The sequence below is a fragment of the Phalacrocorax aristotelis genome, chromosome Z (genome assembly GCF_949628215.1).
Source record: "Phalacrocorax aristotelis chromosome Z, bGulAri2.1, whole genome shotgun sequence".
Taxonomy (NCBI): domain Eukaryota; kingdom Metazoa; phylum Chordata; class Aves; order Suliformes; family Phalacrocoracidae; genus Phalacrocorax; species Phalacrocorax aristotelis.
In genome coordinates this window covers 64,584,043-64,656,131 of record NC_134311.1, presented here as the reverse complement: position 1 = coordinate 64,656,131, position 72,089 = coordinate 64,584,043, and the positions used below count along the sequence as shown (strand labels likewise).

At 38.1% G+C, this 72,089-nt stretch overlaps 1 long non-coding RNA gene across 1 annotated transcript; it reads left to right on the top strand.

The window, feature by feature from the left end:
* Positions 1-20,716: 20,716 nt before the first annotated feature.
* On the top strand, positions 20,717-42,809 carry LOC142050614 (uncharacterized). Its single transcript, XR_012658077.1, has 4 exons — positions 20,717-20,830; positions 24,337-24,411; positions 41,143-41,251; positions 42,660-42,809. It is a non-coding gene; the product is annotated as an uncharacterized LOC142050614 (long non-coding RNA).
* Positions 42,810-72,089: the final 29,280 nt, after the last annotated feature.

Genomic DNA, 72,089 nt, shown 5'->3' with positions numbered 1-72,089 from the left:
ACACAGCTAGAGCGCTGGCCTAGCTACAGCCTTACTACTAGCTCTAACAAAACAACCTGCTCAAGGAGAGAGATAAAAAACAAAATTAACTAATCTAAATATTGAAGGTATGAAGGACCTCGTTACTTTAAAAGTAAAATAGTATGTTGTTCATTCTAGGTATTAACAACACTGAAGTTCATCTCAACTCATTCAGCAAAAGACTTAAGCAGAATTTCTTAAGGAAGGCCTATTCTACTGAAAATTCAGGTCTTTTCAGTCCTTCTACTCTGCAAGCATTGTATGTCAGATTCCTCAAAAGAGAGCTATATAGGATGCTGAGGAAACGAGGATGCTGCTTCCTCCATCCCTGACCCTCACCACAGCTGTATTTCATGATGAGATGCTGCATGCTCCCACGATACTGTGAAGGGGAGAATGCAGTCTTGGATGAAGGCACCACTTAGTAGTAGGCATGATGTGACAAATCTGGTCACCAAAAGGAGGCAGAAAAAAATAGCGCACTCTACACTGCCTGAGGTAGAAAGCAACATGGATAAGTTAACCTGGGCACTCAGTCCCCCTCTTTCACCAGACCTTTACTCGTGCTGCTGCTTGGGACAGTTCGAAAGGTCCATCTCAGAAAGCCAGGTGGACTTCATGACCTGTACAACAGCCTGCCAAAATCACGCCCACGGTTTAGAGTCACACTAGGGGCAACGGCGGAAACACCCCATCACTTGCCTGCACACAGGCTGTGCACAAGGTGACAGTTACCCCCCCATTCTTACACCGTTGAGGTTGGGGCACGGTTGCAGGAGAGGACCCATGGTGTGAGTGAGGAGCAGGGGCAGGTGGCAGCGGGTGGCAGTGGTGGATGGCGGCATGTGGCGGTGGTGGCGGCGGTGGCGGTGGGTGGCGGCAGTAGGTGGCGGTGGCGGCAGTGGGTGGCGGTGGCGGCAGTGGGTGGCGGCCCGCCAGGTGGCAGTAGGACCCCGCGGGACGGCCGTGGCCGCCGCCGCCCCCTCAGCAGGGGGAAGGGGCCGCTGCCCCGGGGCGGGGGGTGCCGGGGTACGGCGCTCCCCCCGCGGGGGCAGCGCGCCCGTCGCGGTGGGGCCCGACCTCGGGGGGGGTCCGCGGCGGGGACCCTTTGGCGGAGGGGGGGTCGGGGGGCAGGGGGCGCAGCTCCGGGTTCAGACCGGGCGCAGGAGCGCGGTGGAGACCAATCTGCGCGTTCATCTGGTGCAATTAGCGCCGTAACCCGTGCCCGCTCGGCCCGCTCTAAAGACAAAGCTTTATGCAAATCGCCCTCCCCTTCCCCATCCCCCGTTGCCGGGGTCTGACGCTGTTTCCCCAGCCTGTTTTTAATGATACGGTGCGCGGAGTAACTTAAAATTAATTATAAGGTTCTTGACTAAAAGGAAGGGGGGAGGCGGTGTCATTAGGCGGGTTTGGCACTCAAAGCCGCGGCCACCTGCGCTTGGCAGCCGTGCCCGGCCAAGGGCGCTGGTGGTAGTGGCCGGGCTGCGGAGGTTCTGCAGCCCCACTTTTGGGGCAGTTGTGGGTCGGAGAGCCCGGCTGCCGCGGGCAGCGGCTGCGGAGCCCGGCGAAGGTAGGGTGCCCGGGCGGGCGAGGCGAGGCGAGGCGAGGGCTGAGGGAGGGCTCGGCTGGCCGCGGCTGCGGAGCGCCCGGGCGGGGTGGGCGCTGCCCCCCCCCAGGCGGAGGAGCGCGTTTTGGGGTGGGAAGTGTGGAGTGTGTGCGCGCGTCCCTCTGGGTCTGCGGGGTGGTTCTAGATCTCCTGGCTGGGGCTCCGAATTTTTCTCCTGCAGATTCCACTTTTTTTGAAGACCTACATGATTTCTCCCCCGAGAAGCCGGCTCGTTGCTTTCGGGCAGACACTAGCCCCCACCCTCGAAGAGAAATGTTTCAAAATACTGAGAGGACGTGACTACAAAATGCAGTATTCTGTGGGGAGGACAGCAGGAAGGATGTGAGAGCTAGCGAAATCCTTTAAAAATACAGTCTCTGACATGAATGTTGTTATACAGAGTTCTATGTAATCTAGTCGCAGGAAAAATACTATAATGGGTCTTTCTGACAAGACTTTTATCTGCATATCTCTCTCTCTTTTACATCTTTCTGTTTGTCTCCCCCATATTCTGCTTTTATTACAAGAAGTTTGTTAATTAGACATTTCAACGTTGCTGGCTTCAGACTGCACCACTGTAGGAACTCTTTTTTTACAAAACTAGACTGAAAAAAATTTTCCCCAAACCTACACTTAACGGCACAACTGGTATGTATAAATAAAATCTTCATTTTTTAAAGTGACGTGGATGTGGTTTACTCTGTAGCCTCAGTAATTTAAACAGCACCTATCTGCTGCAGATAGAGTTGCTATGCACGTCTCTACTAGTGAGTTCGAAAATTCGAAACCAGCTTTGATTTATTTCCTTTCTATCAGTGATTAATGCGCCGTAATTAGCTAATCTCAAAGCCATTATTTACAACTGGGGCAGACAAAGGGAAAAACTGATGATCCAGCACTTAAGTCGGTTTGAAATTATGGAACGGAAAGAAATGTTTAGGTCTCAGCTCGGAACCGGACAGCCGAGCCCCAGGGTTTTGATGATGGTCATGAGGATGGTGGTGATGATGATAATAATAATAATAATAATATCAATGTTTAGTCAATCAATTATAGCTAGTAATTTTTTTTTTCGGGCGAAAACGTGCTCGCACCATCTCCGAGTCAAAAAAAGTAAGCGCCTGCTGGGAGTCTTCCCTCTTCCCTTTTGTTGCTGTGTTAACGAGAGGAGCTGAAGGCGCGCTGCCCGAATGCGCGGGCCGTGGGGACAGGCGCGGAGGAGGGACCCCATGGCTCCACGCGCGGTGGGGTGCAACCCACGCGTGCCCGCGGGGGGGTGCTCCGCGCGCTCGCCGGTCCCGCTGCCCCCAGCCCCGCCCGACACGGTCTCCGGGTAGCCCCGAGTGGGACAGGGCTGGCGGGGATGAGGAAAGGCGGCGGGGGAGGGGGGCGCGACGGGGCCCCCCGCAGCCGGTGCGGTGCAGTGCACTGCCCGGACCTGGCCGTCGGACTCCGCCTGCTGCCTCCGCATTTCGCGGAAGGGTGTCGGCTCCATTAAATCCTGAGATTTCTCCCTTTCTCTTCCTTTTTGACTGTGGGAATCTGGCTTTCTAATAATATCCTAATCCCCCACCGTCACCAGCCCTGGAAGAGAGGGAAGCTTCTGTTTGATCTGGGAATGGGAGGCGGGAAATAAAACATCTATGAAAATATCAGGGAGGGAAAGTAGCAATTCGATTAGGAAATTTAAATATATTTTTAAAAGAAGAAAAACAAAACCCGAGGGGTGCTGGGAGAGGGGCAGAGAAAGGTGCCTCGTGTGAACAGGCGCTGATTGTCCAAGAGGAGAGGTGCAAACGTCCTTTGTTCCGAGGTGCCTTGCCAAAGGCGCACGAAAATCATCATTATCGTCAAAAAATATTACCACTTACGGGAAGGAAAAAAAAAAGAAAGAAGAAGAGGAAAAAAGCTAGCAAAGCAGAAACCTTAGGGAACGTATATTGCAAGCTAAACAGCCTCCCCACCCTGTTTATCATTGCAGGGGGCGGGGGGGGAGAGAATCTGCAACCTTGCCAGTTGCTACTCGCTCTCTCCCTCTCTCCCTCCCCCTCGCTCCTTCCCAAACAAACAATAAATTACAGATGATCGCCCCGTGCCCGCTGTAACGCGGCGACACGGAACAAACCGGGAGGGAGCGGGCATGGGAGGGAAGTGAGGCGCTGCAGGGATATCCAGGGCAGCGCGGGACTGGCCCCCCTCCGCCAGCGCTAAAATCCCCTCTTCGCTTTTCTTCTTCTCCTTCTTCCTCCTCTTCTTGTCTAATGAAGGATTGATTGAGACATATGAGTTATGCCTGATGCTACTTAGTCCCTGAAAAACCGATTCTGGGCTCTAAACTCCAAAGAATTTTGCAGGGGATTTTGGTTCTGAGAAATGCCCCTGTTTGTCCTAAATCCAACCGCTAGGGAGGGGGGCGGGGGGGACGACATCTGTTTAATTTGAAGCAATAAATACGCCGGATCTGTGGCTTTTTTGGGGTTTCCATTTTTAAAGATGATTAATCCCACCTCCACCCCCCCTTTCCAATTCGACTGTAAAGAAATGGATTAGGAATGGTATCAAGAAGGATTATTCATTTATATCAGACAGATGGAGCTGTACAGTGGGGTCTCAAAAAAAAAAAAAAACCAAAGAAAATGGTTCCTAAATGGTTGTTTGGCATGAATTATTTGGTGGATTTGCAAACAAGCAAGGCAAAGCACTGTACAGCAAGGTGTAGGGGAAACCCATCTGGCACCTTCCCTGTCTGGGGCTGGAGGGGTTTCCAGGGAGGTAGCGGCAGAGGCGCGGCTCCCGAAGGTAGAGGACCCGTGGGCACCAGGCTGCTCTTGCCTCCGACAGCCGAGAGCCTCCCGCCTGCCCAAGTTGCGCTGCCCCGCGGCCCTTGCGGGGCGTGGGGAGTGGGGCGTGGGGCTGGGCTGCGAGCCGCACCTGCGGGACGGGATGGGACGAGACGGAACGGGGGCGCCCGTCTCCGCACAGCCCCACCTCTGCCGGCTTTGGGGGGCTCGTCTTACGGGGCACGGAGCTGGCGGGGTCCTGCTGCCCCGTCCTCCCGGCTCCCCTACTCTCCGCCTCGCCCGCTCCGCGCAAAGCCCGGCTTGCAAAGTTCAGGGCTTTGGGAGGGGAGAGAATAAAGACAAGGCAAACTTTCGGAAGTGTTTTCAGCCCGGTCCGTCTCCCGTGCATTTCTGTTTCTCCGGCATTTTTCAAGTCAGCCCCACGCTGAAATCTGCAGCCATTTCAAACAGTTTTAAATGTGATTGACACGTATGTTAATGGTTTGTTTTTGTGCAAAGCGGGTCTGCAAATTTCCAACACAAACACATTGTGTAGATCAGATGTTAGGTATAAAAATGGTTTATTGATTGAAATAATAGAAGCATTATTTTGATTTGTCCTGACATGATGGCTGATTTATAGATTCCTACCCCATCGATTTCTTCTTGTCCGAGCAGAGGGAAATGATCAAATCTGATGAAAATGCCCTTTTGTGCTAATTAGGAACCCGGGATGAACTAACTTTTCTTTCTTTCTTTCTTTCTTTCTTTCTTTCTTTCTTTCTTTCTTTCTTTCTTTCTTTCTTTCTTTCTTTCTTTCTTTCTTTCTTTCTTTCTTTCTTTCTTTCTTTCTTTCTTTCTTCTCTCTTTCTTTCTTTCTTTCTTTCTTTCTTTCTTTCTTTCTTTCTTTCTTTCTTTCTTTCTTTCTTTCTTTCTTTCTTTCTTTCTTTCTTTCTTTCTTTCTTTCTTTCTTTCTTTCTTTCTTTCTTTCTTTCTTTCTCCCCCTTTCTCTCTTTCTCTCTTTCTCTCTCTCTTTCTCTCTCTCTCCCCCTTTCTCTCTTTCTCTCTTTCTCTCTCTTTCCCCCTTTCTCTCTTTCTCTCTCTTTCTCTCTTTCTCTCTTTCTCTCTTTCTCTCTCCCTTTCTCTCTTTCTCTCTTTCTCTCTCTCTTTCTCTCTTTCTCTCTCTCTCCCTTTCTCCCTTTCTCTCTCTCTCTTTCTCTCTTTCTTTCTCTCTTTCTCTCTTTCTCTCTCTTTCTCTCTCTTTCTCTCTCTTTCCCTCTCTTTACTCTTCTCTTTTTTCCCTCTCTTTCTCTTTTTCTTTCTCTCTGACGGGATTTACCAGATTTATTCTCTGTGCTGTGGACTTGGTGCGTGTATGTGTATATTTTTTTATCTTTTGTACATCTGTTTTCACTTTGCACTTTCAATGAGCTGTAGCAGACAATAGTGAGAGAAACATCTGAAAATGCAAGGAGACAGAGTTGCATATGTGTTTCATTTCTGCGGGTTAGTCAGAGAAAACAACAAAAGGACAGCTGGAGGGGGGGAATAAAACACACTTACAAAAGGGATTGTGACCCTGTAAGAGGGAAAGGCTAGTACAATGAAAAAAGACTGCAAAAAGTAAGGAATAACAGTAGAAGTGAGGCAGGAAAAAGTGTCAGGGAAAACTGATCAAGAACAAGAATAAGAAGTTAAAAGCCAGTCCGGCTGGGTGTTCCTTAACCTTCCTTAAAAGGAGAGTTAGGGAAAAGACAGCTCGGTCCGGATAAACAAACTGGGAAGACGGCACCTGCCGAAAATGTGTCTGATCTGTCTACACAGATCTGCTTGTGTTTATCCGTCTTTACATTTATATAGGGGGATCTAGAGCATCCCAACACTCTAACTGCAATTTTGCATCGAAGAGGTAAGTCTCATAATTCTCTTTTTTCTGAATGGAGAACCAAATACCTTGAATTGTCAGCAACAGTCACATCCCAGGCAGTATTTGGCTGGACTTTGCGTGTGTTTGTTTTTGTTACTTTTTTTTTTTTTTTGGGTTATGGAGGAGACAGTGTTCAGTGGGAGACAACCAGATGGGGAGGGAGGGCAATCCCATTGTCTGTTCGCCAGAAGATCTCGTTTTGCCCTGAAAAAGGCGATCAAACGCAGCCAGGGTCCACTCAGGAAAGTAAAAGGGATGGGGGGAGGGGGGAGAAGAGTGGGTGCATGTGGATTTAATAGCAGTGAAAGTATTACAGGGGGATCAGATTTAGCGAGCGAGCGAGAGGGAGCTTTTGAACATCTGTCTAATGCAGCCAATAGAAGTGACATTAGTGATATTGGAGAGAGGGAGACACCGCCGCCGATCAGGCTGGGATTACGGGAGCCTTCCCAATCCGATTAGCCGCTGCCCCTCTCCTGCCAGCGGCGGAGCCGGAGCCCCGGCAGCCACCGCCGCCGTCCCGGGAGCGGCCTCGCTTAGCGCCCCGCACCGCGCCCCGCACCTCTCGGGGCCCCGCACCGCGCCCTGCTCCGCGGCCGGCGCTGCCCCGACGCTCTGGAGCTGCTCTCCCCCTCCCCACAATCCCCCGGCAGCCGCGGCTCAGCCCCTCCGCAAAACGCCTCCAGAGGGGCAGAGCCGCAGCCCCGTGGTGCCGATCGAGCTGCTCGGGTTTGATTTTCACTGATACACCACGATGAAATTCCACCTCGCTCCCGGGGAAACCTTTATTCTCCGGCTAATTGTAATTTACCATTAGACTTTACACTTCATCACATAGGAGGTTAGGAAACAAGATTCTTCGTGTAATTATTGGCCTCCTTAATCCTATTCCACCATGTATCACCCCGCACCACGAAGTCCTATTGTTCCCTCCTCTCCATTTTACCAATCATTTAAACTAGTATAAAAAAAAAAAAAAAAAGAAGAAGATGCCAGTCTGCATGATTTTAGGCATCCCACCCAGGCCTTTGAGCATGGAGCAAGAAGCCTCAGTGGGTTGCTAGCAGTCCCAATGGGGCCACTGCAGGCAGGGTTCCCACCGACCCAGCTCCCAGCTCCTCTTGCCTGCCAGGCCACTGTGCTGGGTCGCCTTCTGGCCTTGGGTGGCTAGAAGGCAAAGAGTTTCCCTTCAGTTCATTTGCTGGATCGATTAATCTAAAAGCTTTCCTTGATTCTTTCCTTGATTAATGACAAGCAAGTTATGCACATAGAAACACACGTTTATGAGGTCCTTGCACCCATGCAGGTTATCTCCAGCCCACACGCACCATACGCCTTACAATCCTTGCTCAGTTGTGACCATAGCTGTTACAGTAAAATGCATCGTCCTAGCTCTCTAGAGCGGGGAAGACGCCTGCAGTTTGTACCTCCAGGCATTACAACATGCCTCAGCCCAGCTGAAAGCAACACTGCAGCCTGAGCGCAGCCACAGAGGAGTGTCACTGCCTTCAGCTCTGCCAGGGACACTGCCAGGGGCTGCCGTGAGACTCTCGGGTATGCTCAGGCTCAGCTTTGTGCCTGCCCCTTCACAAGCTGTTTTACCACCCGATGGCAGCTACCTGAAGCATGACTCAAAGGCTGACTAACATACAGCTCATGAATTACAGAAAATTGACGCCCTGCTTAAAATTCACAGGAGTAGATTTGTAACATTCACTTTTTTACGTGACAGTCATCTTAGAGGTAGATAATGTTGAACAGCTCCTGAGTTTCCTTCTTGTAGTGGTGTGGGAATAACGTGGCAAAGGCCAAGAAGTCTCGCTCTCTCTCACTCACACGCATGGAGCACACACCATAGTATTGTGCAGCAGTTCTGTGATTTGTAGCACACCAGTACAGTATCTGCCACTGACAATCTACCCTGGTGGCCTTTTGTTTGTTTGGTTTCCTTTTACGGACATTAAAACCTTTCTTCATATACTGGTAGGTGTGCTAATTTTAATTGTCTTTCATCTCTGTTTATTAGGCACCAAAGCTGTTATTACATCAAAAACTCGCTGATTTCAATGGTAATAGTGTAGTCTGCATGAGCCACTTAACTGGATGTAGTTGGGGCAAAGAGTTGAGGGTAGAATTAGGAGATGTCACTGATGAAGAAGGTATTTCAGAAAACCCCTATGAGGTCCTCTTGGTTTGCCACCCAATCACCTCTGAACTTAGGTCATTCAAACAAGCAAACAAGCAATTTATGTAAAATCTTCCCCCGTTTCCCAACAACCCTTCTTTTCCACAGTCATAAGAGGTTATTTCCAGGTCAAAAGTTCGTAAACTTGATCTAGGAATCCAAATATTCTTAGAAGAATAAATCGTCTCCTACCATCAAGCCCTATGTTCCTTTTGTTCTTGTATTTCAGTCTATTGCATAGTTGTGTTTCTTCTAAGTGACACACTCTTGAGTTATTATTTTCATATTAAATCTCTGATGTGCTTAATAAAACAAATAGCTTGCATGATTCTGGTCATCCTTTGCTCTGAGATAAAGGATCTTATACTAGGTGGATGCCAAATGTATTAATGGGTTGGCCAGTAGGAGATAGTGACAGTTTGAGGGTTGTAGCTTCTCTTTACAATATGCTCATGCAGTTAGAAAAACGACAGAGTTCCAGCACAAATTTGTTGGAATGAAGATAATGATTAAAATATTGAATCTTACTCTCTGGACCCCCCACCTTCTCATGAAATATGTTTAAAGATTAATACGGAGTGCCCTAAATTGATGTCCTCTGTTTTAAGGTTTCTTAATTTTCCATTGGAGCTTTTTACCATACGTATTTCTACTAACTTTTTAACACCTATTTAAAGCAACAAAATAGAAACCAAATTAAGATGTAGACAGATTCAGTTTATAGAAATGAAAAGGTAAAAATATAAATCTCTACTATTTAATACAGTCCTGGATTTTACCCTGCAGTGAGCCACAGGCATTTTTTCTAGGCTTTTCCATTATTTTTAAAGTTTTGTTTATATATATCAGTCTTTGAAAAATGTACCCAAGACACTCCAGACAGGTATGCCGTGTATTCCAGAAAGCATCCACTCTGATGTGGACTAATACCTATTTTAAAGCTCTTTTGTGCCATCAGTGAAGTGTTTGAATTCCTGCTTACATCCATGACACTTCAGAGTGGCACATGCCTTGTATTGGGAACTCTGGGGCTGAGAAAATTAATATGATATTGAATATCAAAATATAAAAAAGCAGAATCCATTGCCCAATAAGGGTGTTTTTAAATTACTGATATCTGGGCACAATAGTCTATAGATAGGACTAAGTCAGGCTGCAGGATCCTTTACTGATATCAATTTGTCATCATGAAAGAAGAGCTATTTTTGCTCACGTTAGCTGAAGACCAGCCCCATACAGTGCATGGATTCCAGAGTGGTCATGGACAAGTGGGGTGGCTTTTAGAGAATAATTAATTGGCAGATTGTGTTTTGAATATTATTGCAGCTGTTCCTGCTGATTCTGTCAGAGGCCAAACTCTGTTGTGCCAGACACTATTCAAACCTGGAACCAGAAAGGTGGTCCCTGCTTACTGTTTCTTTCGTAAGCAGGAAACCCTGCCTCCTATTTCAGTTTGTTTGTTTGTGACTCTGGTGTTAGAAGCACCTGAGGCTTAAGTGCAGAAGAATTAGCCAGGAATTCACATATTAGATAAACCTTCTGAGGTAAGGCTCAGAAAAAAATAGAGCAAAACATATAAAAATGAAAGAGAAAAGAAAGAGATGGAAAAAAACAAGTTAGAGGAAAAAAATGGATATGATCAAAAGCAGTGATGACAAAGAAGGCAGGGAATCATGACATAACATATTTCTCTTTTACCAAGTAGTATCTTCCAGTAGTTCTTTGGAAAATGTCATTCTTTGTTCTATCACCTCCTCTTGTCCCTTGCATCTTTATGGATTCCCCAGGCTGCTGTGGCCAGCTATGCCAAGGAAGAAAGGGACCGGGAGAACTAAGAAAGTCTCAGTGCACAGAGGGAAGAGTACAGTTTCAAGTAAAAGTGAACTGGTCCATGTTCTTCTGTAAAGTCATCTTTCTCAGTCTCACTTGTGTGTACACACATGCACACACACACACCACATGCATACTTTGAACTGCTTCTCAGCATATCTCAGTTAAACAGCCTGTTGTGTCAAAATATCATATTAGTAGGTCTGCTAGTGTTAGGAGAGAAAAGTGAAGGACCGAGGTGGAGGGGGATCATTGATGTCTACATTTGATTGCCTGTAAATCAGCCAGGTAAACCTCAGCAGCATTGCCTTTAAGCTCCATGCTGTTTAACAGTTTGTGATCATGATCAGTGAGCATTAGAAAGGGACTGAGAAAATGGCAGGGCTGGGCTTTTAATGGTACTTTTTCATATCCTTTTTAAAACATGATTTGAAGACTCGGCAAGAATACAAAACAGATGACACAGGTTGCATTTAGCTCTGCTGTGGACAGGTACCTGATGCACCCTTGCTCATATTGCTCTGTCAGGGCAATCCCCTAACTTGGAAGGTAACCAAGAAAAGCTGCTTCCTGATTACGCTGGGGTAAATCAATAATAGCTCAGTAAAAGTCCGTGCAGCTCTACTGGGGCAAGCCTGGTGTAAGTGAAGTGACAATCCTTTGCACCAGTCATTGCAAAGGAATAATTTGTGATTTGGGCTGTTCAGCTGCCATGATGCTTGTGCCTGGGCCCATGGTGCTTGGGAACTGTTGCATCTTGTGCCACACACAGAGGCCAGAAGAGGGCTGGAGTGGGGCTTGGTATTTCTGGGCACACCAGGCAGTGAGTGGGCATCCCTTGCAGATCCTGGCATGGTGCAGGTGGAGGAGAGCTCTGAGGCTAGAACAGTGATCTGGGACTTTAGGCAGTGTTTCTCCATCCCTTGCTTGGCAGGCCATGTAAAACACTGTAAATGCCAAGATTTCTGACATTTACCAAGTGAAAAGATCTCCCAGTGTTTTAGGATGGTCAGAAGAGCTGAAAACGTGATCTTCCCATTTTGTCTGAATACCCTTTCCCTGCTTACTATCACTTGTCACCAGGGACAGCGTTTCAGTTCTGTTTACTAGGAGCAATCATTGTTTGGATATATTTTTTTGATTATGTGCAGGAAAATGTACCCTCATTGACTAAAAAGACAAGTAAATAGAAGAGTGAGAAGCTTGCTTTGCCAAGCAATTAATTTTGCAGTGTAATTCTGGAAATAGGTCTGGTTTTGTGTGCACTGATCTAGATACAATTTTAATTTCACCATGTGACTAAATGGAGAAAGGATGACTAGAAGTGTGACATCGCACCTAGCAGTAGGACACAACCATTCACTTTGAACAGCGTAAGTTGTGCCAAAAGGAAGGACCTGTTTGTAAATAAATTGAGTTTTAGGTATTCCTCTGTTTTGGCAGCAGGCTGAGGTGCACCCGAGTGAGATCATTGCAGGTTCCCCCCCCCAAGTTTGTAATTCACTCATCAGCAAATAGAAACCAAGTCTCCCTTGTCGCAGCACTGCAGATAAATAACTGCTTGGCCTTCCATTGCAGAGAATCATGTCCTACAATTTCTGTTGATTTTATCCCCATAAATTTTGAGCCACACAATTGAAGGCATATCTCTGTTTCTACCAAAAGCCCAAGTATTTAGCAAAACAGAGTCCCTTTTAATCAGGTATTTTAAAAATCATGCTACCTTTTTGTTCTCTAAAATTGTTCTCTGTTCAGCACTAGTGCTATTATTTGACTGCAGAAATAGCAGGGCTTTCTTTGTTATTTCCTGTGAATGTTTGTATCCTGAGTGCTTGTGTTTTGGATGTATTTGGGGGTTGACTTTGCCTGTTGTGCTTTCAAAATTCAAGAGATTAACATTCAGCTTTGGCTGTGATTTATACTCGTACCAAAGATCTTTGGACAGATGTGGAATGTAAAAAAAAGAGCCTAATACTAATGACATTTCTGGGCCAAATTCAGCTGTGACATAAATGGTGGCACAAGTTACATGCAGGATATATGTCAATCAGAGGCAGAGCAATGAAGCATACATTGTTACATCAGGGTAACTTGTATAAGGCTGGCTTTCAGTGCATAAAATGAGGGTAACTCGAGCTGGTGGCAGGACCGTGTGTGCATCTGTGGTGTGTGTATCGGGGAAAGTAACACTTTATCCTACACTGGCAGTAGGAACAAGCCTTAGTCTGGATGTATTTGTATTTCATTCCTAGATTGACGTAAAAGAGTCTTAGGATCAATCTGCACTGTATAAGGGAGTCAGATGCAGAGATCTCTGTGCTGCTGAGAGCCAGAGAGCTCAGGAAGCAAGTTAGCCCCATGGAGGGGTGGCACTGCACTGGGGGAGCCCCTCGGCTCTAGCACTGCTGGGCTTGGCTGCCTGGTGGAGCCACCACAGGCTGCAGGGGGGGCTCCAGTGCCACACACACACCAGTCCTTTCACCACCTGCCTGCAAGCAGTCATCCCTTCTTCCTTTTGCCATCTGTTCTCCACTGTTTCAGCCCCTTGACTGGTTTATTTCTTCTATTTTTAAGCTCTAATTATAGTCTTCTGATGCTTATTTTCTATTTTCTCTTCCTGGATTGATGTAACCCTTCTAACCCATCAGTGTTCCAAGCCTGATTTGGCTGTCTACGCCAACTGCCCAAAGTGCCCAGGGCTTCCCACTTCCTACCTGTACCGTCCTGATGGGGACCGTGCACAAGGCAGTTCCCATTTGGTGGCTCCAACCCATGACTTACTTACACAGCAAAAGTGGGATTCATGTGTTCTGGATACGTTAGATGTTGTCTCCTGATACAGAACCTCAGTATTGGCTGAGACAATGAAACACGTGCCTATTTAATTAAGAACAACTCCTTCATTCACTGTAGAGCTTTTGTATTGCTGCCCTGCCAGTGGTTAAGGCAGCCACCACGTGAACCTTTGAACTGTGAACAAACCTCAGAACAGGTTAAGACCAACAGATGTGTTAAATCTCCTTCCTTAAGGTGAAATGAAAGGCGCAATTAAGTGTCTAGTTGTGAAATAGCCGGAAACAATGGAAGCTGCAGCTGGAGGCATATAGACCTGAGCAAAGTACTGTGCAAGGAAGATTGAGTGGGGCTGTAATGGGATGCGAGCTGAAGCTGGTGCTGCTGCTGCTGCTGCTGCTGTAAAAAGTTCCTGCCTCTCCATTCTTCCAGCCTCTTATTCCCACCTTCGCACCTCTTCGCTGCTCTGTGCTGGCATATGTTTTTGTGCAATGGCATCAGCAGCCAGAACAGGGAATAGCCTGGCTAAAAATCACCCAGTAAAAAATACCCTAAATCCACAGCAATATTTTAGTTTCATAAAGTCACTGAATAGACAGTACTGTGAAGCCACAGCTAGCAAGCTTCCCTGTCACTAGCCTAAAATACAGGAGAGTAAGTAGTTGTTTGATATGCTGTGTGCAGGAGGGAAAGCAAGAAGTAAGAGAGGAATATGACTCTGAGTAGAAGCAAGGGACGGAGGTTTTCAGATGCAGGACTTACTAAGAAAATGTCAGATTGGGGAAATGAAACAGCTTGATGTTTCTAAGGTGCGTGAGGCAGCGACACTTCACACTCATGTGCATGAACACAGTTGCAGCAATGAAATGTCTGTTTTGTGGAATACCTTTCCTGACAACTTGAAACTATTCTGTAAGAACTTGAGATACTGTCTGACTACTCATGTCTTAGCAGTCAGGCTAGGCTACGTGTTTTTAAAGCCACAGTCTTCCAATATGGGTGTTCCCACAGAGGGTCTCCTTAAAGCAAGTATCAGAGTAGAGACCTTTATATGACCCCTATGACATCTGCCTTTATATGAGTTGAGAAGTGACCTGAGCCCCAGAATAGAAATGCCTCCGAGACTCTATTTCCCTCTGCATACAGTACTTAAGACAATATTTATTGTTTCAGTATAAATTTAAATAACATATATGTCTTAATGCTAATAAGTAAAAAACACAGAAAAGTAAATATGTATGGTTCAACAAATACCAGTTATAAATAAATGTATCAGGACACTTTTCTTACTTTTTCCAGAGGTAATAAAATCCTAGTATGCCTCAGAGATCATGGGATGAGATAAAGCGAGTGTTACTATGAAATGATCATGAGGCTGATGCTGTTTTCTGAGGCCCTATAGTCTAATTACTGAATGGCAACATCATCTGGCTATTCTTGTTTTTTTATCATATCCTACTGCGTATTGTTTTTCATAAGCTTTTTGGAAGAAATTTTCTCCCTTAATAAAATAAATTAATATTCATTTACCATAATGAAATTCAACGTAACTTTCAGTTTAGGGTTTTAGCTTCTGATAAAAATTTCTTATGTAAAGCAGATGCTATTTTAAGTCTTTCTTTCTCACTCAAGGAAGAGTGTAATGGGCTTTGGTTGGCTATCTATAGCAACCATAGAATGTTTGACTTCTTTATTTTAGCACGCTGCAATGAAAATATTTAATTCATTTATAATATTTAGACTGTTAGCACCAAAGTCCATTTGATAAAACAAATTTTCAGTGTTATTTATGGGGAAGACACTTAAGGATTTCAATAATTCTTAATAATATTTACATTTTTTTCTTCTGACTTTTTGCTTTACACTGTGTTTTATAGGTCTTCATTTCTATTTGATGTAGATTTCGAACTTCAGATTTATGGCTCAACACCTCGAAACAAATTTTGTAAATATTCTGTGGGGGCTTGGGCCTGAAACATAAACACTTCTTCCTATTGAGGCACTGAGGAAAACCAGACCCCCTCATTTATTATGCGATATCCAGGAGGCTAAGGAGATTTTGATCTCCTTTTTCAGGAACATCTTCAGTAAGAAAAATGAAATGTCATCATGCTAAGGTGAACCATAATAAATGTTATGTCTTGGCTGACACTGAAAAATAAATCAAAGAAAGTTGTGAGAAATATTGGTGACTTTTTTTTCCACAGAGATTTGGACCGGCTTTATAAATTAAACAGTATGCGATGACAGCTTCGGGGCGGTAAGTAAACCATTCAGTAGATAATCTCCATAGTAACAAAAAAAGTTTAACCATCTCAAACCAAAATAGCACATCTGGACTTGGCTGTGTCATATGGCAATAGGGAACATTTTATTGTTGTCAGAAGTCACAGCACACAAGAAAACTGTGCACAGTTTAATCCTTGTTAGCAGAAATCGGTGAAGTGCAAGCCGTGCGTTCGGGAGGGTTCTAATCCTGTAAATCATTATCTATTTGCTCACCTTTATGCTGTGTAAGGGTCCTGTTGTGATACATCTGCTGTTTGCACCTTAGGAAAAAAAAAGCAGCCTTTTCCTTAATGAATATGGAGTCTAGCCCTGAAAATTTTTGCTCATGTGAGTGGTCCTAAGTCATGACGACAGAATTCGTTTAAGTAATAGCTGAGGCACTGGGTTCCTAATTAGCAGTATGTAGTTTTAAATGCATTAAACTTCAAAGTTGAAGACTTACTTTACAAAAGAAATGTTTTTGTGTGCTAAATCAAAGATGGAATAATTTAATTCAGCAAACTGCTGAAGAGAATGCAAAATTTTATTCAGTAAGGACAAGTCTCTGTGTGACACTCCATATCTCTGCCTGAGAATAAAAGAGAGCAGGGGCTCCACTTTGCATCTCGTTCAAGCTGCATAAAGTCTGGGTCATTCCTTGCTAAACTGAGTGTGTAGCTGATGGCAGGAGGCATCCACGGGGTCATTGCCAGGAGCTGCGTGAGGTCCTGCTCCTCCCTCACCACAAAATTCACTTTTGGCTTCACTACAGGGTGTTAATTTACTCCTGTCTAAGGCAGCAAATACTGAGGGAAGGAAACAGATTTAATCTTCAATCTGTCTTCATGGTGAACTTGATGTTCCAGTTAGGTCATTTGCATAGACGGATGCAGCAATTTGTAGGTATAGGCTATGGCACAAACTGGGTCTCTGAAATAAACTGTTTCAGAGTTTGTGCTTTCTGAGGCTTTTCTTGGACTGGGGCCTTTATGTACGTCCTTTTGCTCAGAACTGAGCTCAAAGATACATTCTGGGGCTTCAGACCCATAAAATCCTGCATCACTGGCCAGCTCTGAGGGATTATGTGAGAGCTTTACATCCAGCCTAGGTCTCCTAAAGGCTCTCAGCTTTGCCAGACTTCCCTAGCATGCTTTGAGCTCTTCCTAATGCCTACCTTGATGCAGTAAAGCTATAACACCTAGGAGACAGCTCATTCTTCTTGGCTGATTCAATCCTTTTCATCCATTGGTGAGTGCCAGGACAGCTAAAAAGGGCCAATATGGGTTCCAGAATTGGAACTAGAGAGATGCCTAGACTTATTTCAATAATAGTTACTGATAGCAAAGTTTGCACAGTGTCACTCATTTCTAGCACCACCTCCTTCCTCATGGGACCACAACATGGCTTATATCTCTGTCTTTCTGTGCTAACCCCTTCTTAAGCTTAAACATTTCCCTTTTAGCTCCAGGACAGGTCCCTGGGCATACCCAGCACCAAAGAGTCCTGTTGACTGGGGATGCTCCCATGTGAATGGGTGTTTCTTCCCCCTCCCATGCTTGTAAGGGAGGGAGTCTACCCATAGGAAAGCCTCTCTGTGCAAAAATCTCTAAATATGATTCAGACCTCTCTAAATAACAGTTCTAGTATGAAGGAAGAATCCTGCCCATTTCCTTTGGATGCTGCAAAAATATTCCCCAACCGTGACGTAAAATGATGGCTATAGTTCCAAGCCAGGATTTGCGAAGTCTTGGCACAACAGTGTGTGTGATAACAAATGATTTGACATAAATCTTTCCAAGACAAAAAAAAAGCATGCACAGTAGAGACAGGTTTATAAAGCTGGGTGATGAAGCAAGGTCAGTACCTCTAATCTAAATGCAACAATCCTTGCGTTGCATCACAAGAAGCCTCCTAAGCAACCTTTCCACGGCTCACTGAAATCATACACTTCACAATCTTCCCTTTCATGCTTCCTTTGTTAAATAATTTAGTGAGGATATTTTGGATGAGATTCTCATCGGCACACATTTATCTTTTAACACAAATGGTTCCTACATCTCCTCCCCCTCCCTTCAGTTATGAGAGCGTGCCAGGCATTGTGTGTGGTTGGAGTGGAGGGCATTCAGGTAATTACTTTTCATTATTACATTGCACAACAGCATCCTTTATAATTTAAGGTTGCCAGTGCTTCTGCAGCTCTGAGATCCCAACTCAGACTTTAAAAATGTATTGCTAAAAAAGGGGTTAAATGTTGTTTATACATTACATTTCTGGACACGGCAAATTTCACTTGCACCTGCCAATGGCTTACTGATAAATATACACTGGTAGAAGTTCAACAGCAGTGGGCCAGTGAGTTAGATAAATATCACATGACACCATAAGCATTGAAGGTTAGTGTTTTCCCAGCTCTCACACTCTGGTAGACATAAACTCTTTTCTTAAAACAGATTAAAAATAAATAAATCCTCTTTGCAAGGTAAAAAAAATATTGAATTGCATATTCAAACACAAAATAAATTTCTCTTAAAGTCTATTGCAGTCATCTGCTAGGTTTCCTGCCTCTGGGATGTTAATTATGATTTACTCAAGATTTGTGGTCAATTTTTAAGTATAAAAGCATCTCATATGACTGGTTGCCAATTCTGAAGTCTAAAGGCCTTGCTTTATATTGCTGTAGTAGAATAGAAAATATAATCAAAGTTTGACCTTCAACTTTAATCCTATAAACAGAGAATTTGCTTACTTTACCTTGGAAACGGATGTGATTCATCACAGTAGCCCATAAATAACATGTCAAACTGTTAGACCGATCAATGAAAATAAGTTATTGAAAAATAATGTGATTGTAAAGTCTCTATGTAAACTAGCTTAGTGTTATTTTAAAATGAGGAGGGCTTTCAGCTTGGAGTAAATTTTTTTTCTGAGGAGGATAGTTACTATATAGTAAATGCAGGAAATATTAAACATATTTGGCCTACGCAAGCTATTCTTTTTCAAGAAAAGTACCGTAAGGTAAATAATCATTATGCCTCCAGAGGAAGAACTGGGCTTTGCTTAGATCAAGACTGAAAATGGCAGGTTACCTAAACTGCCTGGTGCTTATCACTCTGCCTGAAACAAAAACAGAGGGTGAACTCTTGTCCACATGGGAGCCCACAAGAATGGTTCAGGCATGGAAAACCTGTATTACAGACCTCAAATCTGCAAGCAGAAGTTCTGGGACATGAACTGGATGAACTAGGTCTTCAATTTTTCATTGCAGGTACTAACTCTGAAATCTGATGACAGCAATTTAAATAGGAAGCCACTAACTGTTTCATGGCCCGTGTTTTCAACAGGAATACCCAGATAATGGACCATTTCACAAAAAACTTTCAGATGTCTTCTTAGTTCCAAAAAGTCTGATTTTAAAATTCTTTGATGTAGTAGCAAAACCTTTATTCAAACAATACACCTTACACTGAAAAAAAAAAAAGAAGAAATCGAACTGAACTGAATATCAAAATAAATAACCTAACTTTGGTGCATGTGTATTACTGAATTTTATTATCCACTTAACTAAAAAGCTGTTTTACTGAACTGGAGGCTGAAGTTGAGTTTAGCCTGCTGTATCAGAATCAGACCTTGTCCAGCATTTAAATCTACTAGCTGAAGTTTGTTTGCACTCTTCATGTCAGTAATAGTGGAGACATTTCTCAGATCTAAAAATTAGGCCAGTTATTTTGATGCCAAAATATAAATAACATTTTTCAGCCTACTTTATTCAAAAGTTCTTGTTCATACATGATGGAGTCTTAAATATAAATAATTAACATATAAATAGACTGTATTGCTGTTAACTGAGACTGGGAGGCAATGGAATAACATCTGATGACAGCTATGTACCTTCCTTTTTTCCTTTCACTGGTACTTTAAAATAATTAAAAAACAAGTTCTTTACCTTATACAGGAAACAGTCTGCTGAGATTATATTGTAAATTATGTAGAGAAAGAATATAATATAAACAATTACGTTTATGAAACTAACTTTCTAACAGACCAGCTCTTTAGTATTTTTTGCACAAATATTTATTTGTATTTTCATTTATTAATATAAACAGAACAGAGTTGGAGTCACAAGCATTCTGGATTTGAATCATGACAGCCAGAACCCTCTCCTGGCCTTTTCCTTTTCATTTATAGTTTATTTATTTACTTAAACGTCAAACCTGGTGGGAGGAGAAAAGGAAATGTCAGGAATCCCATGTGGACTCTTCAAATCTTTGCCAGTAACAGGCAATCCCAAGAATTACCCTCTGAAAGCCTCTGTCCCCTCATCTTTTGCAAAGCCTTGTTCCATGTGCAGCCTCTGCCTACCTCAGTGCCATGACTGTGGCTCCACCAGTGCCATAGGTGGGACCCCCAGCACTGGAGGAGTGAGTGGGCTCCCAGAGAGCACAGGGTGCTGCTTTCAGAGAGGTCCTGTCTCATAGCAATAGCAAAGCTAAGAGGACACCTCTTTGTCATACACATTACTACTAGAGGGCAGAAGAACAGTAGCTGAACTCCAAGTGTGCAGGTCCCTGAAGAGAAAAGCCCATCCCAAGGAAATCGTGGCTCAAGCAGAAAACAAAAGATGGCACAAGAACACAGATGGCGCAAAGCAGCGGAACAGAGGGATGGCTGGGGGACAGGGTGTCACACCTCTAAGGAGGCACCTACCTTTCCACCCAAACCATCTGCTTGGCCCTCCCTCTGGAGACAGAGAGGATGCTGTGGGGTACACCCTGCCCCATGTGCACAGGGAGGGGCCCATGGCACCGTGCCATGCATCCCCCAGCCAGCAGCCCTTTGGAACAGGAGCTTGGTTTCTATCATATCCTATGTGGACATTATAGCAAAAGGCCATTTTATGGAGAGGTTTGAGGAATGATAATGAAACTGTTTCTGGACTGTTTATGTAAGCCTTTCTGCAAATCTGCAAGACAGGAAGAGAGAAAGCACAAAGGTGCCTGCTTGATGATTTAACAAATGGCATTGCCATTCTCAGCTTCCTGGGATCAACAATTCCAGCTCTCATGTATTGGCTGTAAAATGAACTTACTACTGCAGTCAGCATTTACAGACATGCTTCAATATATTGTAATTGAAAGAACCTTTTAAAGAGTGATTTCCATAGACAATAAAGCTTACTTTCTATTTTCTTTTTATGGAATTTTATTTTAGACAACTGCATGTTAAAAATCACCTGTATATTCACAAAACTTTTTAATGGCATCCATACTGTAACGTCGCTTAAAGCATCCACCACATAATTTTTGGGGTTCTGCTTTAATATTGTTTCTGGTTTTACAGATTTTTTGTTTGTTTTGAAGATTTATTTGTGGGAACATGAATACTGTAGTATCAATTGTTCAATCAGTCCAGGGCAGATTGAGGTAAAAGAGAGGTAAAAATTTAAATTGCTCAGTATGGGAATGGGGAAAAGATTCCTCCTTTCAAATGTTTTAATTTCCCTAAGAAAACAACTTTTTTGTTTTCAATAAAAGAATACTGAACACTAAGCAACTTTTTGTTGTTGTTATTACTATTCTAGTTTTATTAAAAGAACCATCTGTTTTAAGACAGAATAGCAGTGTCATGTCATTACTCCTTTCTCTTGCATCTCTCTCTTCTTCTCACCCAAATGTATGTTATGGGTCAGAAAACTTTTTTGTCTTTTATACTGATAAGATAACTAATTCACCCATGCATGCTGTCCTGGTCTCATAATACATGCCAGTTTATCTCACACATTACTCAACATGGTGGGGGAAAAAAAAAGCCTGAAACATCAGAAAGAGAAATTGAAGAACATACGACTGTGGCTGAGCCGAGAGAAGTGATGCTGAGGTTTATAGATTTAGTTAATACTGCTGTGAGCAGTGCTATCTCTGGCAATCCTATCAGTTAAAAAAAAAAAGTCACTGAGTTCCTTGTGTAAGGTTGAGCAACTCACTAAAAATAAATCATCCGTTCCTTTCTACTGCCATGAAATAGAGGAGAAATATAAGTGTTGTTGTTAACAGCAAGGCTGACCTTAGAGATTCTGTTGCCCCAGAGCTGACGAGATTATAGGAAAGGGAGAGTTTATAGCAGAGATTTTAGAAACAAATGCTTTAGGATTTCATTCTGCACTTGGATAAAAAACACAGGAAAACATTCAGTCCTTTGGTATATCTTTCACGATTTGTATATCTTCCAAATCAAGACTCAGCTTTCATAAAACCTCATGCTGTGTTTGTACTGCATTGTTGCCAGTTCTCCCTGTTTTACAGCAAAAATTCAAATGACTGATGCTGGAGTAAGGTTGCTACCTAAGCATCTAATTTTTACAAAGCAGCAGCAAAAACAAAATAGGTGTCTAGCCCATGGGGCAGCAGGCAGGATCACTGATCATGCTCACACCAAAAGACAAATAAAATAATTAATTGTTTTTAAAATCTTATGATTATTAAACATATTTGTGATATTTTTCATGCAGATTGTGAATGGGATACAGAAAAGTACAAAGCAGCCATCTTTCTTCAGAAAGACAACACATAAAAACCAGGCACAATACTTCAAAGTGGGTGCTAGAAAAACTTATAGTTCTACCCTAAACCATTTCTACTGTCTTTGAATTTACATTCCAGCTGTGAAATTCCACATTTGCTATTTTAAATTGTACAGAGCACTTTCTGCATATTTAAATTTTTAGTTTTGGTAACAAATTAATGAAATTATTTACATGTTTAAATAAAAATAAATTTATTTGGAAACTCAAAATCAAATTGTCATGCAGCAAAAAAAATAGGATGGGTCTTTCTAACCTATCCTAGCATGCTTGCAGAAGAAAAATGCCTATTTTCTTGATACAGTTGGGTCAGGAGTGCACGTAACATACCCTACGAGTCTGAAGAAACTTTGAAAAATACAGAATGAAAAGGTGTCATAACATATTCATACTTAATTGTGGAAGCAAAATCAAACACTCCATTGAATTTAACAATACATGATAATCCTCTTAAAATTCCTCAATCCGCATACAGATTTTTGTTGTTTCAAGCTTTCGCTAATGTTACTTTTTTCTAAAAAGTCCGGATTCTTTTAGATGAAGTGGCAAAATTGGCCTTCAGTAATTTGTTTGCTGGAAAATAATTTGAAAGTATATGAGAAGTAATAAATAAAACTGAAATTTCATTCACTTTTTGAGCTTTACTGTGATATATTTTTGGAAAAGATTTACATTTATGACTAAGGATAGTATCATCAATAATCTACCCTTCAGCAAAATGCAATATGTTATAAAATTAATCACACACCAGATCAGACTATTCTGATTTTAAGACTGTATCATAAAAAAAACCCTTTTTACTGAGAGAGATACAATATTCAGCCATGAAAAGTGCAGTTGCATTCTCCCTTTAAAAATTAAATTATTTCAACAGGCAAATATGCAGCTAAAATAATAAAGTAACTTCTAATATGTTGGAAAACCTGCTGAAGTTTTGTTCCTCTGTTTTCTTTTAATAGAAAGGTATACAGATCAATAATTCTGGGGGGCTATACCTCAGAATTTTCATGTATTTTAGGTTGACATAATAATATACCTTCTATGCTGAAACTGTCTTGACAGATGAAAATGTAATTGAAATTAAAATAACTGAAATATTTGAAATGGAAAGTATGACATAATTGAACAATTAACAGGAAGTCATTCTCATTTTCCATTAGTTTGTAAAGAGAATGCTATCTCCTGAAGTTGACATTATAATTTGCAAATGATTATGTAAAGTTCAAACTTTTTAATTGTAGTATACATTTTACATTTGCAAATACTTTTAATGCAGTTTCATGTCTTTAAAATAATGAAGCAGAAATGGATTATTGCCCTTTTTGGCTCTGTAGTAACAAAAGGCTTTCATCAATATTTTTATATTTCTATGGTTTCAAACATCAGTGATGACAGGAAACAAATATGTCCTTTTCAATCAACTCTTTAATTGTTTCCTCAATTATAGAAAGAATGAATACACTGATGGCAATATAGAAAACTTTAATATGACTAGTCATTTAAACTACAGATGAAACTTGGGAAGCAGCACTTCAATTTGCTGTTGTAGTTAATGAGATAGCACACTGTTGCTTCTGCAGAAGACATCTTGCTGATCTCTGAGTTCCTTAACAATTAAAACAGTCAACAAAATAATTAGACATTAAAAATAATTCAATACTTTTCTCCTTAGATGCTGTGACAGAATTATCTTTATGATTAATTCAATTTTCATATTGCCTTTCAGTGATGGAGTGGCAGAGATTTTTGAGTAATTTATTTTGCATGAACTCTGTGGTAGTTATCCATATGGAGATCTTTTTTCCCTCATTTTAAAAAATGTAAACCTGCTTCTTCTGTATTAGAGAACTTGTTTATAGACTGTTATGGGAGTTTTTGTCACTACTATGATTTATGTAGGATTGCAGCTTAATCATTCTTGTGCCATGATCACTGCTTGGCACTTGCTTGCTGGGTACGTATTTCCCAGATCTGCTTCCTATGTATTCCATTATCAAACTGAAGAGAAATATGGAATGAAACAACCTTTAAACACTGGATATCTGTGTATGAAGAAAAATCCTCATTGCAATCCTTTTAGGTAGACTAAAAGAATTCTGAAAATACGTTTCAGGATTATACTTTTCATTGCAGTGGTACTTTAAGGAATTTCTGTGAAGAGTTTATATTTCCAGTTTTATGGGTACTGTATAAACAACAATTATTATTTGAGATGTCAACCAACCAGATGGCTCAGAGAAAATTCCTTCAGTAAAATAAGCTTAGATTTATTCCTTGAATTCTTTCTGTGGGCATGAATATTTACCACATCTCATTCAATTTTTCCAATTTTACCTTTCACTCTTGCAGCTACTAGGTTTTAAAGCCTGAGTTTTATACCACACTTACGGAGCTTTCGCAGTCAGACATATACCTCTCCATTTGGTAAGTATTTGTTGTGAACTTGAACACTAACTAATTTTTCAGACATTGATTTCCTCTCTTTTCATATATGACTTTCCCTTGTCTGAGTAACAAGTTAAATAACAGACTCTTGGGCCAACACTATATTTTAACAATCAAAACGCAAAAAAATGCAATATATTTGCATGTGCTGTTGATACAACAGGGAAAGAAAAACCTTTTCCACCAAAGCAAGTTATCTAGGTTTGTCCTACAGTTAACAAATATATAGAAAGACATCCCTAGCAAGATATATCCCACCTGTCCCAGGGATAGAGTGAATTGCTCTGTGAAGTGTTCTTTTTCCCATTGACTGCAGAGGGTGTTAGACAGTGAGTTAGGAGAGATGCCTCATGTTTGGACAGGTAGACTTAGCTATCAGGAATACCAGCCTTAGTTTTTTCAGCTTAATATCTAGGCTGTGAACATGGCATAATCAAAAATTACATTACTTACTGTAATACCACTTCAAAAGCTTATCTGATTGATTCAGCTTCATCCTTAAATATAATATAAAATAATAAATGAAGGATATTTCCTCAGAGATGGAACATGCTACTTCCCAGGAAAATGTTTTTGTGTTATCAATGATCACATGCATCCAAAACATTAGCGTACCAGTCTTCCTTGCAAAAGTTTCATGCTACTGTAATGTAAATAAACTTTCATATTAATGTCTATTCTGTTGCTCACACAAGTTTATATTGAAACAATTATTACATCTGATCAGCTTTTACCATTGCTGCTTATGTACTGTCAAAGGTATGCTAGTTGTATTCCATTACGAAGGTTTTTGACATTGCAATCCTAAATATTTTACCACTAATTTTTAGATTCTTTGTAGCCATAGCCATATAGAACTCCTTCCCTCATATACAAATCCACAAAAAACAGAGAGGAGACATGAACTGTCAATAAAAAGATCGAGCAGGTATCTGAGTTTGGAGGTGAAAAACTTCTGAGGCATATGAGCTATGGACCCTCTTCTGGGGAAAGACTACTTAGTCAAAGCAGTCCATCCTAATTTCTTCCTTCGGAAAAGAAACCCTAAGCCAAACAAAACGTCTCCCCATTGCTGTTTCTGTCATTCACCTAAATGACCAACAGGAGAGATCACTGACCTGGAAGAGCATACGGGACTCCGTCCAGAAGAAGTCTTAATTACTGCTTTTGCACACAATCCATGCCTCTATGTGGTTGTGTGGCTGGCAAAAGCAACCTCTCTCACTCTTTTTTAAGCTACTGTCTTTTCCTTTTAAATAATTAAAAATTTATTGAGAAGGGCAATAGGACTTCTTTCCTCCTGTCCCAATGCATTGGTATTCAGTACATACCTTGTTGCCTATGGAGGGCAGCATAATCTCTAGGTAAAGAAGCTGAATCGCTTATGTGACCAAAGATCATACATACTATCATCTACATGGTGATGCTTTTGGAAGTGTTAGTGTATATCTGAAGATTGTGCATCTTGGCAAGCACTGTGATAAATGCAACATTTACACTCTTATTATTATTAAATGAGATAATGAAGATGAAATAAGGATAGGTGCCATAGAATTGCAGTGTTACATAAAACATCTCTGTGTTCATCTCTCTAGTCACTAGCTTTATACTGAAATGTGTATGTTTTTATGGTATATAAATAAAAAGATCTAAAAGAGTTAGTTAGTTATTTCGTCTTTTCACGGCATCAAGCCAAAAATTACCTTTGCTGTGATTCCTATCTTGCTGATGTTCTTTTAATGGACAACAGCATTTCCCACGTTAGTGAGGAATCACCAAGGGCAATATTCAACTTTTACTCTTCAAAAATTACATGATGGATGTCTTTTCCTTTCCTTATAGGTATTTAATCTGTTCAAATCCCAATAACCAGAGGAAGTCTCTTAGGAAATAACTGATTTGCAGTACTCTAAATCATGGGCTTTTATTCCAAAACTGCATAGCTTGGGATAGATCCGATCTAAGTCTTCAAGGAAGGCTGCATGGCCATGTGGCTATTTCTGAAATGTGGGACCAGGATCTGCACCATGCACTGGTTGGTTGGGGCTACAGGTCCTCCAGCCTTTCCTGGGAAATCAGTTGCCAGCTGGGGTTTGATGTAGTTTGCAGCTAGTTCCTGAATTAAATTATAGTTGATGGAAGCTGTAATGGTTTGTCCCTTGGACGTGACTGGCTTCCAGAGCAACTCCTGAGCAGGAAGAGACAGCACAGTCCTTGGAGTTTCCTACACTGAAAGTATTATTTTTAATTTTCATTATTGAACTTCCACTTTATTGAAGATAATTAAATAGATTTGATATTTTGTCTATATATTTCTTTCTGACTTTGGGAAAAACATACTAAAAATTTTAATGAATTCTCTTCTTGCCCAGAAGTGGAAAACCAATAACAATACATCATACATTTAAAAGGCATTTCATTAAAGATAACATCAGAATATACTGCTAGTTATGGGTCATTTAATTGTTATGTATTAAAAATAAGAAATATTTCTAACATTCTTTTTGAGCTTTCATATACTTGAAATCTATTATGTCAATCGTCAGCTGCTATGACATCACAAGATGAATTCAAAACAATGATTACTTTAGTATTTAAAATGCTTGGAGTGTACCGATTATTCAGGCTGCTAAGTGAAAGTAAAAATGTCAGTTTAGCTATCTATAATCCCATAATGTTTAAAGGTTCATGAATTACACATGGACCAGATAGAAAAAGAGAAAGTAGGGTTTGACTAAAAGACATTTTCTGTGCAAAATATGTTGAAACCATATCTTTTAATATATTCTAGTGATTAATCAAAGTGATTTAAAACATTTAATTATTTAAGGCCCCATACTTGAATTTATTTTCAGTGTAAAGCTTTCCTATATTTATTGCGATATGTAAGTAAACAACTTGTGTCTAATGTTTTACAAATATTCATCTGTAAAATGTAAGGATTCAGATCTTGCATTTTTTGCTATTTGAACTAAACTGAGAAATGCAAGTACCAAGAACATGTGACTGAGCCCCAAAATTTTATTCATTTGTTTTTAAATCTTATGTCATGTGTTCTCCCTGAATCACAGAACTTAGCTGAATGCTGAGGTACTTCAGAACCAGGTTTATGTTTCCTTTTCTGGTTCCACATAATGGAGGTAAGAGAAAACAGCCTTGGAGGATACTCAGTCCAGTAGACCTCTGCAGAAAATGATCGCTAGAGGCTAATAAAGAACTAGAGGGTCAAGCAGTACATTCTATTTCTTCTTCAAAGTTTCTTTATACAATAACCAAGAGGAAGGATTGGTTCTTTGTTCTTTTATACTCTCCCTGTTACCAATGCCAATTATAACTATAATTAAGCTTGTACTCATAGTGACAGGAATAAAAAACGTTCAGTATATATCCGTCTTTTTAACTAATCAAAAAATGTTCAGTACCAAATTTCACATTCACTTATAGCTCATACACATCTTAAAAAATGAAGAATGTCCCTTTCCTTGCACAGATTTGAAAATTCTTTTCCTCTTTATGCCTACCTTTCCAATGCTTTCTGTTGGAAGTCATAGATTAGGTGCATTATTTAGTACTGAGCATTTCACACAGGGCTCTGTCAACCCAAACCGATGAGCAAACAGATAAGACATCTATTTTGCAACTTTGCAACACCTCTAGAGGAGCTTTACTGAAGCAGCACAACTCAAAGTGGATGCAAGGATCTCTCTCTTTCTCTGGATATAAGCAATAGGGTCTAACTCAACTATAGACAAAACAAGCCATGCATCAGACATATCAGAAATGCAAACTTTAATCTATGAAGGTTTGTTTTAGTTTCTCTTCAGACATATGGATAGTATGGTGACAGATCTGGCTGAGCCTATAAATCTTTAATGAGCATAATGCATTTGTGGACTGTTTATATTTGTATTTCAATCATTCAGAATAAAAGTTCCATTACAGAAGGATCACACTGTGTTTTATTACACAGGATTATTAACTTGCCTTTAAGATCTTATCTAGTTAGAGCAAGTTGTGTTTGGTATCAGAATGAATTTCTTATTTCTCTTCAAAAAGACCTCACTGCTGAAATGCTGTAGAGGTAAGTCACTAGTTCTTAAAGGCTGTAATTTGAGAAATCTTGAGATGTAAGCAGCTGCAATCACATCTGTTCACTTATGATGCACAAAATATTGTGACCTACCTGGTTTTCAAGTCTTTCAGATCCTGAGGAAAATTGAAAACTGCAGTGGGAGTCATATATTGAATGTGAGCAGAGGCCAAGAAATATTACTTTACTACTCTGTGCAGGCTTCCAAGTGTCTTTAAAATAAGACTGATGTTGTGTTTAGGCTTATAATTCAAATAATAAAGAATACACCTAGCGTTTCCTGAGCCAATACTCAGTTTTCTGGTGGGAGGGCATCACTGTCCAGGAGATTTCACTGACCAGCAAGGTGCCATCCTTCTTTAATTCATATTGTCAAGGCTATCATTGACAATTTTGGAATACTTTTGATGTTTCTGAGTCCAGTTCTATCTCTTCAGCCATATTCTGAGTCTTATTTGGAGACTAAACAAGAGGGCACGAGAAGAGTCTTTTCTCAGGTTATCGGTCACACTCAGCTCTTTTTCTTCTCTGGGTCAAGGTCAGAAATCAGTGTGACTTTTGATAAGCTAAAATCCTATTATAAAGATTTGACTATATAACAGAATAAACTTTTGCTGTTCAGATCTCTCTGCTGGTGATAATCATAATTAAAAATGCAGTTCTTCTATTCAGAATTATTATGGTTAATGACTTACTTGAAATTACTTTCAAAGATCTTATGAAATATTAACATCTCAGTTAAATTCTAAAGTGATTTGTTTCTGGTTTACAACAATTTATGCTATATTAATCTATTATAAAAATGGCCTATTCATTCAAACTGTGAACCAGAGTCTCCACTGAGTATTGCTGTTTAAAATTAGTCATTAAGGACTAACATCTGAGACAGAGACACATTATTTTCAGTAAGTGTTGTTAGCTTTAGGTGATGCTATTAAGTAACGATGAAATAAAGACTTAACTGTCATGCCAGCATAAATATGATGTATACTGAGAAGAAAGATTTCGCTTATTCTTAAAACCTGACCATATTTGAAGGGGTAACTATGTTTAAACATGCAAATATCAAGGATTGTACGGAGCAGGCTAATACATTAATCAGGAAATTGATAAGAAATTTTACAACTAGACATTAGAAGTATTGATACAAACATTTGTGAACAAAGGAACCCTGAGGAAAAATGCTCAAAGACATCATTACACAAGGGCATTACATAATTTATGTTTGCAATGCAGTATGACAAGAACCAGAAAAAAGGGCAAATTTCAATCTCTTGCTGTAGAACTGGATCCAAACTTTTTCAGAAGATAGATGAGGTTTTTCCCTTCTGTATAATGTAGGTGTGGTGTTGTACTGTAAATAAGAGGGAAAGAGATAATAAGACTAGGTGATTCTGATGCAAAAGCCAGTGTAGGCCAAGGGAAATATCTTGCAGATTACTTCATTACACTTTTATGCAGGTGTTGTCTAATCAAAGTATGGTGGCCTGATACAAAATGTTGAAATTATACATTTCTTTTAAAGTATGCCCTCAGCCAACTCCTTAGATGGTTTCCATCACCCTTGCATGATATGTTACTAGGATATACTGAAAAAAGTAGAAAATTTTAAAAAAAGATATAAAACATGGTGGTGAAGATTTCTTCTGAGACTAGGTAATATTTAATATTATAATTATTGGCTAACAAAAGAATGAGGTTGACCAATAAGTAAACTGCAAAGATACGAAAATTTCATGAAACATTTCTGAATGCATTATTTAATGAAAAAAATAAAAGCAAACCTGAGACGTCTGTACTGAAGAAAGAAAACAATTAAACTTAATTTCAGGAATACAAATGAAAATAAAACCTATTATTATAGTTTTGCAAGCAAACAGATAAAAACATTGAGCTGTTTAAATTAGAAACAAAAGCAGACATGCTGACTCTCCCTGGATGAAGGTAGATGGAATAACATGTGTCTGCCACCTTGAATTTGGCAACAAATCCATGCAATAGACAGAAATAGACCCCACATTTTATTGTACTGTTTAGTGATTTAATGTTTTTAACCTAATTCTTGGTTCTTTGCTGCACTTCTCCTTCAATAGTATGAAGCTACATTCCACAATACATGATTTTTCACCTAAAATAAAAAACGAGAGGTGTCAGATAAGCTTCTAAGAGCAGGCAAGCTAGAAATATGACACTAAAGACTGAAAGACATGAAAACATGATGGGTTAATAGAATGGCACCTTTCTGTGTTCAAGCAGAACTGTAAAAAGTGAAAGAGTCTGTGTGCTGTTCCTGTGCAAATCATGATCAAGATCTGTAATTTCTATATGTATATTTATGTTTTGGGGTCATTATTGATAGTGTGATATTTTATGTTTTAGCACAAGTACATAAAAGGACTGTGTGCTTACTCAAGTCTATGGAAACAATTTTACTCTACTGTATTGTTAGCAAATTTAACAGGTATAAAAATTATGCAACTAATCAATTATGTAACAATTTAAAGCATACTGATGCACACTTAAAGCACAAAGTTTGATTTTGATACCTCTTTTTGCTTTCAGTAAACTTGAAATATATGGAGTTTGGTGATATATTTCTTATTCTGCAGTGATTATTGGTATCTCAAGGAATAAACCAATGTATTTTATTTTGAAAAAGATAAGGGAAAAAGCCAACCCAAATTATTTCTACATATAGTAGTGCTGTGTAACAGTACCTCCTGCTATGCACAGGAAACCTTATATGTAGTACAAACAAGGAGGTTGAATTTAACTCCTCATTTAAATTGAAGGCAAAAAGAACATTCAATTCCTTCAGGTTGGATGGAAGCTTAGTTAGAAGTGACTTCAAGCCCCAGAATACCTGTGGGGAAGGGTTGAAGGATGGTGATTCAGAGGATTCTTTTGAATATTTTGTTTTGCTTTTAATCAAGGAATTTAAATCAGGTGTTTCCCACGGCGGCGGTATGAATCTCACTAGTATTTATATTGACCTCTTAATTGTTACAAAAACATGTATTTTGGTACAATTATCATTAACCTGCAAGCAATAACCTTTTACATGTTTAAAGTGGTTGCAGTGCTTGTTATTATAGCCCACTTTCAATGCTGTTCATTTAGTATGCTGTGTTTTTAACACAAATGTAATCCACTCTGCATTTTCCATTTAAAATGCATAAGGCAAAGTGCATCATAACAGGATGTAACTACGTATTAATCAAATTAGCACAACACTTCAAAGACCCTGGCTTTTTACTAGGCTAGTGTTAGATCACAATTCATGATGGAAAGAAGCAGCGTAATGAAAGGCTTGGCAAGGGAGCTGTTTATTTTCGTTCCAGAAAGATATATTGTGGGTTAATTTTCATGACGGGAAAAAATATGGAGGAAAAGTAACAGTAAGCATTAAGCTAAAGCACAATAAATGGAATTTAAAATACTACTGTGGCTTTGCTATTGACAAACATAAATGTAGTAATTAGTTGATGACACAACAGAGCTCAGATGACCTATTGTTTAATTATTCAAACTTCATGACCCAAACAAAGAAGAGTCAGATTGTTCAATATTCACATTGTGAAACAGGAACAGCTGGAAAGGTTCTTCCCCCATCATACATTTAACTTACTAGATATACATAAGGTCCTTCAGCTAATAATATTTCACTTTTCACTTTCTCAACACGTTCAAGTATATATTATCTATTTTTGGTTTATGATCATTTTAAACTATGTTTCAGAATATGAAGTGAAGCCTTTTGACATATTGACTTCCACGTGGAATAGTCATGATTTAGGAAACCCAGTCTAAGATGCTTTCAGTGGAGTACAGAAAAGCATCAGGAATGCATAAGAGAATGGTGTTTCAGCTGAAATTAAAATGTTTTAGGTTAAACTTTGTAATTACTTTTTAGATTTATTGATTTTTATTTGTCTCATTAACCTGTTTCCATTTTCTACATTAATGGTTTAGGTTGCAGTGCAATTTGGAAGTTGGTCTGAAAGTCCATGGTGAAATTCCCATTGACTTTGGCTGCAGCAGGACTGAATCAATGTCATCATCCAAATCTACCCTAAAGCAGCAATAACTTCCTTGTCTTTCAGATTCTGCCATCCACTCTTTTGTTACTTATGTGTTTATTTTTGCAAATTTTTATGCATGCATGGTATTAATCACAGAATCACAGAATCACATATTAGAAGGGACTTCAGAGATCATCTAATTATTGCTGTATTCTAAATCAGTATGTAGTTCTTGCACCCACTATTCCTTTCTGTTTATTCCCAGTAGATAAAGAAAATAGTACTCAATCCTCCAGTTTATGTGTTGTGAAACATATAGAAGATCTTTATGGCCATATCTCTATTTTCTTTATTGAAGTGCATTAGTAAAAGCAAAGTCTGTATGAGCAACTTTTTTGAGAAGCTAAAAACAATAGAAATTTATTCTATGGAAGCCTATTTTAACATACTTGATTTGACATGCACATAGGCTCTTGCTAGAGAAAATCACTGAGGAAATGTTATGTTAAGCTGTGATGGTATGCTTCCAAAAGATCGAAGGTGACAGGCTAAATCTTTAGGAACCTTTCAGGTATGAAAGAACATAGTCAGTGAGAATTCAGAAATTGTTCAGAGATTAAAAATATTAAAAATAGAATCTACTTCTAAAAGTGCATACATCCTTTCATGTGATATCTATATTATAGACATAGCACATATAGAAGAATTTTATATAAAGAATAATATAAATCTGTGTTATTTGTCCTTTGATAAGGGATCTGGGTATTAGAGAACACAGATTTCAAATGGTACTGAAAACATCTGTTGCCTAAAACCCAATTCAAGATGTTTTGAGGAAGAAGCTTAGTATTCAAATATGTCCTCTGCCCTCTGTTAAAAAAAACTGGGACTAAACCGGAACCCTTGAGCAATTAGATTAATGTTCCTTGATGTTTGATGGTTTAATGTGATATTTTTAACTACTGTAGCTTCAGGATTTTTTTTATTAGCTTATTTCTATTTCCTGTTTGGGAGAAGCTAGGTTATTGACAAAAATCCCATACATATTGACATAGATAAATACAGTCACGTTAAAAATAGCTGTTATTACTGATTGGAATATAAGAACTGCACACACACACACACACACAATTTCCTTTGCTTGTAAAAATATCAACAATTTAAGTCAAATTGTACTATGAGATTTCATTGCACCTGAAGAGCTGGCATCTAATTATAATTAGATACACAGTTATTACAGTATTCACATTTAGTTCTGACTCTGCCATGTTCTGGATCAGATATATTTTATTTTGAAAATTTCCAGCTGACTTTCAGTTTAATTTAAACTTAGAGGTTAAGTTACCTTTTTTGTATCATGCCCATCACAATGAGTTCATAGAAACTAACTGTGTAACGTTTAATGGTATCATGTTGTCATTGTGAATCACCAGGATGAAATAAGGGAATAAATTTTGACCTTAATCATGCAAAACTCTCACAGAAATGGCTGAATAAGAATTGGCCAATTAAACAAAGAAAATTTGAGACGCAGAGACTTATAATGTTATTTAGATAACTATTTATATCATTCTCCATGGTATAATCTTTCTATGTTTGTTCAAGATCAGTTTTAAATGATTCAAATTATTACACCACATCACTAGAGAAAGTCTTTTTCATATCTGACAGACCTTGCATCTTGAGAACATCTCTTTGTTTTAATTATATATTTTCTCAATTTTACACTTTTACCTCTAGGCTGAATTTTAACTTAATATATCTGTTATCAAAACAGGGAGAGGATACATACGTACAAATCAAACACAGAAGACTAAGCAATAATGACTTGCAGGACATTTTGAAGATATGTGTTCAAGTACGGCAGCCCTGTGAGGAAGAAAAAGCAATTCTGAATATCTGGCTTCTTCCTAAAAATTTAGGCACTAAAAATCCAGTAAACTTCCAGAGAAATACATGTTTATGGGAAGGTGAATGCAGTATTCTAAAATTTCTCCTAGAGAGAAATCCAGTGATGGTTTCTGTAATGGGGACAGAAGAATCATATTTCTATGACTTTCTCAAGGAGAAGGAAATTATCATGGTGCACAATTACAAAATCAAAGGTTTTGGAGAGCACATGTTCCATACTTTGTCTAGGCTTTTCTGGAGCATCAAAGTTCCCCCTGTACCAACCCAACAAGGACAGAGAACATCAAGATATTGAACAGCTCTAGATAAGAGGGAGCTCTAGATATGAGGGTGCAGAAAGATCTCAGAGATAACTCCTGTTCTGGTGCAGAAGGAATACTGTTTTTAAAGCTATTTGTCTCTCATATCATCACTTAGGCAGCATAGGTCAAAAGACTGTAAGTACAGCACCTCAGAGAGAATTATTTTAATGGAAGGTAGAAACATCTTTTTATATTAATTTAAAAAGAGGGAGAGAATTGTACTGGTAATGAACAGAGTGCTTTTTAGAGGAAAGACCATCTGGTGGTCAGAAGAATGATATTATATTTTACTTATATAGCTATCCTTTGGAAATATGACCACAAAAACTCTCCCAAAACCAAGAAGCAGGTGATGTGAGAGTTCAGCTCTGAGAAAAGCTCTTACGTCTAGGAGGAGTCTTCTTTAGATACTTCAGATAAAATGAATCTTTCAAACTCTTGAAATTCATTCATCTCGAATCAAGTACTCCATTTTGTCAAGGATTTTATAAGCATTTTTAACAATATTTAAGACTCAAACACAATTTTGTTTCTAATATCTATTTTCAGTTCCCTTTCAATTCATTTCATTCCTCTGTGATATAAGTAACGTTGGGTGAAATTCTTCAGCCTTTGCTTATGCATAAAAAGAAACTCTCCCATGTTTCAAGAAGATTTTCATTTATTATTCATTTCCTCATAGGCTAAAAGCAAACAACCTCATCCCACCCAGAGGTGACATTCAAGGCGTGAATAGCTAGCTCCATAACTTGCATCAAATCTTAGATAAAGATGTATTTGGTTTACATATTCTGTTCAGTGTTCTGTTTAAAAATAGCTCAAAAAATGAAGTTATTTAATGAATAAGAGTAGAACTTTCAGGATTTTTTTTTTTAATCTTTACTTAGGATATGGAATACATATGCCGGAAATTGCACTATTTATTTTTACACTACAAACCACTCAAGTTCAAGTATCAGAGATAAGAATAAATAAAATAATTTAAAATAAAATCCCATGTGTCACTGAAAAGTTTTTATTAACCTAGGCTTGGAATTATCTCAGACTCCAGACAACTGTGTTTCAAATATTCTCAGAGTTTGTCATACAGAAACAGTATTCTATTTCAATTCTTCAATCTTAAGGTTTGTAGATCTCCATAAAACAAAGCCAAATTTAATGTTTATATTTCTAAGCAAATGAATGGGGTTGAAGTCCAGCAATATTTTAAAATATTTACTATTTTTAAAGTTAATTTCTCAAGGTATAAGCTGAAAAGAATACAGCCAGGATTCAGTTCCAAAAATTAATGTACATTTCTCTGTCAAAATTTCCACACGTCAATCATGCAGTTAAGGTAAACTTTTAAGAGATTTAATCTAAAGTTGTAACTTCATCACATTCTGTTGTTAACACACACAGTTGTCACTTCTTTAGTTAACTATCCAGAATGTGAGATTTTCAATATGTGCTTGCACAGAACAGTGTTAACATCTCCTCACCCTAAACATGTCCAAATAGTACTTGTTTTATTAAATGTAAAGCTTTTTCTGAGGGAATCATCTGTCCTTTTGACATGTCCTTCTGTTTTTATGTATGGTATGAAAGTACTACAAAGATCTGTTAAAAGAAAGCACACAGTTTTTTAGAGTTTGGTGAATGCAGAGATGAAAAACCTCCTAAAAACCCAGTTGGACACTTTGAGGTTCACAGAGTAGCAAATATTGTTCTGATTTGTTTTGTGATAGCTGAAAAACAAATTCTGATTTACTTGTTCTGAATTTGAACTTTTAGTTATAAAATAAGTGGAAGATAAAGTGCAGTCATGCACTGAAACCTTTGTTCAACAAAGCCAAAATACCTTTCATTAAAACAGCATTTCAGTCAAGAATTTTTTCCTTTTCAAACTTCAGTGGTACTTTTTGCACCACAATTTACTATTTTAAAAACATTATCAATGAAAAAGTCAAATTGTATCAAACAATGATAGGGTATCCAATCATTGCAATGTTTTCTTTTAGCCCTATCTGTACCTAATGTTTATCTTTTGGTATCTCTCTGTTGGCTTTTTGTCTTCCAGCCAACACATGCTGCCATCCATATGTAGAAACCAGTTGGTGGCCCTGAAGATTTACTAAATGTGGTTGCTGTTCTCTTTGTCCCTTTCAGCATCCCCATGTCCTTCATTCCCCTGGGCTGTGATATGTCAGGTACCTGAGACCCATCTAAACAATTTGCTACTAATGGCTTGGACGGAGCTTTGAAAAAAATTCCCTGTACCCTTTTACTCTTTTTCCATTGTATAATGAGATATTAGCTATCTTTTGCTTGCATTCAGCCCTGGTAGAACAGGACAGTACTGGTAATATGACTAAAAGCCTTACTTGTGAGATTTTAAACCCAATTCCCAGGGCAGAAGTCTTAGATAACGTCTGGTGTACATCCAAAATGAAATGAATCTCCTAAACTTTTGGATACTTTTGTTCATTCTGAATATAAATGTGCTGTAGTCAACCACTTAATAACCTACTTAAACAAAGTTTACTTAATAAAAAAAGGCTTTAATTATATACAGCTGTGTACCATTAATATTCTTAGACAGAGCTTTCTGCATACAGGAAGATATAAAGTAAATTAACAAGACATGACCTAAGACGATACATAACTGTTTCCTTAGTTCCAAAAATGCATTTATTGATTTTGTTTTCACCATGGTCAGAATAATACAAACATTTGTCAGCTGCATCCTTTAGCACTGAGCCCAGGCAGAACTATTTAAAGATACCCTTATAGAGTCTTCCACAAATAAAATGTGGTTGCAGTATATACCATTACATCCCTTCTTCAGATATACAAATAAATATAATCTTCACAGAGTAGCGTTAGCAGTGTTAAGATACTTCAGTTGCTATTGGTAACAACAGGGATGGTGATACTTGTGGGATGAATTATGTATTAATTGTTTTGTTGAAAAAATGGAGATGAACTTTATTTATGGCTGGGTTTCTCTAAAAGGGTTACAAGGGTTGCTCTTTTATTGTGCACACCAGGTTTTCAAATCAATATTTATACATTTCCCCAATGCTAATGCACCCCTAACCATTTGTTAAAATAAACAATAAAACCTGACCTATTTACAGTTCTCTATATATGTTATACCAGCTACTCTATAAACATCAGTGTAGAGAATTAACAGTATGGATTCAGTAGCATAATTTATCAAATATGCTATCTGAAAATTACAGGCTTATGTTCTATGATCCTTTCATGTATGTATGTAATTCTCTGAAGTGATGTGGAGGTCTGCATGAAAATGGGTTACAGGACAGTATAGGATATTTGTTTTCGACAGAAATCTGGAAACTTATTGGAAGCTTCTAATGTCCAGAGAAGATAGCCCTTTTGAATCCAAATTTATACCTTCTAAAGATGTAATTAATGCCTCTGAGAATATATCTCCACTGTAAATTGCTAGATTTCTTAATACTCTTCCCATCATTCCTCAACTTTGACCCTACAGAATCAGTGTCTACTGAACAGAGAAGGTATTTTAGCCTACATGGTTCATTCATCTTTAAATCTTTTCTTTGACCGTCTTTTCTTTTTAAAACCAAGACTGCTGACAACGGCACTGAGTGTTAGCTGAGTGAGTAGGCTTAATTTATCTTATTAGAATCTAAGCCCCAACCAGCAACCTCATTTCACCTCAGACCTTTTCCCCACATTTATTAAAAATGACTTATGTCCCTCTCAATTTGCATAGAAAAGATATGTCAAGTGCATAACTGTGACAGATCCTATATTTGATATACCTATATAACAATTTTCACCCTCATAATACTAAAAATTAATTTTAGATACATAATGAGAAAAGTGCTTATGTTATAAGTAAGAACAATTTGTAAGCAGCTGTATTAGGAAATTCCAGTTTGCATAATATGAGAATATGCAGGCATATAACAGTGAGGTTAACTGACTCTTCTGTCATGTCTTGGTGCAAAATAAGAGCAATTGCACTGACCACAACTAAATCTAGACCAGATTTTGATTGATATATTTGAAATGATAGACTCAGGACTTGAAAATTTATTTCCAGGACCAGCTATAATTTTGGAAATAGCTACATAACTGTCTCATAGGTCATGTGTTTAGTACCTCCTTATCCTTAAAGGAAGTTCAAATACATATTTTTTAAAAAATTCAGCTGTCAATTATTGCACCAGTAAAACACATACCGTCATATTCTTCTCTCTTGAAGTTAATGGGAGTCTCATTTCAGCATGGAGTGTTGACCTATATTCTGCAGTGATTTTCTCTAAAGAAGGTAAAACTGGCTACTGAAACACACAGGCAAAAATCCACAAGCAGTTTTAAGGTCAAAAGACATCATTATGATAGTCGAGACTGAGCTTCATCCCACCTAATTTTAGTTGCTGCAAGTTGGTCTAAAGTATTTCTTCAGTTTTCTTCTACACTCACCACAGAAATCAGCATGCGTGGTCAGAAGTTATTCTTTCATTACATCAGTGTCAAAGATACATGGATAGTTTGTCCTTTGGATGCTTAAGTCTCCCCACTGACTGTCAAAGAACACAAACTTATTTTATACTCGTTATATTAGTTTAAGATAACTGAAACTGGGTGATGAATCCAGCCCTGACCCTGACCACTTGCATACTGAAAGCCCTGGAGCTTTACACACTATTCTAGTAGAGGGAATTATTCTTTTACTGAGGAAGCACTAACCAGTAACATAAAGTTGAACTAAAGATGGTTTGTTAAACATACAGTATTCCCATTAGAAAACTCCAAGCCTATAAGTAAAGACTTCACTGATCTCATCTAAGAATGAGGTGTAGCTTTTAGGTGGACATATAGAGTTCCCTGAAAGCCCAGAAGTAGTTGGCTGCTCCACCAAAGAAACAGCACAAACAGGCCGCAGTCCCACAACAGCACCAACTAAACCAAACTAGTAAGCAGACCTGCACTGACAGATGCAAGATGAATGATCTGGATGAGGGGGTTGGGTGTACCCTCAGTAACTTTGCAGATGGCACCAAACTGGGCAGGAGTGTTGATCTGCTCAAGGGTAGGAAGGGTCTGCAGAGGGACCTGGACAGGCTGGATCAATGGGCTGAGGTCAACTGTATGAAATTGAACATGCCAAATGTTGGTCCTGCAGTTTCATCACAACAGTCCCATGCAACACTACAAGCTTGGGGAAGAGTGGCTAGAAAGCTGCCCTGCAGAGAAGGACATGGGGATGCTGGTTGACAGCCGGCTGAACATGCGCCAGCAGTGTGGCCAGGTGGCCAGGAAGGCCAACAGCATCCTGGCTTGTATCAGGAATAGTGTGGCCAGCAGGAGCAGGGAGGTGATGGTGCCCCTGTACTCAGCACTGGTGAGGCCGCACCTCGAGTACTGTGTGCAGTTTTGGGCCCCTCACAACAAGAAGGACATTGAGGTGCTGGAGCGTGTCCAGAGAAGGGCAACAAAGGTGGTGAAGGGTCTAGAGAACAAGTCTTATGAGGAGCGGCTGAGGGAGCTGGGGTTGTTTAGCCTGGAGAAGAGGAGGCTGAGGGGAGACATTATTGCTCTCCACAACTACCTGAAAGGAGGTTGTAGTGAGGTAGGGGTTGGTCTCTTCTCCCAAGTCACTAGTGATAGGAAGAGAGGAAATGGCCTCAAGCTGTGTCAGGGGAGGTTTAGACTGGATGTTAAGAAAACTTTCTCTACTGAAAGAATAGTCAGGCACTGTAACAGGCTTCCCAGAGAGGTGGTGGAGTCACCATCCCTGGAGGTGTTCAGAAAACATGTGGATGTGGCACTTCAGGGCATGGTTTGGGAGGCATGGTGGTGTTGGGTTGATGGTTGGACTTGATGATCTTGGAGGTTTTTTCCAACCTTAATGATTCTGTGATTCTAAGATAGGACTGATGTTGAAAGAGCAGATATTTAAAGATACTGAACATCTCCAGTCCTTCGATAAATAATAGCCACTGATAAGGAGTTAATGAAGACCAAGTGGTTTTGATAAGTACATAGGAACAGTTTCTGTTATAAGTGAATAAAAAATTATTTACTTGCTTTTTCATCTTGCATATCAAATATAGTCCTTAAGAAAAGACCGCTCTCCTCAGACATAACTACTTCTATTGCTAGTATTTAGGAAATATGAGGAGAATAAAAAACAAGAAGAAATTTTGAGAGTCCCTTTAATTCTCATTGTTCTTATTGTATTTACATTTTTTTCTTTAAAGATAGCTTTCAACATTCTGGCTAAAGTTAAATTTAAAGATTAATTTAAGATTAGTTTTTAGGAAAATAAAGTGCTTAAGTTATTTGAACTGATTGCTGATAAAAACCCCTTCAATATCACTTAGTATGTACTCTAAACACTTGACAGGCAGGAGAAGGTACAAGTGCTCCCTCACTATACCAAGAAGAGGCTGGATGCACTCTGATGCTGCCGCCCCACATGCTACAGTTGACAAGATCCCTGTATTATCTGTTCTGTAAGTAGAGCACTCACACTTATCATTGCAGGAGCTGTCACTGTTCCTTCTCTCTGTATCATATTAAAGGAGACTGCTTAAGATACTCTCTTCTTTCCCCAATTTAAATGTGGGATTAAACATGGTTATTTGTATTCAGAATCGACATAGGTGAAATAGAGAAAGATGAAATGATTTGTAATTATTGCTACCAGAACCTCATTATGGTTTGCTGTGCAGTAACAAGATCATCAGGTTTTATACACCTATGTGTAAAACATATATATATATATGCCATTAGCCAAATTTGTAACACACTGTTTCTTTCCTTAATCAAAAAAACATGAAAAAAAATATGCATGTGGAAAAAAAGATACACAAGTGTATCCAGCAACCTTTACACCTTTGATGATGTGGATCCTCTGGCTATAGAAAATGGAACTATACTTAGTTAAGAACTGTTTCATAAAATAATTCTCAGAAATATTTCTGACACACAACTGAAAAAGGGTAAATCACAGGATAGGCATGTCTTTATTATTCAGGACTTTCTATTACACTTACAGTCCTTGCTGGTCTATTCAAATCATTTGAATTAACACAAATTCAGATGCATCTAGGCAAATGAAATTAAATATAAAACAATCTCAGAAATTAAATACACTGTCTTTTACGGTTCCTCTAAAGGCCATTATAAAGCATGCTGGTCTGAAATGTTATTTAGCCATCTGAAATACTTTTGTATCAGTGGAATTGCTCAGAAATCAGAAAGCTGGGAAATCATTCTTTCTAAGTTTAGAGAGTTCATTATTTTTGCTTTATCTGATAATTACTGTGAAAATTTTGACTGTATGAATAGTTTAGGTTAGGTCATTAATCGATATTCCAAACTTCCTTTGAGTTTTTTTGCACCTTTAATTTTCCTTGTCTTTCTCTTCCCCCACCCTATTTCTGTGAAGTGGTTTTTTAATATCTTTAATATGTTTTGTTGCTGAGAAAATGGAAAGTCTTTGTTTCTTGAAACAGAAGGGTCAGAGTAATGTAAATCTAAAAAAAAATCCAATTTCTCTAAAAAATTGAAAAATCTCAGAAATCTAAAATTTTGAGCCAAAAGCCTGTTTTTTAATAGATATTCATTTTTCTCTTCATTTTGTGGACATGATTTTTTAGACAGTATTGTACTTTTTCATAAGAATTTTGACACCATGTTAGAATTAATAGCTAAAAGTATTAAGAAAAAATTTCCCTGGTCAGTTATTTTAAGTGTGTAAATTGTATCTCATTGTTTACACGCACAAATGTAAAGATGACAACAGAAACCAGGAAATAATTTACTGTAGATTAATTTCACTGTACACTAAAATGAACATTGACCTTGTTTTCGATCTCCAAACAGGCAGTTCTAAAAATTTGTTATTTACCTCTACAGATATGAAAGGCCAAGCAATCTGCCTTATGTACAGACGAGAAAGCACATGAAGCCAAACACAGGTGGGTTTTACACTGGGGAGAATGAGCGGGAAACCAGCACATGGCTCCACATGCTGCCCCTCTGCGAGACTCAGGCTGCTTGTGTTGTGCCACCTCTGCCTTTGGTACTGAAACGCCAGCGGGCGTGCAGCCACAGCTGTGCCCATGGCGAGCCCCCACAGTGCGATTCAAGGGATTTGAAGTTAATGTCGACTTGGCATTAACTGTACAGCTATCTAAAATCCCACAGCTTTGGAAAGGGAATGCATCATCTAGGCTGGATGGCTGTAACTATTCCCTACTTGCCTCTCCATCCTCTTCTGTAGCGGTTTGCTAACCCTTGCAGTCGTATGAAGGAGCAGGTGGCAGCTATCTAATGCCTTGCTATGAAGCCACATGGACGCACTTCTCCTGCATGCAGACACCCAAGGGTCTTCTGTCTTTAACACAGGCCCATCTGCTGCTCTCCACTGCACATGCTGAAAAGGTTACTAGCGCTTAAGGAAGTGGGCAGTAAAACCATGACACACATACCTGGGACCAAAATGTTGTCTGCCATAAACCATTTGAAACTAAGGGGACTGTGCTCTTTCTCAATAATTTTAGGGTCTGTCCCAGTTTATGAACATGGTTTTAAACTATGCTAGAAATGGAAGGATTTAAAAAAATCATTTAATTGATGTTTTAATGATTTTCTTGGGGATGTATTGTTTGCGCAAACACTGTGCTGTATCACTGAACTCATTACACCCTCTCTGAGGCTTCAGTTTCTTGCTCAAATTCAAGTATAAACTCTGTGTGTCTCTCCTTCTGTACATGACTAAACCAAAATAGGCTAATGAAATGGAGAAATCTGCCAAGTATGCTTCAAATGTGATACTATTAATAAAAGAAATCTGTATTTCAGCTAATATATTACACTGCTGCTTTGTTTTAGATTAGTTTAGGCTTAAATAATTCAAGACAGAAAACAAAGACCAATATTTAAGTAAGCTCCTCTGATCTTCCAGGTCATGATCCTGCACTGGTGAAGGTGAACACTGATTTTAGCTGGCCATGGATCTGGCCTTTAGAAAACGAGAGTGTTGTTAAGACTTCATCTCCTTAACTGTCTCCATGGTGTCCAAAGAACAGATCTGTGGGAAGAACCACATGCTCTTTGCCACCTGTGAAAAGGCAAAAGACAGCGTGTGTGTGTGATTGTGTGTGCTCACGTGTACACAACTGTGAAAGTACCAAATCCCATACAATTTCAGCCTACAGAAATGAGATCTTTCTGCTTTCTTGACTTTTTTTAATAACACTCATCTGAGCTGATGACAATCCTCTGGAAGTTCTGAGGGTCACGAATTCATCCTTGTCATCTGTCATCTAGACGAAAATGTGAAATAAGCATTACCACATATAGACTATTAGGTTCTCCATAATAAAAAACATCAACTTCTTGAGCTGATCTGTTGGTATCTATGTTTTTGGTTAATATTTTTCCATTTCTCACATCTAGACAGACATTTATTGCATTTCAGTTTCTTTCTTTCTTTCTTTCTTTCTTTCTTTCTTTCTTTCTTTCTTTCTTTCTTTCTTTCTTTCTTTCTTTCTTTCTTTCTTTCTTTCTTTCTTTCTTTCTTTCTTTCTTTCTTTCTTTCTTTCTTTCTTTCTTTTCTTTCTTTCTTTCTTTCTTTCTTTCTTTCTTTCTTTCTTTCTTTCTTTCTTTCTTTCTTTCTTTCTTTCTTTCTTTCTTTCTTTCTTTCTTTCTTTCTTTCTTTCTTTCTTTCTTTCTTTCTTTCTTTCTTTCTTTCTTTCTTTCTTTCTTTCTTTCTTTCTTTCTTTCTTTCTTTCTTTCTTTCTTTCTTTCTTTTCTTTCTTTCTTTCTTTCTTTCTTTCTTTCTTTCTTTCTTTCTTTCTTTCTTTCTTTCTTTCTTTCTTTCTTTCTTTCTTTCTTTCTTTCTTTCTTTCTTTCTTTCTTTCTTTCTTTCTTTCTTTCTTTCTTTCTTTCTTTCTTTCCTTTCTTTTTCTATTGGAGGAATAATTGCAGTTCTTCTCAAATCTCCTAGGAAATTTTTCAGCTATGTAAAGTTATAACAAGATGTGACATCCAGTCCTAGCTAATCAGTGTTCAACACAGACTCACTACTGCAGTGCAGGGGGTGGCACTTTCAATTTGCCCATGACACTGACCAGGTTTTTAAGGAACAGTGAGTGAAGGGAGAAAATAGCATAAAAATGCTTGGATTTTTATAGAAAAGGTATAACTTTGTAAGAAAGCGCTATCATAAATTCCAAAAAAGTATATCTTAATGATACACTTAGAGTAAATCATTTGCCTTGAGAGACAGGAGGTCTCTGGTGACCTGTATGGCAGCCACAAGAGACTACCAGACTAGCTACTTTCAGCTAAATGTACTCTCATATTAATATTTTAAAATGCCATAATGCCTCTCTGAAAACCTCAGAGGACAGATACATCAATTTGCGAGGTCTTCACTCCAGGAAATAGAAACAGGGATAATCTGCCATTAAAAGAAATAGTTCATTATGTCTGCTTCTTGGGAGCACATAAACTATGTCCCTCACATACTTATGTTGCAAATCCTCACTTTAATGTGAAGGGAAACACCATGCCCCAGAGCTTTATTGTCCCACTGTTTATTAGTACAAAAAGGTTTGTTGTGGTATGAAATCTTAAGCTTGTTGCAGTAATCAATCAGCTTCAGAGACTTTTCCCTGAGCCAGAATCATTACAAATAAATCAATTAAACATAAAGTTTCTATTTTCAGGAGGATCACAATACAGAAAAGCAGCAGTTCATCACAGTTAGAGAAAGGGATTTTACTAGGTTGGGGCTTCTAATACAAGACCCCCTTTCTTTTTTTCTTTTATTGTAAAGGGTAAGAGATTTTTTTCCAGTTAAATCCAGAGTATTCCTCTTTTAAATGGCTATTTCAGCATGAGAAATTTATATATTTATGAGGAAAACTAAGATTACTACTTAACACTTCTCTAGCTGTAGAACAAAATAAGAAATTAATTTGCATTGTTTTGGCCATTAAGGACACAAAATCAGAGAGGAGTACTGCAAAATAGAATGCATGTGTAAAACCAATTTTTATTTTATTGGTTTATCTTCTTGGGAAGGTACCAGATATGAGAACATATATTTCCTTGAGAATTTCTGCCTTATTGTTGTTTAAAAATCTTCCTGATATTTCCCATAGTACCATAGTATTAAACAAATGTCAACAACAGTGACTTGAACAGAATAAACTATTCTTTACTGTTCTATTCCATTTGTTTCTATTTACCAATTTAATAATATTGTCAACTTTCTTCAATGGGCGAACTGGCTACTCACTATAATTATTTTTAGCTGGTTTTTAATTTATTTTCTGGGAAAGGAATGGGTGTGTGGCTCTTTAAAAACACATATGTAGTGCTTATGCTTATTTTTGTCAATGATGTCAAAAAAGGACCCTTTTTGTCTTGATATGGGAGATGATGTTCTGATGCTGAGATCTGTGAGGATCTTAATTTTCAAATTTTTATTACCATGTACCAGGTGCTTATTGCAAAAGACTTCTGACATATATTCTACATGTCAGTGTTCTGTGGAAGAAAAGATGGTTTTAAGTGAAATTGAGCTGCTGCCTTTAAGCCCCTGGTTCTGCTATACAGGTTGGAAGCGATGTTGTAAAAGAGGCAGGGAAATGCAGCAGAGAAAGGATGGTCTTTGATGGAAACACTCCCCTGCATAACTACATCCCGTTGCTATTTCTGGCACATAGCTGTACTGTTGATGAAGCAGCTGCATGGGCATATATGGCTGCTGGGCGTAGGCTTGGTTTTCTGCTGTTTTTCTGTGTATACAACCTGAGATTTTCGAAGTAGAGCCTCAGGTCTGATTTATAACAATGATGAGGGATTACAAGAGAACTGAAAACAGAACAGTGCTCCAAGAACCAGGCTGAAGCCTTGCTGAATCAGGTGACTAAATAAATCAATCATTTTTGTTTGATTTCTCTTGTAGATTAAACTAAAGTTTGACAATTTTCTCCATGAACAAATTCAAAACAAATAGTTTGTTTTGGATCAGCTCAAACAAAATTGGCATGTTTATTTACTGAACTGATGCCAAACATTTTGTTCCAATAAACTAGCCAGCTGTATTTTTTTGTCTGAGCACTTAGTGTTGAGGAAATCTTAGCTTGAGCTTACCAGCTTAGTTCCTTGAAGAGTTATATCTTCCAGTGCAAAAGGCAGTTTTCTACCAAATAATGATCCATTATCAGCTTACGTCACTGCTGGTGCATTATAGGAGACAACTTTTGACTCAACAGCAAAACAGATAAACCGATTCTACTGCAGCGTTCCTTTATTGCACTTACCAGAAGTCCTTAATTTTGAACAATAATCATGCTTATCTTCTAAAGGTCATTTTTAAACCTACATAAATCTGAATCCCTTTCTAGTGGTGTTCATCTCGTTCCATTGGCCATAGATGAAGATCAGGATGTGTAGGTTATTAAGTCAAACTGCTCAGTTAATTCCTAGTGTTACGTGGAATGAATCAGGATTGGAGAAACAGATTCTGAAGTTCTTCCTTTTACACTTTGTCTCCAATCAAGGTAATCTCCAGCTGAATTGTATTCTGCCTATAACAAAATAAAAACTCAGGTTACCAATATCATCTGGATGGTCAGGCACAGATTATAACATCCATTCAAACTCAGTCTGTGGCATTCTTACCTTTTTATGATACACACACATATTTCAGAGAGACAGAAAAAAGCTGATCCACTCAGAGTAAATTCTGAGACAATATATGCTTGCAGAGAGGGCGAAAAACTCTTTAGGTTGTGTAACTATAATCTTGCAAATATATACTATTCCCTCTATAGAGAAAAAAAAAGTCCTGTATGGAAAGTGAAAAACGAATTTCTCTTCTCCTTTAGTCCTGCTGGAGGATTATCAGAGGAAATCAGTATATTTCTAATAATGGAGCTCATCGTCCCTGAAGAATTCAGTATCGAGGACCATAGCAGTGCAAGCTACCGGTCTTAGTCTGCTGGAAAAGAGGATTTCCTAGAGCTAGCAAATGATGTCGGAATGGATGAATTTGTATTTCCAGTGGAAACCCTCCATGGAGGATCAAGTTCATGCCCTGCCATCTTACATGTTGGAACAAGATCTCCGGAGAGGCCAGGGAAATTTCCATCCTTGGAGTTTTCAAGACCAGACTAGACAAAGCTCTAAACAACCTGGACTGAACTCAGCACTGATTTGGGCAGGAGGTGGGACCAGAAGTCCTCCCAAGGTCCCTTCCAACCAGAAAGTTTCAGTGATTTTACAGTTCTAGTGCCTGCCCCAAAAGAAACTCCACAAAGTCATCCAGGGATACTCCAGGAATCCTACATGGAGTACCTGCTTGAATTTCTTCTTTTTAGATGGCTGTTTTACTGCTCCCAGCAAGACAGTGCAGTCTACTGTAAATAAAAAGACTGCTATGAATTACCACAATCAAGCAATCAATTAATCAGTTCTGTACTGATGAAGAGTAGAAACAAAGAAAGATGAGGCAATACTTGTGCAAAACATGTGTCATGTAAAGAGCAAAAGATATTCAATCTTCTTACAGCTACCACCATTTATCAGTTTACCTAGTCATATATCTATGACTGCAATGCTTGCAAAATGGCACTGCTGTAAATAGCTGGCCCCAGAGGTCTTTCTAGGCTAGTGACGCTGAAGAATTAATTTGCAATGAGATATGAAATTTAGGTTTTGTTCCAAGGCAAAAGGGGAATAAAAGACCATATTGGTAAATCTGTGCAAAAGGATCCACTATCAGCAAAACTTTCTTCCCTTTTGAGAAACAAAACCGGCTAAAACCCTTCAGTAATATCTGCTGGTTCCTTGATACATAATACCCTGTGCATATGGTGAAATGTCAAAGTGCTCTTCCAGACCTACAAAAGAAACAAAGGTACAGAAAACCCACTTAATATAACACTAATACTTCCAGAGGGGTGGCACTAATTCTGTTACTCTATTCAAAGTAAAGTATGAAGCATTCAGCTACATTTTCTTTTGAGTTACCAGATGGTCCTTCTAAGCGAGAAAAAATATCCTCTATGAATTAATAGTGTACTCACTCTATTTGCTTACCTCTCGGAGATAAGGTTGCATCAGAACCTCTAATTGTTATAAAACACCTGCTCTGATAATAAACAAAACAAGTTAGGGATAGAAAGAAAACAGTCTTGTGATCATGTTAGAAGGCTTGTTGAACATGCTTTATCTGACGCTTGAAAGCCTTCCACAGATGTATCACCTTTGGAATGTCAGATCTTCTGAACCCATCACTACAAAAAATAATCTCTATGCAACCAAGCGATAACAGCACGTTTTTATTAACAAATACAAGATACCATTTACCTTTCAGGGCCAGGTACTGTACTTAACTGTCATTTTGCTTAGCTAAGAAGTGTAGTATATTTACAAGCTGGGAACTCCTGTTTCCAGAAGTCTGAAGTATATACCTTGGTCATGTACCTAAGATCCCTATTTCTAAAATAAATGTTTGTTTCTTAAAGATGATTTTGACATTGCTGATAAAGAATTGCTTATTTTCTGAAAACACTCCAAGAACTGCCTGGTAGATGAATGTTAATTTAGACAAATTTGAAGTTGAAATTATTGCTTTCACTAATTGCTGTGGCAAAACCTCTATGTTTTGATGTTTTCAGATGCAGAAGAATTGGCTTTCTGCTAGGTATACTTCCATAAAACACAATTTAACTCTGGATCATTGAATGGTAGAACATTAGATTAAATAACATTTCTGCTTTTTCAGGTCTTGCCTCTGAAGATAGTATCTCTCTAACTTCACTGCACACATTTTACCACTCTTGGTGATTTGGATTTTAAGTGTGCTACAGTCAAGGGACAACCCTCCACTGATTTCTGAAGCTTTTAAATCAACCTTGTTCAGATTATTAGTAAAACAAAACAGGCTTTTCTTAGAAATATTGAGGAAAAAATTTCACAAGCACTGTTAGTATTACATTCTTCCTGTGACTCTTGTAGTTCAGTCACGTACCCCAATATCTTTCTTCATGCCAGACATCTTTTAATTCTATCAACAGTCATTTCCAGCTGTTCCTGACTTTTGTCTCTTAATTCTTGTATGGCTTTCCCTGCACTTTTCCCATGCACCTCAAAGAAACACTTTTTTAGAGTGTATGATAGGCAGAGGAGCTAGGGGCACTTTTTATGTTGTCTCAGGCATCCCAGCATCTGAATTTGCTCCACTTAAATCAAGGAATGCTTGCTGGTAACTGTTACTCAGTTACCTTGTATTCCTGTTAATTTAACAAAAGCTGAGAATATAAAACAATTAATTTGTCATATTTAGAATACCAAAATTATATTTTTTTAGAAAATACATAAATGAAGATAAAGCGAAATTGTACATAACTTACACAAAGGTTACATCAGAAAGTCCCTTTTTCCGTTAGTCAGCTGACTTGTTGTTTTCTTTCTGACAAGCCTGGCAACAACCTTTGCATGGCACTCCTGTCTTAGCAAAGGATCTTAGAAGAGCATCCTAGCCAAAGATGTTCTTACAGCCAAACTCTTTTTTCAGGTGATATAGGTGATCTAAGTCTCATTTGATCTTTCTTGCTGAATCTCCTCCTAAATTCACTCTTTTATTAGGAGACTGGCTTTGAATAGCTTAAGGTTCTTTCCTTTCCATATTGATGTAAAGTCTCTCTACCCAGTGCACCCCCATTGCACTTAACCAGTTAATAAAAAACTATCTGTTTAAACAAAGTGTAAAACTCCCTGTTCTTTGTGGTGTCAATCTGACATTCTTCAGTCACTGTATATATATACCTGCTACAATAATCTGTACATTAAAATGATGCATAATTCAAACTGCTAAACAGGTTAATGTAGTATAGTAATATAGCTGCTGACTGAGACAATACCGGCTGGCAGAAAAACATTTTGGGGTGATAACTGAATTGGCATGGCTGATCCCCAAACTATTTTCCGATAACCACCTTTATTCTACTACAGTGTAAAGATACAGTAAGGAGAAATATAGCTGGACCATGTTCTTTTAAACACAGTAATCAACTTATGTTTTTTACTATGTTACTAATACCTTAGTACAGGCAAGGTCTTCAGTTGCAGCCACCGAAATACAGAAATTTGTTATCTGAGAAGTTAATTTAAAAGTTCAATTCTTTAGACATTATCTGGAGTAAATAGATGCACAACAGGAAAGATCACTAAAGGCCACAACGCTGTGAAACTATATCCTTATGGAATAAAGGGTACTTAGTGTCTGTAAAAGTATCAACATCTGGTACACAACGTGAAGTGGAGAAGGTGAATCATTTGGCACTGTACAGTGAACTGCCCTAGCAGCCTTTGGAAAAATAATAGAGATGTTTCTAAAATGACTTGTGGCAAGGGTTCAAATTCTGACATTTTTCACACAGCTGGGCCTACCACTTAACCCAATGAAGTTCTGTATGATTTTCAGTATAGAGCATGAATCTGTCTCTTTATTGTATATTCATTTTAATAACCTGGTTGGCCTTGTACTTTCTAAGCTTTGAATAAAATCTATTTGATTCTCTGAAAAGCTTAGCTTTGTACGGACACATTATAAAATTTGGTAGTATTCAATGTTGCCTTCATTTTGCTGCATATAATGGTCCTATTCTTCTCTGTTCATGAATTATATGGGTCAGTACACACTCAAGCCAGGAAACCCTTCTAACACCCTGCATGATCAGGTATTTTGTTTATATATTGATGTATGTTATTGTGGTCCTCTCAGAAATATTTTGGAGAAATTCTAGAATGTTAACATGACTATTTTTGTTTGTCTCTGTCTGTAATGTCAAATGAATTAGTTGTCATGAATGCAACTGTGCAGAGATCAAGAATGAGAAAAATAAACATCGGAGAAAGGTTTTAAAATAGATGCTACACCAAAAATAGCTTTACTATACATAAAAAATACTGCTGTGTTATGGTTGATTTTTCAGGTCTTCAGGTTTATATACTTGAGCCGAAGGATATTTTTCATTGTAAAGATAAGTGTAAAGGTATCAAAAATTTCCCTGTGCAATGGTTAATTAAATAAAGCAGATACATTGATGCTCTGCCCCTGTCATAGGTTCAGTGATTTTTTTCCAAATCTCAGGCATGTTTCTCAAGCAATATTACTAGTAGTCCAGTTCAGACTAAGAATCCAGCACTGGTGGAATCTGGAATGTTAAAGCATTGCTGCCACTGAGACTGAGCCAACGCTGGGAAACAATTACTCTCAGGAAAAGCTTTTGGATCATAATTGCTATTTGCCCATGTTTCCAATTTTAAATTTTTGTGGAATTTTTAATATTTCACTTCAAACCATAACTCATAAGCCCTGAAAAATTGCCTAGCTACTGGTCTTTTTGATTGTCTCTGAAATGTTAGTCTCTCAATTGAATTAATGGAAGAGATAGGTTAGTATTTATCTGATAATTTTTTTATTAGTTAGGTAATAAAAGAGAAAAATTTCATGGCTAAAGAAAGGGACAGACATTGATTTCTTAATTTGTCAAGTTGGTTCAAAGAAATCAGGAATCTTCTGAAGCTGCTCAGGACATGCAGATTTTTAGAGGCAGTTCTTGAAGCAACATACCAAAGTGACAATGAGATGGATAAAAGTATCTTTTAGTATTTCAAGTCATGTATAATATAGTTGACGCATTCTTGCCTAAAACAGCATTTAGTGCATATGCTAATATATTTTTAAATGGTTCGTTTGACATATCATTTTAGCATTTATCAGGAAGAATGTCTCAAAGTTTTGAAAACCTACAAATCAGTGTTTTAGAAACAGAGCTCTGAAACAGACCTGTGACACATTTACACTTGAGAAAAGCCTTTGGGTAAGGGGTTGTGGGATAGTTTGTTTGTTTAATCTGACACCACTAAACATGGAAACCATAAGTATTCCAGTTTATCTTCCTTAGCATGATTCATTCAAGAAAGATTTCCTGGCTGACTGTGGCCACCAGAACACAGTTTCTGATGCCATTATCAGCTATCAGTCATTATCATCTTTCAAGCCATTATGTACAGTTAAACAGAGACACAGCCCATCATCTGAATCCACATTCCAGAGAGGTTTGGAAATCTCATTTTTTACCTATCATTGTAACAAAGACATGGATCACCCTTTCAGTTTGTTGCCTTACATTCACTCTTAACACTGATTAAAAAATGTGCTGAACTATTTACTTATAACCCAAAACAGATGACCTGCTTACCATCTTAAGACAAACACAGGTGGCAGGGGAAGAAAAGCATGTGTTATTCACTTATGCAAAACAGAGGGTTCATCTGCCTCCCTACTCTTCTCTCTATTTACCTATGTAAAAGAAGTGGTGTTTAGACATAAAAACATATATACAATGTGAAAACCTTAGACTCTGAACCTTACAGTTCATTTAGATACGCAGATTGTCAATCATTTTACACACAGATGAATGGAGTGAATACCTGCATTTCTTTACTAATTCTTCTTTGAGTGATAACAGCATTCAAATATTTATGATCTCTTTGAGTTTGGAGTACACAATCCTCCAGTTCAGTCTTTACGGTATTCTATGACACATATTCATTCTTTTGATCACTAAGCTGTTTTAATTCAGTTTAAAACACTTGGAAGGCTCACTATGTCTTTCAATGTCTGTAACCATTGCTTTCTAAGTCAAAGTGGTTTTATTTGTTTTCAGTATATATTTCATTAATAGAGGACAACACTCAACTAGCAATCCAACACTGGTCATTAGCCCCTTTCACATGTAGCTGTGCAGGCACAGGATAGAACATCCAACCTCTGTCAGTGTTGAATCATAGAGCTGTCTCTCTCTTTCTCTCTTTTAAGCTTTAACATTTCAGCAAATCATTATTGGAACCTTTTCCTTTATGCTTTCATACCTGTCATATTGCATCAAGATCACTTTTTAACGCAGCTGTGCACGAATGAAAATCAAAGAAGTACTAGGACCGGTTGTGAGGACTGCCAGTCTCTTAGAAGAGCCAGACTGATCAGTCTGTGCATGAAAAAGATGTCAATAAGTGCATCTAGTTATTTTATGATTTTGCACCTAAAGCTGTGTGTATCTGTAAACAAAGAGATACCTATTGCTTTAGCAAATATGTTTATACTTAGACCATGGAAAGAAGGAATATTTTAAGAACAAAAGACAATTGTTCTAACAAAATTGAAATCTACTAAATGATCATGAATTCAACCTTTTAGTGTAGTTTATTGTTTGTAAAATGTGCTGACTTTAAGAGCATCTTAGATACTCAGTGCAGTTCCTAGCTATTACGAGATTTGATCTCAAGCAACTAATAATATTACAAAGAAGCTATAGATTGTTATGTACCACATACCTGAAATAGAGAAAAAAGTGTTTACATTAAATTTAGTAATCTAAGATAATGATGAAATTTTATTTTGCAAAATGTCTTTGGAAAAAAAGACATCTGACGTTTACTTTGTCAGCTCTGGTGGTCCATCCTATGTGGTTTCCTGTCTTTTGCACGAAACGGTGTTTCACTTTAAAGGAAAGTAAAGTTACATTTGTAAGCTAAGTACAGACTTTTATTAGAAATTTACCTGAGTCCAGTTTAAATTAGTTTTCCCTATGAGTCCTGACACTTTATAGTTCTACTACTAGTCTTTTCCCAAGGGCATTCCACATGGCAATGATGAAAGGCCTATTTCTGGAAAAAAATAAGGCTATTTTAGTAAGAACAAGGAAAATGTTGTTGTTTCTAGAAATAATCCATATCTCTCTTTACTTCTCTATAGAATTTCACCTTGATTTTTGACCCTGTGTTCTTGCTGCATTTTTAATGAAATAACACACAATTCCTTTGTTTCTTTTTCAGTGCTATAAGCAATTGTTCATTATAATTAGAATTTATGCTTCAGCTGAATAAAAATTTTTAGGCTCATACCTAGTATCACAGCAAACAGGGATAATTACTCCTTTTGCATTCTCCAGCAGTCAGCTGAGCTTCCCACTCACAGTTTCTGTTTTTCAGCTTTCTGATCTTGTGGGTCTCTTTATCCTCTCGCTGAGATAGGCTGGATCCTCTTTCCTCAAAAGAAGAGCCAGAGAAGGAAAAAGTCTCCAAGTTCCTCTCAGCAGGAGTTTTTACTGTCTGTCTGCAAGGCATCTAATAATTTCCTCAGTGATCAGCCTTGTTTTTCTTCTTTTTATTTTCTTTCTTTTTCTCTTCTCTTTCTGGATGTAGGTGTGGCTTGCGTTTACCCTTCTTCATCAACAAGTTGCAAGGGAGCAACCCTCTTAACAAGGAGTCTTCTGTGATAGTGGCCAGAGTGTATCCATGAGTGAGAATTATTAGCCTCTGACACACAGGAGATCAGTCCAAATGATCTATTAGTCCCCTTGGACTTAAGCTTTATAGGTCTATTATTTTAACACAAATTATAAATAAACCTCAATGACTATCTTTCATACTTTTTCTAGGGGCCTGTATTTAATTGATTCTTTTAAAGGAGGTGTACAATATGGATTCAAGAGAAATTGTTAGATATTTATGTGGACCACCATCCACAGCTCCAATAGGACAAGAAGGATTTGTATGGTAATCACTGGCAAACTGCATGGATAAGCAAAACTGCACACTGGACTGTATCAGGAAGAGTGTAGCTAGCAGACTGAAGGAAAGTAGGTGTTGTGCCCCTCTTTTGAGCAACAATGGGGCCACACATAGGACATTGTGTCCACTTTTGGGGCTCCCAGTTCAAGAAGTGTTTTGGAAAACATGGTTAAGGGCCTGTGAGATGAGGATTTGGGGCAGCTGGTCTTGTTTTGTCTGGTGAAGAGATCACTGGGGAGAAAGCTAATAGCTTTTTACTGTTATCCAAAAGGTTCCCAGTGACAGAACAAAGTCCTCCTTGAAGTGGAAATTAGCAAGAACAAAGGGCAATAGTGGCTTTTTCACCAAGAAGTCTACCTAGGGAGAAAGTGGAGTTTCTACCTGGTAGTTTTTATGAGATTCAGCTAGACAAAACCATGACTAATCTGAACTACCATTGATGGTAGCACTGATCCACATTGGAGGCTGGATCTCCAGAGGTTCTTTCAGGCAAAGTATCTGTTACTCCATGGTACTTGTTTTGAAAATCCTTGGAATTCCACGATGCTACAGATACCACTCCACCATAAACAGTGGAGCAAAGTATCAGGGACTAATACAGTATTGCTCTAAACAGGGGATGTGCATTCATGAATTAATCGGGATTTGTGGGAATATGTAGAAATTATGAAGGTAACTACAGTCCAGTTAGCTCCCTGGTAAATCTGCACCTAAAGTTTTAGTATTTCAAGGAAACTGAATACCAAGACTTTGCCAAATTATCATTCCTTCTTCAGCAATTCAGAATTATGTTGTTGTCACATACAATATACATGTAAGAGAATGAATTTCTCATGTAAAAATGTTTTCAGTTACAAAGCTATGTTAAATGACACATGAATCATAAATCATTTAGAGCATTTTGATGATTCCAGACCTCAAAAATTGGAAGCTAATTTTTTCATTAATACAAGCTCAGGTTTCAATCCCCAGTCACTTAAATTTACATATGTGAGACATTCTCAAAGAATAACAATAGTTCTTATTTGTAAGCATCTGTAGGTTCAGGCCTTAATGGATATAGATAGGTAGAAGCAAAGGAAGATACAAAATTTTAGCTTTTGTAATGTCAACCTTTTACCATGATTTGGCACACAAAGAATACTACACAAAGCAACTGCAAATAGAAAAATGTGTCAATGTGTAGTAAGATTTCTATGTCAAAACAACATCAAAACATTCAAAGGAGCCATTTATGATGTCAATGAAAGAACTACAATGTTACTAATTCACATTGCTTCTCTTTCTTACTTAATTATTTATGTGCTTTAAAGGAACGCAGCTTTCTCAATAGTTGATGCTGCCTTGGAACAATTCAATTTTATCTATTGGTATACCCTCCAACCACCCTCTAAAAGACCAAGTACATGTAACGTACATCTGCAGATTTTTAAAATGCAGTTTAAGCCTGTGAAATTCTGGGTGTTACAACTCATGCTATCTTCTGAAAACCATAGGATCACAGTGAGACACATTCTTTGAAACAAGTGCTCTATAGGAAGATTGATTTTATTTTGAATTGTGAGTCATAGCCTCCAGGAAGAACCTCAAGAGACAACCAGAGTCAAAAGACAAGAGTGAAAATATTATTGTAATTTCAGAAAATAAAATATTTTTCCTTCAGTTTTTGCATCAGATTTAATATTCTATTACAACACATCAGAACATACTCAGATAAATTTTGTATATTTAGCATAATTATCAATATTTTATTTTAAATTCTATTTTCATAGCAGATATAAAAGCAGTAAATTTTTAAACCATTATTTGACATAATTGAAGACAATATAGGTGTCTGCGGCCCTTCTGAACAGTAGTCTGATTCGAGGCAAAGGCCCGCCAGAAATTTGATGCTTGGTTTTATACCATATGCCTCCATTATTATTGAAGTAATTTTATGCTATTAATCTCTTATTTTAAAGATAATTAAAATTCAAGATGGCAATTGTGAGAAAGCTCTACATATCAGACAAAGAATATTTTCTAGAGGTTTCAGAGGAGTTGACTTAAGCAAACAAATCCCAATTGATACTAAAACTGAATGCTTCAGTCATTCTGCTATGTCTAACTATATTAGCAAAATACTGGGCCAATTAATCTGTAATGGTTAATATTTTTCCAAATGTACTGCAAGCATTTCACTTCATGAGCAATCCAAACTGACTGGAAACTGTACACTAATACAGCTGCAATCAGGAATGGAAATCTCTTTCTTCCCTCCAAGTACTGGCAATATTGCTATTGCATACTTGCTATAAACCAGTGTAAATGAAAACATACTAGACCATTTTATTGTAGTCTTGCTAATAGCATTTGACTAAGTACATTCTACCTATCTCTCTTTCTCCAGCACTTTCAGCTGAATGCTTTTTGTCCATGCTGTCTGTCTTAAGCACCAGTGACTTCCCCAGACGATTCTTCCTTCCTCTTTCCTCACCTCGTTCAGACACACACAAAAGAAAAAAGCTGAGAGAATAAATGGTCTTGTACCATGTTCTGAAGGTCAACAGGTACAGGATTTGTAAGCCCAGTTGAGAAAAAAATTCTGAAGTCAAGAGCTTTGGTAAAGTGTGCAACAGCACTTTAAATTGAACTTTGGCTCTATTTTAGCATATATAGAATGGGTTCTGTAAAACTACAGATTTCTGGAAGAGAATGCTTTTTTCCCATAAGGAGCAGTATTAAGAGCCTTGAATTCACATCCTTTCTTTTAGCACTGCTGTCAGAACCTCTTCAAACTGGAACCCAAATGTTTTAAAAAGGCTGTGCGTTACAAGGGCTACCATTTGGACATTTTAAAAAATAGTTCAAAAACCCATGGATATTTAAGTCATGTTCATTTCAGCTGCAATTCCACAATATTTTTTTTTCTTTTTGCTTTCCATCTTCAGCTCTTCATGTTTTTTCTTTTTATGGCAACAAAAATATATGATGTGTGTTATTACATTTCGGCACTGGGGAGTTAGAATCTCACTGTGATCTCTAAGGGCAGTTTCTGAAAGTGACCCTTCACTGGTTTGGTTAGAAGAAGATGCTAAACTGCTTGCATTTGTAAAGCTGCAGCTAATTAGGTTAAATTCTTGTAAGTGTTAATATCAGCAGGGAAAGAAAGAAGAGTGAAACCCTGTCCCATGGGTATTCTTAACAAACAAAAAGAAATTTCCATTTGCATAAGGAAAAAATAAAATTATTTCCATTTTTGTTTGAAAATATATTATAGTGTTATTTTCAGACATTTAATTTTGGCAAAGAGGCCTGGCCTTTGTTTGCTTTTCTAATTAACCATGGAAATGATATTAAAATAATTGAAATAATTCTACTAATATATGTTTTGAAAAGTATATTTTGATTCTGCAAATAATTTAAAAATACACGGTTAAGGGATATGATAAAAAGCAGTCCAAGGACAAGAAGTTAACTGCATGTTATAGTTATATTGAAATAGAAACAATCAACAGAGATTTTGATACTATTCTATCTGAATATCTCTTGCATTTTGTAATTCTTTTAACTGACTGAGATATTTTAGCTCAGTAATCACCAGAACACAGTACATTTATAATATAGCTGTTAAGGTAGTATCACAAATCCTCAATGGATTATCTTAATCACTGAATTTTATTGTATATTTCTTCCAATTGTTTTCCTGACCACTTGGATTATCCTGGTGAGTTAAGGTTTGCACATGTCCATAGGCAGAGAAATTAGATTTTTTTCTAAGGAATTTAAGTGCTTTTCCACATTAAAAATATTAGAAATATCAAATAATATTGCTGATGTGAATCTCTCTCACATTTATCTAAGGATTTCTACCACAAAGTTTTCTATCTTTAATACCTTTTTTTTTTCCTCCCTCTTTTTCCTCACCTTCTCTGTGCCAGGTCTATCTCCAGTACTTCAGGTTTTGCCTTGATTTTAGTTCTTTATTTCTCAATCTGTTCTTCTCTCTGAATATCCCTCTTGCTTTACAGAGTCATCTTTTTCTTTAAATAGCTCACTGAACTGTAACTGTGTAGGAATTGATTGGGAGTACATCAATTGCTCAGCACTCCGCAGGGAACTACTGACGGCCAAGTTATCGCTATGCTCCAACACAGCTGGTTCCTGTTAAGTTGAGTCTGAGATGCTGTATAGGTAACATTGGGGTAGGTAAGCAATAAGCAGTGCCATGAGACCTTTGCATTTTATAGCTTTTTCTAGTGTAAGGGCAAGACTAGATAAAAATACATTTATAAAAACAAAACAAGAACTACTATGGCTCATCTGTCTGTAAGGACTCTGTAAATCACTGTATTACTGAGTACACTACTTTGCATCTTGAGGTCCTAGCATGGACCATAGCACGTGCTGCAACTTGGATGTAGAAGCAGCTTGTGTCTGCCTGTGATAAGGTACCCCTGTTGTTGGAAAATCAGCATGTGATGGAGTACTGCCTCACAAGCGCAGACGTTGTCACCACTCCTTTGTGTAGACAACCACACCAGCACATAGTTCCGGCAAATTAACTTAGTGAGTCTACTGGATTAGCGAGGAAAAATCAAGACTTTTACAGATGGATAGTACTTTCTTTTCTTTATAGAAAGTTTGCATAGCATAGTATAGTACAGTATGGAATTACAGATTATGGAGTGAAACTGAGAAGAAAAGAATAGTGCTAAACCCATCCCTCTGTGGTTTTTATTATCTAATCAGAAAGTGGGCCGAGGACATTAAATCTGGATTTCAATCCATAGATCATTAAAATTCTTGTTTATTGGACGTGCCATTTCAGTTTGAGTGACAAAATCAAATGCAATTTTGTATCAGCCACATCTAAAGATATCATTAGCACCACATACAGAAATGATTATGTAAAAAAGGAGTGGATAATCTCAGATTAAACTTGTTAAGTGAGCAGGACAGGCTCTTTCATTCTACAGCAGTTGTTACACTATGGCATAATCCAGGGAGCTGGTAGGAGTGCCGTGAATGGAGGATAAAGTCTAGACATTTCACATGACTTCTGGTGGCAGTAAATATATCTACTGTCTTTAAAAAGTCCACTCTTGAAATGAAAGAAAAAAATGACCTTATCATATGGTAAACATTATTTTCAGAAACATTAGTCCTGTGATGAGCTATTTAAATAAAATGCTGAACTAAATGCAGAAATGAAATGAAGGGGAGTACTTGACAGAAACCTGGCCACAGTGAATGGAGGTTTATCACCATTTGCAAATTGTGTGTAGAGGATGAACACTCTTCTTCGGAAGAAAACATAGATGTCCAAAGTTATTCTGCAGCTATAGGGAACATGTTTCATTTGGGCAATTCCGGCTAATTTTGGTGTGTTGTTCTAAGACTATTTTTAATTTGCTGTAATTTCTCCTGCTTTATTCCTGCTGAGGATGCAGGCATGCATTCATGTGGAGCTCAGCACTCACAGCTTTTCTTATATTCCACCTTACTGATGCTGCTTAAGCTGTGGGGAGACTCAGCAAGACAGTGGAGGAGACGACTATAGTTCAGAGACCAAGTGAACCAGCACACTTAGACAGATGAAACTTGGGAGCTTTTGCAATGATGTAGAGAGTGAACTAGGCTAATTTTATTTACAGAACTAACTCCTGAGAGTCAAGATTAACAAGTTGCAAAGGCTGTCTACTTGCATTCGTCTGTTATCTATGCTTATGCTTATCTTGGTCTCAGTCATTTGGTCTGCAGTGTAGCTGTCTTTCATTAATAGCTATCCCCAGTATGCAGCCTTGTGCCTTTACAAAGTATGGTAAACTCTATTTCCTGCATTTCATGTCAGAGAAAACTTATGAGGAGAGACATATTCCTCTCATTCTCGCATTTGCAGTTTTCCCTTAATGAGAGTTATCTGTGTGTATACTGAAGGGAAAAAAACCCATAGAGATTAACAGAAGTTTAATCTTAAAAGTAAATGATAGAATATAAGGCTATCATGACAAACTTAAAGTGGAAAAGGCAATTTGAAGAATAATTTCTGAATTTTTCATTCACATGAAACAAGCAAAAAAATAGGGGTTGAAAGAAGGGTGATGAATTCCAGGAAATTGTCTGATTTTTTTCTTTAGAAATGTTCTTGTACATTTACATTTTCTTGCTTTGTAAGATGCAATTGCCCATGTAAAACAATTTGTTATGAACATATGGCGGTGGAAGGACAGAAAACGCACCAGAATAATTCTCTGTGTCACCAGGGGGATTGTTTGAAATGACATAATTGTTAACACCTAAGAAGGCAGGAATAAAATGAAAGAATTCTGACAGACCTGGAAAATCTATCATACTGCTTGTGCAGAATCATTAACGTAAGTTGCTAACTTGCAAAAAGTGTCTCTAGATTTTATTTAAGGTAAAAAATTGTGACTGTCTCAGGCTGTGAGAACACCATCTTGCATAATCAAATTACTTAGAAACAGCTTTTAAGCTGAGCTCAGCTGCATAACTCTACACATACTTTCCTATCTATTCCAGCCATGAGATGAAATTCATTAGCTTAGAATTCAGATAAGCGAGGGAACCAGCAGCTAACATGTTGTACTCTATAACTGGTAATCATTTAGTAAAACAGAGTGTGTGGACAGTTTTTATGTGCTTTAATGAAAAGGTCAGTATCTTGGTTTAACTTTTCTTTTGACTGTTGGGACCAAAATGGTAGACATTACACTAAAGTGCTCAGGTTCCTTTTTGGCAGTTCTGATGTGGAGTAATTCCTGGAGGAGACTGATGACAAATAAGCTGGAGGAAGCAGCACCCTAAACTGCCAGAGTTGTTTGGTAAGTGCTTAAATGTCAAAGTCCTACCATCATTCACAAAGATCTTAACGTCAACTGAATCACAGCAGCTCAGCTGATGGGTGGTACCTTGTGTGACTGCATATTTCATTTGGATTTGGCCACATGCCATTATACTTATACACAGAGATATACCTCAAGGATAATCATTGTTATCAGGGATAACCAATACTATTAAGGATAATAAGATGCACTTAAACAGGCATGGACATGTTTCACACCTAACATTTTTTATATACTTGGCCCAGATAATTTTTATTTCCTTGCCTTCTGGAGATAGCTGTCCTGATTTACTGCATGTTTTAAAGAAGTGAACCTAATCACATTCAGTAATTCTCATTTATAGTGGTACTATTCATAAGATATATAAGACACTGGTAGGATTTGAACAAGCTGTCTTGTCGTTAAATTCAGTGAGAAATGGAGGTACCAAACACCTTTAAAAAGGAGCACAGCAACTCAATGACTAAGGATCATTTCTCATGGGAATTTATAAAAATAAAAACAACTATGTTATTGTCTGAATCCACCTTTGGCTAGCGAACATTTAGGCCAATGAACCAATGCTGTGCTTTTAACTCAGTGCTGCTGCGTGTAGGTTCTGTCTTACAGCATGTGAATGAATATTAAAGTATTTTTATATTACAACATTGCAATAGACCTTCACTGCAGATTAAAATCATATATTGTAGGACAAGGGAAAAGTATAATTTTGATGCAATGTTAAAGATGAGTTAGGGCATGTTGCAGAAGCAGAGGGAGCTCCTGGCTCCTAGGAGTGTGCTGAACACTTGGTCTGTTCTTCAGAAGAGCAAATGGTCATGGTCCCTGAAGAAGGGTGAACCCACACCCTATAGCCTGTTTCAGTTCAAAATACAATACAAAATGTAATTCAAGTGATAAGTGATAGCAGAATCAAACCTATAGATAGGTATTTAAGCATATAGTTTTAGAATGGCTAAAAATCTAGACAGAATACTTTACATTTTCCTGTTTTTTGTAAGTCACATTAATAAATTGATCTTATTTTCCCTCTAGTAACTCAGAAAGCTGACTTAAAGCACTATTAAAAAAGGGCTATAGTTGAAAATCCATAAAAATAAAATAAAGAGTTGATTTTACCCTTCAAGATTTTTGGAAATACGGCTAATAATCTGCCTAGAGATTTTATAGAAACAGTAGTAGCATTTTCCATTCTCTTTTCCAGGTGATTTTTTCTACTGAATCAAATGCTGAAGTTTCAGTGAGCTTATGGAGATAACTGTGCTATGTGTTCACTTACAATTGCATACAGCATACTGCAGTTTCCTACCATAAAGCCATCCATGATATGAATTTTTCTCTGAAAAGAAAAGTGTTACTCTCTAGGGATTACAGTTCTTGTAACTGTCAAGAAGTTTAAAATGTTTCTTAGATGAAAGCAGATGTTCACTTACACTTGGGTATGGTTGAATTTTGATGGATTAAGATATGTATTTTTACCATTTTCTGAAAAAAAAACCAACAAAAAAAAAAACCAAAACAACCTGTGGGTATATATGAGACTGTGTATGTGTGTGTATGCATGTGCATAGTTTGTGTGCTGTGCTCTCATTAAGAAATAGACTAGAAATTGCAAAGCCCAGCAGTGGTTTACTTTGTACAAAAGATTTAAAACTTCTTAAAAAAAACTTTGAACAATAAAGCATTGTGAACTTAATTTTTTTATACAATATTCATAATACAGAATGATGAATTGGATCAGTAACTTAGTTTAATAATGAATAAATATGAACAATGTAAATCCTTCAATTCGCTGCTACTTCAGTGGAAGAAGTCACACAAAATGTCATATTCCTTGGAGCAGAGGGCTACTAGCCTTCTATAGTCTCTTTCAAACCCTTGCTTTTTTTCTTTTGCAAATTTGCATGCTCTTTCGTATTTTAGAGACGTTTAATTCTTGTGATTAATGATATTTAATGCTTTGATTTTCATTTTGACTGGACCAGATCCTGTACTTTTTAGCAAAACTTGTATGCTTTCATGAGCTTGCACACCACTGCTAGCCACATATTGTGCTAGCAGGTCTCAGGTTAGCTACTCGGGATATATTTGTCCCAGGATGTTCTAAACATAAATTTTATTAAAAATCAAGCTACGGCCATTTCCTGGACTAGAGTTTTTCTCTCTTTAAAAGGGTCTCTATCAAGGGGCATATTGTTCAGTGTATTTCTTGATGCTACAGCTTTTCAAGCATCATACAAAGGTTCCATTGTCCTTGTTATCCTATACACACAATTTTTAAAACACTTTTTTCAAATAAAGAGGTGTAGAAAAAGTGGTCTTACCTTTTATTATCTGTAACTGTCATTGTGTGCATGGTTACATTTTTATATCTTCAACAAACACTACCCCTTTAATTCATGCATATTTTGTTACAAAACTTACACAAGCTTTTCTTGACAGAAATTCTGAAATTCAATTGTCCCTGTTAAACTGAATTGAAAATCTGAGAACATAAACCCTAAAGTTGTATAAGAGTTCAGCTTGCCCCATCCTGATCTCAAAATTCATGTTGTGGATGATTCAGACTTTGTGAGCTGGACAGGGCATATAAAAAAAGGAAAAATATTTCTTAATGATGCTGCCTAATCCTGACTTACCTAAAAATATCATATCAGTATCCTGCCTTCCTCACAATGGTAGGTTATTGTGAAACTTTTCTAATTTTCTAATGTTAGAATAATTTTTTTTAATCTTCTTCTGTTATCATAAAGTTGTTAGTAAATCCAACCGTTGTAGTCCCAATATACATTAAAAAAATGTAACTACCTAACAATTCATTGTGCCAAAATCCTGAATTAACTGGATCTGAAATTTGAAGCCAGATCAATAATTAAAATAGGCCATAACTTTTTAATGGAATTTAATCTATTTTTCTATTTTTCCAATAGACAAGTTCTGTTTCTGGAGAGTAAAACTGTTTCTGGTTTGGACTGATATTTATTTTCTTCCATGCAATGTAGCGGTTATTTGGCTGCAGGTTAAATTGTCCTAAGAGAAAGAGAAAATGAGAGCTTGTCTGTCTAGTGAAGACTAAATTTGGATCCATATATGACGTCTCTATCATAAAAGATGTCTTGATATTTTCAATATTTTAATAGAAGTACTGGTCTCTGGATAAGAAGAAGGGATGCAGTTGATGTTCTCAGCATTTGTCTCATTCTGCTGTAGTTCACTCCTATGTTTTTACTGTACATGACAATGATTGCACCTGAGCAGAGAGTGAATAAACCTTCCCCAGCTGTCGGAGTCCAGAAGTGCAAGGATTACTTCTATCATGCAGTTATTATGGTCATCCAGGCAGATGAAGTGAGAGATTGGATATGGGAGTAATGTAATTTGACAGCTCTTTTCCTCTTATCAGCTTCAGTGAGATGTAGAAGGTCTGGGGTGTAATGGTGGAACCATTCCAGCCTTCCTGAAAATATTGGGAGAAGGAAAACTCAAGGCGACAGATTTAAAAATTGTGCCAATTATCCAGTAGACTTGACATAAAAAATCGTATGGATAGAAAGATGTCTAAACCACTATCATCTTAGGAAGAATTCATTCTGGTGTTTCAAGAAGATACAAATAATCTCAGAGAAAAAGGTTACAATGTTAATTAAGGAGAATATTTCAAAGCAGTGTTAAAAGAAAGAGCAGAAAATAAAAGTTGGCATCAGGTGATGCCACTAGTTGAAACGAACTCTGACATTCATCAAAAACATTGTTTAAAGAATTCAGATATTTGCAGTCAGACACAGAAATTGAAATGACCAGTACTAGAATATTTAAAAACAGAAAACAGAATAGTCCTGGATTAAATATCTGCAGGAATTTCTTTCCAAGTTTCTGATTTAGGATGAGGAAGAAGTATAGATTCAGGATGCCTATATATGTGCTATCAGACAGCAATTGCCATGGTGGGCCTGAAGGGCTCTTAGCTTAAACAAGAAATAAAAGACCACAAGGACCACAAAAGAATGCTAAGAAAAGTTTTATCACTTGTTTGAGAAGACACATATTGAATTAGTGGAAGAAACTAATTTCTACAACAGATTTTCATTAATTTTTGGACAAGACAGTTTGCTTCTTCTTCAGCTACTTAATTGGCTTCTGTGACACCGCAAAATGTGGGTAAGACTGCTTCTCTATTCTGGATACCAGCAGGAGAATTCCGCTGGCCTGTGAAGTCCTTGAGTGCTAGAGTAATGCCACCTATGTCAAAGCATGAATGATGGTTGGATGGATGGATGGATGGATGGATGGATGGATGGATGGATGGATGGATAAACAGATGGGTAGATGGGTATTACACAGAAATGGAAAATAATTCAGCAGGTAAGTGTGTACACTTGTATATGGATGCTGGTAAGCAAAGAGAGCTGATTATTAAAAAATGTTGAAACAGTGATGCAGGAAGAATTCAGCATCACTGATGGACTGGCATCTGTGAAGGCTACAAGGAATGCGTCTTGATTACTGATAGCTGTTTGCAAAGGATAACAGGAAGATAGTATTTTGGGGTAGTTCCACATCATCAACAATGCTTCAACACATCACTTGGAGAGTATTTTGTTTCTTCAAAGGATTTGATTCTTCCAATGTCCTCAAACCAGGAAGTAGATGATGTGAATTTGAATTTGTTCAGGCAGAAGAGAATGGCTGTAGGCTATGTAAAAAACAGAATCATCAAGAATGGCATGACTTTTGATCTTTTTTTTTTTTTTTTTTGCAAAGAAGGTGTAAGCCCTAATCACTACATATTAAACATATTAAGTATTAAACATAACTTCCTACAGCCCTGAGATTGTTCTCAGTAGTCCTGGGCCAGAGAGATGAAGTAGATAACAAGGTTTACTTGAATCTCATAGTCAGGGTAACTAAGTCCTGGAGAGAAGAGGGATTTAAGATGCAGTGTCATTCACAGATTTTGCTTTTCTGGCTACTTCTAAGCAACTGCTCTTTATTCAGTCCTGCAGATCCCCCTCTAAGCCAAGCACCCCGCTGCAACATCTCCCCACCTGTTGCTTGTACAGCCTACATATTTGCTCCAGGGGAAATGTTTTATGAAGTTTAGCATCATGCCTTGCAGCACAATGGGTCTGAAATTACCTTTCTGTATGCAACTCCAAATCACAGGCTCAGTCTCAGAGGTAGGCTAGTGGTCTAGGTTATTAATTTTATTGCATCCCTGTCTTCTCTCCTAGAGCACCAAGAAGTGGTTTTACGTTCTGTGGTTGCACAATTCCTATATTCTGGTTCACCTATACAACATGTTATACTAGCGCTACAGTGCCTAATACTTCTACTATTTCTGCAGATACAGCTACTGTTACTATAACAGGTCTGAGAATCTAGTCATAAATATGTATCTCTTTCCTCAGTATCCCAAATCCAAATATATCAAAGCAAATCATACATTGACGTAACAGGAAAGGAAAGGAATAGGGCATGTGTGTTTCAAAAGTAAGTTATAGTTACAGCAGAGTATAGTAATGAATAGTTTGTCTATATAACCACAGTAATTTTGCATTACACACCTAGCAGTATATTTGCTTTATTGAGTCTTTTTGCACTGTGGCAGCAATATTGCCATATACAGTACTGGACTGTTTAACAGTGTACTAGTCTGCCCCTGTTATAAATTGAGGGACTTCTAATACATTTAGACTGCTATGTGCTGATATAAAATTGAAAGTTGCAGTGATAATTATGTGGTCCAAATGTTGGTCTTTGAATCATCACAGCTCAGTCAGGCCTAATGCTCTGAGTGTAAGTCTTAAAATTTGGCTTCTGTATCATACTTCCAAGCAGGCAGGATGTGAATACATGTGTTTAAAGCACAGCACTATGGCCATCTCCTGTTCTCTGATACCATGTTCTCAGGACTAATCTGGGAGAGAGGTATGGTGCTGCCTCTGGCTGCCCATGCCAGGGTCCCTGCTGGAAGGCATGCTTTCTAGCCAAAGACAAAACCACACTCCTGTTCTGTGACTTGGTGCTGCACTCTCATGTGTTTTGGAAGCTACAGTATGTGAACCTAATTTCCAGTACAGTTAAAGGGAACTGAAAGCCCTGTGAAAATGCAAACTTTTTATTTAGATACTATATGTTTTACTTACAGTACTGAAATATACTTAAATTAAGACACGTAGATGCTTTACTTTATGTGTCTACTTAAAAAAAACATTGACTGTAATGAGGAAAATTAAGAATCTATTTCCACCATTATGTCACAGGTCAAGTGCTTTAAAATTCAACAAAATCAGGACGTACTGATCTGTTTCAAGGTAAAATCTTCTGAGACTTCAAATTGTGGTACATATAGAGTTCTTAATTGTGACATCTGGGTACTTATTCATCCACAGCAACTCTCTGTTGCTGTTCTTGGGGCAGCAACAGCTGTCCAAAAATATTCTAGTCCTTTCCAAGAGTAGGGCACTGCACATTTTCATAACAGATTCTTGACACAATGTGCAAATAAATTACTACAGCAGAAGAAAACTATTTAAACATGTTATTAACATTTTACAGTTCAGATTAATGGACTAATCTGTACTTCTTTGTTCCCTTCTCAGAAGGGAATCCTTCTCACAGGATTTACTTTGTATTGTTTCAGAAATTGCTCTAAAATGTTCAGTTTAACTTTCTTGCTATCAGTATACCAAACCCTTATGCATCGTTCAGAAATTGTAGGGGAAAAAAACTCAAAACACATCTAGTGTTCTTCTACTTTTCCAGTATGAAGAAAGTAATTACAGTTTCCAAAAAAGTGAAAAGGGTACAGGAAGAATTATCAGATACCATCAAAACAGTTTGAATCTTGTACTGTAATGACTAAAAAATATATAATAAATAGAACAAAGCACTTTACAGACACTTATCAGAAACCTAAGTCATTTGGGAAATAGGCAAAGGATAAACAAGGGTTGCTCCACTTTGTGCTCATTAAAATATGTGTGTATATATATATAGACAGGAACCCACATAGAAGTAAAGTAACCACTAGAACTGAGTAAAACAATTGTCTGACAACATACAGCTCTATGTATATATATATATGTAAAAGTGCTGCGGACTTTTAATTAGACAGAATGTAATTATTTGCTTCAGAGTTCAGTCAGCAAAAGGGTGTTACCTACTTTGCTCAAACCTAAATGAGCATGTCTAGGGATGTCTGTGTGGTAAAAGAGAAAGCTATACTGCAGGTTAGATGCTAAGGCATACCACTTCCAATAACCAGGGCTCAGGCAGATGGGTCATATTTTACCACCTCTTTGAACTCTAGGTTTATTTTTCCCTTTTTGCCAGCATTTTGTTGCATTGTGCACAATTAAAAAAATAGCCTGACTATTAGTGACAGAGCATTTTTTCCTACTGGGAATTTCATAACTGCCTTTGGTGACAAGCAATAGGTTCTAATCCATTGCTTTAGCTGAGTGGACAGAGCCTTAAAGGCCAAAAATAGTTCTGACATTTCACACCCAGCATTATGTTATTTGCAGGTTGAGACTCTGAGTCCTGGGGGATTGGGAAAAGATGGAGGGAACAAATTTTGTATTACAAAATGGCAAGTAATGATGTCATAAGGAAAATATTTTTTATTGAGTATGACTATCTACTGTGATTTCTAATTTTGTGAAAAGACATCTTTATTTTGCCTTTCAAATTTCACTGAGTGAGGCAGCAGGAATTAATACTGAGCATGCAGTTGCATCAGGTCATATTCTGACCTTAACATTACACATCCTTGGCAGTCAGTGATGTGTCATGATCCTTTCCCACACTGACATCTGCTTTAACTTCAGAAGATGAAAGCCATCAGACTTCTAAGAACTGTTCTGCTTCCCCAGACAGCCACCATAGTACGTACCAATATTTTCCATTTTCACATATACCACCATTTCCACGTATACCACCATTTTCACGTAATAACATGTAGTTTATGTCATTCTGATCAGGAATCCTGATCAGTTTTGCACTCTGTGATCCCCTCTTCATGTGATGTATACCTCCATCTTTGGAGGCCTTATATCAAAGCAATAAAATACTGTACAATGTCTCCTACCTCAAAACTGTCTTGCATGGCTCATATTATAATTACACTGCCACTTCCAATGACGCCCAAGAAATAAACAAATGTCTTGCATGTTTTCTATAGTTCTCCTTTCTTAAAATAATCAGATGATATCTTTTTTTTCAATACTTGTCTTAGCTGCTGCTGGTTGCTGTTCTTTTGGGCAGTTCAGGATCATGAGTTTTGCTCCCTGATAAGAAGATCTGAGGCTTAGAAAAACATATGGCAAAACTTCATTTTTCAGTAGAATAGTCCTCTTTACCATTCTGCTTTCTTCAGGCCTGGTCTCTGACTCTGAACTGAAACTTAAAAGTCTTAGAAAACTGGTAAGTGGAAATTGTTGCTCAGCAGGAATAAAGGTTGTTTCCAATGCCAAAGCATGGACTGCTTTGACATGTCTTGAAAGAAATGAGTCAGGCTTTCCTGTCAGAGCAGCTCCCAAGGCTCACCTCTTCCTTTCAAAGATTCATGTTTTATGACAAGTTCTGCCCTTGAAGCTCCACAAAGATAATAACTATGACAGCAACTGCTTCAACCTGAGATATGCATAGAAAAGCTATATTCTAATAAATATCACTTCATCCTGCCATGAGCTCCCATTGCAATGGATGTTGCACAGCACCAATGCTGTTGAACAAAGACATAGAAAACAAACCAAAGAGCACCTGGTATGGAATTCTGCATTTACCTTTGTGTGTGATGGCTTCCTAACAGCTGACCATCAGTGCTTAATCCCAGTATGCAATACTAAATCAAAATTATTTCTACGCATGCCTACAGACAAAACCCATTTGTGAGATACTGTTTTTTACCAAGCTTCAGACAGAGCAGTCTTTGGCTACCTCTGACAAAGCCCTTTGGCCCTAAATGGGCTAGCGGTTGTACAGCACTCTGATAATTAGTCCATTTTTTGAGGAGCTACAGTGCTTACCTGTAAAACAAGGTGCTACTTTATTCACATTGCAGCCAACAAGAGCTCTGCTTTTGCCTTCAAAAGGGACAAAATACTACTGTGCATCCACAACAACACCTTTTGTATAAACAATTGTAAACTTTCCTTGTTGCTCCCAAAGAAAGGAGAAGGGAAAGGGAAAGGGAAAGGAAAAGAAAAAAGAAAAGGAAAAAGGGACAAAAAAGAGAGGTTCTCTATGGAGCCAGTTGCTGTCATTGGCTTTTGACACTGCCCTAGTCATGCCTAGGGAGCAAATAGTAGAAAGATAAGGAGAAACAGATTTAGACTTTTCCAAATTTCACTTTTTCTTTTCAGAACAACTGAACTTTTTTAGGATGACTGAAACTACTATTGCTGGACTAATGAATCTGGAGTCTGGTGCAAAACCCCCTGGACCCTGTTCAGGTTCCTCCTCCTGGGTGGAACCCCTCCTCGCCTGTCCATGGGGTTTGGATCAGGCCCTCAGATGCCACGCATGTAAAAGCCATTGCTATTTTGGCATCTTATGTTGTTTTCCTACTTAACACCAAATTTTCAGAAATAAAGGATTAAAGATTAGGAACAATGCCAAGGAAAAATGGATTGTATAGATGACAAGGATTGTAAATCATGTCAGTGTGTGCTGGAAAGCTCTTCATAGCTCTCACATAAGCTACAGAGATGCAGCCTGCATCTCCAGAAAGCAGATGTTCCCTGCCACAGTTTTAAAAAGAGGCACTATCAAGCTACACGTTGTTCAATCACACAAATACTTCTCTTTTTTTTTCTCAGTTTCCAGAAAG